At 41.4% G+C, this 72089-nt stretch overlaps 1 protein-coding gene across 1 annotated transcript; it reads left to right on the forward strand.

Moving 5' to 3' along the window:
* Nucleotides 1-14103: 14103 nt before the first annotated feature.
* Nucleotides 14104-56386, forward strand: FHL3 (four and a half LIM domains 3). The gene is made up of 6 exons (XM_075264571.1): nt 14104-14196; nt 47072-47240; nt 47974-48148; nt 52943-53112; nt 53271-53457; nt 55906-56386. The coding sequence occupies exons 2-6, from the start codon at nt 47085-47087 to the stop codon at nt 56055-56057; spliced, it is 840 nt and encodes a 279-aa protein (XP_075120672.1). The 5' UTR covers nt 14104-14196; nt 47072-47084; the 3' UTR covers nt 56058-56386.
* The last annotated feature ends 15703 nt before the right edge of the window (nt 56387-72089 follow it).

A 72089-nucleotide genomic window follows, 5' to 3' on the forward strand; every position in this document is an offset into this window, starting at 1 on the left:
GGCCCTTAACGTGAGACATTCCAAATTAAGTTAAAGTCCCTTAAGCTGAGCTACCACCAGAGACTGAGGCCCTTTAGGTGACTTCAGCCTCTTACCAGCAGAGTTTTAGGCCCTTTAACTTGGTTCAGCCTTGCACCAGAAGAGTTTTTTGCCCTTTGGGTGAGTTGAGCCTTGCACCAGCAGAGTGTTAGCCCCTTTAAAATTCTTAGCCCCTAAAATGGTGGTTCCAGAATCATCACTCTCATTGTCATTGTGTGGGATTGATGCAGTGGATTGGACTGAGGACCCAGACCTTGATTTTGATTGGGAAATTGATAACATTTTGGCATCAAGTCCTGGGGGTAACTTTTATTTAGAGGACTGCAAAGGTGGAGAATTGGCTGCAACCACTACTACCGGTAATGGTCCTTTAATATCAGACTCTACATTACCTCTACAGGGTTCTGATCGGGTGTTAATAGTCCAAGCAACATGCTCCAGTACTTTAGATGTAGATCAGAAACCACTTTCCCTTCCGACATCAGATTTAACCAAGCTTCACCATCATCATCCTGCTGAGATGGAGCCACTAAAGGAAACCTTGCCCTCAAAGGCATGTTCTGGAGCTGCGACTGAGCCAAATCTAAACACAGAGTCCTTCGGAACTGAACAAAATTCACCAGCAGTGTTTTTGTCCCTTAGGGTGAGTTGAGCCTTGCACCAGCACGTGTCCCGTAACATCAGGCGGGCCCTAAGTTCTGTGCTTTGCACAAAGTTCCACTTGACCACTGATGCGTGGACAAGTGCATGCGGCCAGGGATGCTACATCTCAATCACGGCACACTGGCTGAATGTAGTTGAGTCTGGGACCGGGTCACAAACTGTGGTGGCCTGCCTTGTCTCCCCACCCAATATTCCTGACAGGAGTGCTGAAACACCACCCTCCTTCTCCTCCTCCGCCGTTAAATTGACCCCAGCTACGAGCTGGAAACCCTGCAACACTGGCATGGGGAGACGTCAGCAGGATGTGCTGAAGCTCATCAGCTTGGGGGACAGACAGCACACTGCCTCCGAGGTGAGGGATGCCATCCTGGATGATATGGCAATGTTTTTTTCCCCGCTGCACCTGAGGCCATGCATTTTTGTTGTGTGTGATAATGGACGGAACCTGGTAGCAGCTCTGGAGCTTGCCAGCCTCCAACATGGTCCATGCCTAGCCCACGTTTTCAACTTATTGATGCAACAGTTTCTAAGAACGTACCCCAATTCACACGAGCTACTGGTTAAAGTGCGGCACTTGTGCGCCCACTTTGGCAAGTCTACAGTAGCTGCTGCTAGCCTTAATACACTCCAGCAATGCCTACATCTGCCCAAAGCACCGGCTGTTGTGCGAGGTCACCACATGCTGAAACCCTAGATACCATATGTTGAGCAGGGTGTGTGAGCAGCAGAGACCTTTAATGGAGTTACATCTCCAAAACCCAAGGGTTCATCAAAGTCAGCTCCATCTGTTTATGCACCATGAGTTTCCATGGGTGGCAGACTAGAAACATTAGTATGTGCTCATCACAATTTCTGATATGACAGCTGCATTAAGCAGGGTGCAGGGTACAACGCAGACCAGGCCCGAGCACCAGGGGCAGGTGTTACAATGGCTAGCGGATAATGCTTCAAGCTGTTTTTATACCAGCCAGTCAGCCACTACCTCCAGTCGGGTTCATACCCAAAAGTCTGCTCCTCCTTCCTCCCAACATGCCCAATCTTCCCAGCAGAGTCATCCCACTCATGGTCTGGGACACGTTAATGGCACCCACTGACCAAACTACTGCCAGTGAGGGGCCTAGTGTCACCACGAGGGACAAGTATAGGCGCATGTTGCGGGAGTACCTGGCCGACCACAGCCCTGTCCTCTCCCATCCCTCTGCGCCCTACACTTATTGGGTCTCCAAGTTGGATTTGTGGCTGGAACTTGTGCTGTATGCATTGGAGGTCCTTTCCTGCCCTGCCGCCAGCGTGCTATCGGATAGGGTCTTCAGCGCAGCCGGTGGCATAATCGCGGATAAGCCTAGTCGGCTGTCAGCTGACAGTGCTGACCAGCTGACACTGATCAAAATGAACAGCCACTGGATAGACCTATCATTTTCATGTCCAGCAGTGTCAAGCATCCCAAAATGAAGTTTCATGTGTGTGCTCACCCTCTACAATTCTTCCTCCTCCTCATACTCCTCCACCATCAGCGTTGCACAATTCTGCTCCTACTATGCTCAATTCACCCTGATTCCCCCAACTGTGCTGGTTAGAAGCTCATTATAAGTCATGCCAAGTAACACACTGGCACACATGGCTGACTTCATGTTAGGTTGCTTTTCAAGAGACAAAGGCATAGTTCACATCATGGAGAGAAAAAAATAATGGATTTTTTCAATCCTCGACCCCCGGTATAAGTAAAAAATCTCATCCTTAGTTCTGGTACAGGAGAGGAAAAAAATCGCACAAATGATATGTAAATATGGAGGCAGGCTAAGCAGGAAAAAAGGTGGCTATAGGCAGAGGCATGGACAGGGATGATGTATAGCGGGTAAATCAGTGTAGATGTGGAGGCAAGCTAAGCAGGAAAAAAGGTGGCTACAGGCAGAGGCATGGACAGGGGTGATGTCTAGGGGCGAAAGCAGTGTAGGTGTGGATGCAAGCGCAGCAGCAAAAAAGGTGGCTAGAGGCAGAGGCATGTCCAGAGGCAGCAAGGCCAAAGATTTTCCGTGTACTAGCCACTCGCAAAAAACTCGCCCATGTTGGCAGACTTATGCAAGATCTCTCCGTGTCTTTGAGGAGTCCACCAAGAGGGTCAGCTGTGACGAAGCACTCATGAGTGTCACAATCCCGCTCCTGTGTGTGATGCGAGAATCTCTCATCGCCATCATGGATAACACATTGTACGCTGAGGAGTCGGGCATAGGAGCAGAACCTACCAGCAGGATAGTCAGTGCACACTCCTGTCCGCTTCACAGCGTATATTGATGGGGGAAGAGGAGGATGACGAAGTGGCAGATGATCTTATTGTCACACAGGAGGCTAGTGGCACCCCCTGGCCAAACTAACGCCACTGAGGTGCCTAGTGTCACCAGTTACATGACACATTTAGTGCGGTTTGCACACTTTGCAAGTCTAAATTGAGTAGGGGCTCTGAAAAGAGCAACCTCACCACCTTTTGCGTGCGCTGTCATTTGGAAGGCAAGCCCTGGGCTCAGTGGGAGAGAGAAAACGCAGGACAATCGTCACCCGGCGTTGCCAACACTGCCTCTTCCACTGTTTACAGTGGTGATGCTGCAGTCCAGACCACCAGCCTGGACACCTACACATCTGTCTCTGACACATTGGGGAGTTCACCCTCATCCGCTCTTTTTGCCTGCACCATCATGCGCCTCTTCCCAGCCACTCCCCATCTCCCAGGCGTTTCATTGCAGGCAGAAGTACAGCGCAAGCCACCCACATGCCCAAGGCTTCAACGGCCTCATCTAAAAACTGCTGGCCCTGGAGATGTTGGCGTTTATGCTTCTGGATACTCAGGCCTTCCGTCACAAGATGGCAACTGGGACATCTCCCTATGCTGGGCCGTTATTACTTCTCTTGGAGTGCTTTCCCCGCCTTGCGCCTGCACGTGTCCCATAACATCAGTCGGGCCCAGAGTTCCGCGCTTTGCTGCAAGGTCCACTTGACCACCGACGCATCGACAAGCGCCTGCGGTCAGGGATGCTGCTTCTCTTTAATGACAGGCCAGGTGAATGTAGTGGAGTCTGGGCCCGGGGTGCAAACTGGGGTGGCCTATCTCCTCTCCCAGCCCAAAATTCATGGCAGGGGTTCTCTGAAAGCCTACTCCTGCGCTGCAACCTCCACCCCAGCTACGAGCTGGAAACGCTGTAACACTGGCATGGGGAGATGTCAGCAGGCCATGCTGAAGCTCATCAGCTTGGGGGACAGACAGCACAGTGCCTCCGAGGTGTGGGATGCCATCCTGGATGATATGGCAATATGGTCTTCCCCACTGCACCTGGGCCCAGGCATGTTTGCGTATGTGATAATGTCCGGAACCTGGTAGTAGATCTGGAGCTTTCCAGACTCAAACACGTTCCACACAGGTCCCACATCTTCAACTTGTTGGTGCAAAGGTTCTTTGAAACCTACACCATTGTGCCTGATATACTGGCTAAAGTGCGGCCATTTTCGTAAGTGAAAAGTCGCCTTTGCTAGGCTGAAAACATTCAGCGCACACTCCTGTCACCTTCTCACCATTGGCTGGCGAGGAAGATGAGGGGGATGAAGTGGCATTTCATGTCATTGTCCCACACAAGGCTTGAGGATAAAGTTCAGCGCATCCCATTGCTTCAGTACAGATGGTGTGAAGGGGAGCGTAAAATGGAGGAAATGGAGAGTGACCCTTACAGTTGGGGGCAGCAAAGTCATGCCAAGTAACACACTGGCACACATGGCTGACTTCATGTTGGGTTGCTTTTCAAGAGACAAAGGCATAGTTGACATCATGGAGAGCAAACAATACTGGATTGAATACAAAATTGGATTGAGCTTATATAGCGTGATTGAATTGCTGTGTATCACACTTAGCTTTTAGGGGGTAGACCCTTAAAAATTTGATTGAGCTGATATAGTGTGACTGAATTGCTGTGTATCACACTAAGCTTTGGGGGATACAGCATTAAAAACAGGTTTGACCATACATGGCCTGATTGAATGAACGGCTGTCTCCCACTTATCTTTGGGGGGCAGACCCTTAAAAATTGGATTGAGCTGATATATCCTGATTGAATTGATGTGTCTCCCACTTAGCTTTGGGGGGTAGACCCTTAAAAATTGGATTCAGCGTACATAGCCTGACTGAATTTCTGTGTCTCCCAGGTAGGTTTTGGGGTTACACACCGTGAAAAACTGGATTGAGCGTACATAGCCTGACTGAATTTCTGTTTCTCCCACCTAGGTTTTGGGGGTACACACACCGTGGATATCTGAATTGAGCGTACATAGCCTGACTGAATGTCTATGTCTCCCACCTAGGTTTTTGGGGTACACACCCTGGATATCTGGATTGAGTGTACAGTATATAGCCTGACTGAATTTCTGTGTCTCCCACCTTGGTTTTGGGGGTACACACCCTGGATATCTGGATTGAGCATACATAGCCTGACTGAATTTCTGTGTCTCCCAACTAGGTTTTGGGGATACACACCGTGGAAATCTGGATTGAGTGTACATAGCCTGACTGAATTTCTGTGTCTCCCACCTAGGTTTTGGGTGTACACACCCTGGATATCTGGATTCAGCGTACATAGCCTGACTGAATTTCTGTGTCTCCCACCTAGGTTTTGGGGGACCACACCCTGGATATCTGGATTCAGCGTACATAGCCGGACCTAATTGCTCTGTATCCCTGTTTTGGGGGGACACTGCCTGCAAAGCTGGGTTAAGCGTATATGGCTGGACTGAATTGCTCTGTTTCCCTGTTAGGTGTTTGGGGGGACACTGCCAGGAAAGCTGGGTTGAGCGTATATAGCTGGACTGAATTTTTTTGTATCCCTGTTTTGGGGTTACACACTGCCTGAAAAACTGGGTTGAACGTATATAGCAGGCACTAATTGCTCTGTGTTCCTGCTATATTGTGGGGGGACACCCCTTGAAAAGCTGGGTTGAACGTATATAGCACGCACTAATTGCTCTGTATTCCTGCTATTTTGTGGTTGGACACCCCTTGAAAAGCTGGGTTGAACGTATATAGTAGGCTCTAATTGCTCTGTATTACTGCTATTTTGTGGGGGGACACCCTTTGAAAAGCTGGGTTGAATGTATATAGCAGCCACTAATTCCTCTGTATTCCTGTTTTGGGGGACACACCGTTCGTGGAAAGCTCGACTCCTCTCCCTGCAGTATACAGTTCTGAAAAGAGTTGTTGTTTTTCTTCCATTTTCCCTGCCTACTAGAAGCTATCTAGCCCTCATCAGATCTCTCTCTCTCTCCCTATCTCTCACCCCAAATGACACGAAGATGATGCTGGCTATTCTTATAAATGGGAGGTCACATGTTTTCGGCAGCCAATGGGTTTTTTCAATTTTTTTTCAATGCCTCCGTTGTTGTAGTTCCTGTCCCACCTCCCCTGCACAGTTATTGGTGCAAAAAACGTACCAGGGAAGGTGGGAGTGGATACGAATTTTTACTGCGTATGCCTCGTGGTATTCGATTGGAATCGAATACCTGGAACGGCCTCATATTCGATCGAATACTTATTCGATCTAACGGAGTTCGCTAATCTCTATTTATTATAAAACATCCTGTAACATTCCCCTATAACTGAGCTGTTACTAGGGAAAATCTGTACACAGTTATACTGTTAATATGCAGAAGTGATGCATTTTAAGGTAAATGGTCACTTCAAGTGACTATACCTTCAGTTTTATACCACCTAGAAAAATGGTTCTGGCTGAGATTCTCAGATTTCATATGATGCCAAGATTTAAGAACTAACTATACCATAATCTGAGATATCATTAGTTAAAACAAAGTCAGGAATTTCACCTTAATATGCAGTAGTTCATGCTACATATAAAATCACATTCCCGAATGTCTATGTAACTAATGATATCTCAGATTATGTTACAGAGAGTTCTTAAATCTTGCCATATGATATTTAGAAAGCCCTTCTGCTAAAACAGCGGTTACTCGCGGACACTCACAAAACCCATAGACTATAATGAATCCTCTGTGCAGGATTTTTCTCAGCGCTGATTTTCTGCAGAATCTACAGAACCTATGGAGACTCCAATGAAGATGTGAACCTAGCCCGAGACAAAGTAGTCAAGACAGATCTATGAGTAACATCCAAATCAGAACTTTTTTATTTAATATTTCATTACCCATGGAATATGTTGAACTACTGTATAGCAGTATAATGTCTTATAAATATAATTTTCATTTCTTTCTGTGGGCCACTACAGTTAAAAGTTTTGTTGTTTATTTTATTGTTTTTTTTTTATTTTCCAATGACATATAGTTGTCCTGTTGACAGATTCTCCCACCTGAGCAGTGGATTTCTGCAGCCCCTCCAGAGTGACCAATGGCCTCTTGGCTGCTTCTCTGACCAATCTGCTAGTTTAGGTGGATAGCCATGTCTTGGTAGGTTTGCAATTGTAGAATACTTTTTCCATTTTTGGATGATGGATTGAACAGTGCTCTTTGGGATGCTCAAAGCTTGGGATATGTTTTTATAACCTAACCCTGATTTAAACTTCTCCACAACTGTATCTCTGACCTGTCTAGTGAGTTCCTTGGTCTTCATGATGCTGTTTGTTCTCTAGTGTCTCTAACAAACTGCAGAGGCCTTCACAGGACAGATATATTTATATTGAGACTAAATTACACACAGCTGGACTCTATTAGCTAATTAAGTGACTTCTGAAGCCAATTATGTACATTGCATTTTAGTTATTGGTATTAGAGTACAGGGGGCTGAATATTTTTGCACATCACACTTTACTATTTTTATTTGATTAAAATTTTGAAAACCTGTATCATTTTTGTTCCACTTTACAAATATCTGCTACTTTGTGTTGTTTTGTCACTTAAAATACCAATAAAATACATTCAATTTTGTGGCTGTAAGGCGATAAAATGTGAAAAAGTTCAAGGAGTATGAATACTTTTGCAACCCACTGTAAACCTGTTCTTCAGTATCTTTCACATCCAATACAAATATGAGCCATGGACAGCAAAAGAAAATTGAAGAAACTGGCCTGGGTCAGGTTAAAGACAAGCTCTGGAGGTAGTGGTGATGGTGTTGCCGGTGGAGCTGGAATACATGTTTCTAGCATTGCTGGTGTTGAGAGCAACAGCACCAATGTGTGGTCATTGCCAAACAGCAAATCCATGGCAATGTGGACTAACACAGCTACATCTACAGAATATACTCTAACAGAAATTCGGTAAACCAGACAACACTTTAATAGGACACTTCTTTTAAATTTTTTTATGCTGTTATGCCCAATGCAGAGCCACAGATGACAGTGCCTAACAAATAGATTATTCATGTGTCACATATCAGCTCATGCCATACAGAAATATATGATAACCTCTCACTAATAATAGTATTAATGAGGCTTTACAAAGCAATATTTAAAAATAATGCAAAAAGCCTTACAGAATTCAGGGGAGTGTTCCACTTTATTTTGTGATGAGTACATTTTTCAATATGTACATTGATCATCATAAACCAAGATTCACTTCAAGAATATATTAATGTTCTGTCTGCTTTTCTCTTGGAAGTTAAGAACCACAACAGACTAAATCCATGATGAAGTAAAGCAAACAAGGTAAAGAGAACAGACCATCGAAGGGGAACGTATATCATTCAAGGTAAAAGAGTTAAATAAAAGAGGAAATTATATTTGTGTGACTCACATTCTGGAAATCTGGTAAGGGCCCAAGAAAAATAAAACATTGGCTGATGCTTCATTCTCTTTGCCCATTAGTCATAGCTTTAAGAAACTGATGAAGTATGGTTTTAGAGTTGATATAATGTGGAATCCCTTACAATTCAGGGAAATGTGGATTACTAACTAAAAGCCTACTGCTTGGAGATTGTATATGACACTTACTGTGTAGTAAAGTTGAATATATGACCTATATATTTGCCGAAACCAAAGCTAGAAAAGGTCATTAACTAAATGAGCAATATCTTGGTAGACAGCCCCATCTATTTTATAACTTCACTACAGGTGAAGTTATGTCTAAGGTTATTTTTCTACGTTTATGGTTTATTCATAGGTTATGACAGACATGTCTCATATGTGAGGTTTTAACCTATGCAACAATCAGTAGAGTGGGGATCCCTTAACCTCCATTTTGTAAGCCAAGGCCCTTGCTCATGCCCATATCCAGGAATAAGTGGAAAGGTAGTGGATACGTGTTTATTAAAGTCAAGGAGTCAGTGACAGGACAATAGTGATTTAGGTAGATAAATCAAAATACACCCAACTACTCCTATTACCCACAGTGCCAGTATCCCCCTTGAGCAACATGCCCAGTTCTTTACAATCACCAGTCAACCTCTATGGGAATTTGCAGGTGGAATCTACATGTATGTATATAATATCCTTTCATTTTTGTAGCCTGTCTTCGAACCTGTTTTATTTTACCAATATTCTTTTTGTATTTGGGGTTTCCAGAATTGGATACAGTGGGGAGAATATTAACTCAACTTTGCCAGCTTTCTGATATAGATGGATGCTACAGTGGTGCATCTTTGGTACACAGCCCTTTTATGTGCCAAAGATGTGTCACATCGTTTGCTCTGCACTTCGTTCACCACTTTTTTGAAAGTGAGTGGAGAGCAAGGCAGGCTGAACTGACAGATGTATTGTAACTCACGGCAGAAAACTGCTGTGAGTTATACATGAAATCTAAGATAGTTCCTGAATGGCTTACATTTAAATTTAGACACAGGAGTGATTTATGAATCCCTTCCCACCGGTGGCATTTTTCCATTTGTGTTTGACTCCCCACCTTCCAAACCCCATAACTTTTCTTATTTTTTCATTCACAGAGCTGTGTAAAGGCTTAATGTTTGTGGGACAAATTGTTCTTCATAATGGTACCACTTATTATTCTGTACAATGTACTGGGTAGCTGGAAAAAAAATTCAGAATGGGGTGGAATTGGAGAAAAAAAAGTGCATTTGTGTGACTTTCTTACAGGCTTCGTTACAGCGTTCACTCTGCAGCCTAAATGACATGTCACCTGTAACGAAAATTCAAAACTTTGCAAAAAAAAAAAAAAAAATTTCTTACAGTTTTCTTAAAGTCGTCATATTCTGACACCCGTAAGTTTCATATATTTCCGTGTTCGGAGATGCATAAAGCATCTTTTTTTTTTTTTTCAAATGTAGTTTTTATTGAAAGTTTTGATAATATTTAACAAAACTAAAGGCAAATAAAAGCAAGGAACAGAAGGGTAAGAAGTAAAAATACAACCAAAATATGCAATCAACACAGCACTAAATAGGAGGGGAAATAACAGTCATACAGAAACAGGAGGGAAAGAGGGAAGATGGGGAATGAAGGTCTAGGATTAGAGGCCACTAGAGATGAGCGAACACTGTTCGGATCAGCCGATCCGAACAGCACGCACCCATAGAAATAAATGGAAGAACCTGTGACGCTGACTTTGCCGGCGGCCGGCCGGCGTCACAGGTGCTTCCATTCATTTCTATGGGTGCGTGCTGTTCGGATCGGCTGATCCGAACAGTGTTCGCTCATCTCTAGAGGCCACGCAACGCACAGTGAGCATCCCATGAAGACCAAATAGAATGGAAAGTGTCTAGGGTGTTATTGAGGCTGGCAGTAAAGAAATCGAGGCTCTTTACGTACTTGATGCAAGCCAGGAGTTTAATACCAGAGGGAGGATTCACGCTCCTCCAATGCTTAGCAACGAGCGTTTTTGCAGCCGTACAAAGATGGAGAAATAGCCTGGAAGTCTTGCTACCTAGGTGTCTGAGAGGGAGGTTCAACAGGTACATGAGGGGATCCAAGGGGACTCCTTGTATAAAAAGAGCGTCCGTCAAGGCTTTTATCTCCCTCCAGATGCCCAGAACCCAGAGGACAAGACCAAAAAATATGATATAAAGTACCCTCCGCAGCACTGCAACGCCAACACCCCAATAGAAGCGCAGGGTTCAAGGAATGAAGGAGAGCTGGAGTGTGATACCAGTGCATCAGAAGCTTGTATTGCGTTTTCCTAAAGATTATGCACTGAGAGGATTTCTGAGCACGAGACCAGACAATCTGCCACTGTCCCTGAGTAATGGGCATGCTCAACGCCTCCTCCCATTTGGCCATACAGCGATGCCGAATAGGAGAACCAGTCGCCTGAGGCTGGTACACAGAGGATATGAGGCCCCTTGTGAAAGTACCTGCATGACAAATCTTTTCAAAAGTTGTGGGGAGGGAAACCTTAGTGGAGCCATGGAGAGAACGGACAAAGTAATGAGAGTAATGAAGCCACTCAACCTGAGAGAGGCCCGAGTTAGCCACAAAATAATCAAAGGGACTGAGCTCCAACATCACAGGATCAACCATATCAGCAATCCAGAAGAGGCCCACCTCAGACCACACTCTAACCATAGCAGGTGACAGACCATCAGGAAAGGGAGGGTTGTATAGGATGGATATCATTGATGAGTGCAGGGACATCAGAGAGAACTTGATGCTACATGTAGACCATATGGAGAGGGTGAAGCGGATAGGGCCAAGCAGGTAGGGGGAGGGATGCACGGGTGGGAGCCAACCCATAAGAAAGCATTGAGATACATGGAAGCCAACCAAAGCTTTTCTATCTCTACCCACCTAGTATATGCCAGGACAGAGGCCCAAAATGGAATACAGCACAGGTGGGTCGCCCAGTAATAATGCAAAAGAACTGGGACGGCCAAGCCCACGGACCTCCTCCCTGCTAACATACCCGAACGAAGGATATGGTGACGTCTGGCTTGGCAAATAAATCTAGAGATAGCTTTCTGCAAAGTGCGAAGATCAGCCCCCGGGACCGCAACAGGGAGCGTCTCAAAGTAGTATAGAAGTTTCAGAAGAAAGGTCATCTTAGCCACAGCGATCCTTCCCAGTAGAGATATAGGCAAGGGTTGCCACTTATCTAGAGCATCTTTTTTTGTGGGGCCAGGTGTACTTATTAGTTATACCATTTTGGGGAATGTCTACTGCTTTGATCACTATTTTATTAAATTTTTTATCATCATTTTTTATTTTATTTTATTAATTTTTTTTTATTTTATTAAATTTTTTATCATCATTTTTTTAGATCCTTAGCCCATAGTCATTATTGCGGCAGCTCTGAGGCAGAGAAGGTACCTGCTGCCAGCCAACACAGAGGAGAGAAGGTGTTAATTTAGAGTAGAAATTGAAGTTTGCCAGAGCCTCACAGCTTGGATCCTGCAAACTCCTCAGTTAAACAAGGATCCCTGAGGTTTATCATTTACAGCCCCCATATCCATTAGAGAGGCAGTGGTATAGTTATAGTGAAGTGTAGAGACTAGGCACTGGATTTAACATCTCTAACTAGGCATCCCCTTGCATTGAAAACCATTACCAAGCTCAGTACCACTTTCTACAATTGAACTACCATTGCATCACATGACCGCTGAGGCCTGCAATGTCACTACCTGTAACATCATGGGTCCTCTTCCTAATCCTGCTAAGTCTGAGTCAGCAGACCCGGGAGAAGCCGCCGGAGTAGAAGAACCAGGACTCGCAGGAGAACACCTGAGCATCGGGGACAGGTGAGTATGCATTTTTTTTTTTTTTTTTTTTTTTTGGGGGGGGGGGGGGGTTCACTGTCCATTTTTGCCTAGACATCCACTTTAACCTGTAAGAAAATGGTGTAACTGCATTTTTTTTTTAGAATTCTACCCCACTTGAATTTTCTTCTAATTTCCCAGTAAAATGTACAGCACATTAAATGACATCATTATGAAGTTCAAGCTGTCCCACAAAAAGAAAAGCCCTCGATAACTCTGTGTATGGGAAATAAGAAAAAAAAAAAAAATGACTTTTTGAAGGTGTGGAGTAAAACAATAAAAATCTATGGGATTTTGTGAACTGCATAATCTGTGGCTGAATAAATCATGAACTCTGCAAGATTGAGCAGGAAGCTTAATTTTTTGTCCTGCTCCAAACTCTGTCCCCAATGGAATACAATGGGAGGCAGAACCAGGGCAGAATCTACCAGTGATTTGGGAGCACAATCTGTCAGAAATTCAAAAGATTCTGCAGTGTGCATGTGTCCTTAGGCTGAGGCCCCACGTTGCGGTTCTTGTTCCAGATTTTGCTGCGTTTTTTTTAACCCAAAGCCAAGAATGGCTACAAAAGGAATGCAGACAGTTTTTACCGCAAAGTGGGCATGGGATTCACAAAAATCCCTTCCACTTTGCAGTTACTGTAAAACGCTGCGAATTTTCATGCAGCATTTCCAACCCTTGGTGCCTTGGCCTAAATCTACCAGTTGTAGACCACCTTCAAAAAGTCAGTATAAACCAAGGGTAAAGGAATGAGAGGGAAAAAGTGGATTAATAAGTTTAAAGGGATCCTATCAATGGATACCCTTATCTTCTGACTAACACATAGGAATAGCCTTAAAAAAGGCTATTCTTCTCCTAGCTTTAGATGTCTTCTCCGCACCGCCATTCGGTAGAAATCCGGGTTTTCTTCGGTATGCAAATGAGTTCTCTCACAGCAATAGGCGCGTCCCCTATTAAGTCAAAACTCACTGCCCATAGGAGTTATTGAGGGACAAGTGAAGCATACAGTGGAGTCTGGCCATTCTCCAATGCAATAAGTTTCATACCCTGTTGTAAATAATATATGGATGAAAAAGAATAGCCAGTCTGATTTATAATCTCATATTATACAATATTGGAAAACAGATATCTTCCAAGTGTTGGAGGGGAAGCAGAAAATCCCTGATGTCAGTAGTGAGTATATTTGCCAGGGGATGTTGTCTACATAACGGCTAATGTGACATAAAAGAGTATCTAAAGCTAGGTTCACAACTGCATTCGGGTTTCCATTTGTGGGGTCTGCTTGGGGACCCCATGAACAAAAACCTAATCCCCTTAAAAAAGCGGTTAAGTTGTTTTTTTAATCATTTTATGTTTATATTGCACATAATATTAATGTGACAAATATGTATGTATTAAACTTATATTATACACGCATTACACTCTCCTTTGTCCACCTCTTTTCACTCAGTCTTCGCTCAATATAATGTACGTCCACACTTGTTGATACAAAATGTCAGGACTGACTTTAAAAAGTTTTAAAGACGGCACTGTTCCTTAAGAAAGACATGCAGTTATTGCTCCGCTGTGTGCGAACAGGTCGTGTGGTAACAGACAGCAGTTATGGACTCTCCCCCATTGAATATGAGCCATGTACCAGGCTGCCCATTGTCACAGCCCCTCCCCGTCACACAGCAGCACACACTGGGAGGGGTGTGGCTATGCTAATGAGCCGTACCTCAGGAATGAGGGCCAGTCCTGTGCTCTTAGTCATTTCCTCTGTAGTAGCTGCACTTACTCGCGTGTCTCCTAGGAGCGGGATTCACTTCAGCTATATCTTGTTCACACCCAGGGAGGGCAGCACAGGCGGAGAGGAGGTGAGTGCCGGTGTCTTCAGACACAAAGGGCTGGGCTGTGTGTGTCTCCTAAGTGCCACATTCCAGGAGACCCCCTACCTGACATTCAGTCACTGGGGCTATGGCTTACTCTAGTGCTTGGACGGCTGGACCAGGTGTATAGGATGGGGGGAGATTTTACATGTCCCATAAACTTCTGGCTGCATATAACAGATTGTCTCTCGGTCACCTGTGTTGTATGTGTGGCTGCTTATATAGTGGCAGCATATTCTGCGGCGCTGTACAGAGCTTGCACTAGAGTCTAGTGACTAGACACTTGGATCCACAACTAGTAATATTAAGTCCCATCAAACAGAGTATTATGTGATGGGGCCCCTTTATACCATGGAGCCGCCCCTCACCTGTAACCTCACGTTTACCAGTCTGGAGAGGTGTCCTAGTAAATAATGTGTAACCTAATCTATATAATGGGCATGATAGTCCTAATGTACCCCCAGCACAAGCCCCTCCAGTAGTGTCATCTGTATACGAGATCTATGTCACACACAGCGCAGCAGCAGACAGGAGTGTGCCATTTAACCCTGTGCTATATAGTAATACTAGACCCACTTAAATGCTTTGTAAGGAGCTCTGCCGAAATATAAACCCAACTTTACTGTTTGTATTTGGGCAATAACTATAGGGGTTCTTCTACTTGGCATATGCCATAGGAGTCTGATACATGGGGTCCCACCAGCTATGTGACAATTAAATGCCCCAATCTGCAAGCCAAAGTGCCCATGAGTGGCTACTGAATGGTGCAATCCTACTCAGTTTTGGAGATCTGACCATATCTATGTCGATCCCTAGATGTAGGCTCTTTGGGCTGTATAATTGGGGTCCCGGAGATAGGATCCCACGTTTATGGCTTATTCTGTGAATAGTGGAAACTACCAAATCCATTTACCTTCTCGGGTAACTGGGATGAGAACATTCCTCATAGGAACTAGTAATAAATACCTTGGTTACTTGGCTGCCTTGCCCCTTGGTATTTTATAAAGCTTTGTGCAATACCATTATCATTCTAGACATCTCCATACTGAATAAGTCTTTTAGACAGTCTTGAGTCTATCATGAAATGTGATGCACAATAACCAGTCGAGCCATTACTATGTGGAGAAGGAAAGAACAGCTGTTGAAGTTATTCCTGAATCCCCTGGTTAAGCATATACACTACTATGTACCAGATGCTTGATAGTTAATAGCAGCCTGCGTTCAGATCTGAACAGCGTTGTAAACATGGGATGCCCAAAGGGGGAGCTGTCCGCAACTTCATAATAGAATGAAATCTAAATCCACCACACACACTGCTAAGACATTCACCTTAATGTTTTATTTCTTCTGCTTTGCTGTTGCTACTGACAAGTATACATAGATTTGTCTACAATAATTTCACAAAATGATCATCTTGGGCTCAAGCCACATTTCTGTAGGGATTTCCATTTTTTCTGTTCTGTTATAGGAAAACCCTGATAGAGATGGATCTGTCATATGGCACAAAAGGATCTTATTTGACTAATGTAATGGAGTCCATGTGGTAAACTTAGCTTTAAAGGCGTTATCTGGTTAGTAAGATTGTTGAACTATCCTTAGGATCTGTGGGGGTCCGACACCCAGGATTCCCGCAGAACAACTGTACTATGGCAACACAGGAGAGTCGTACAAACTGTAGCGTTGAGTGTAGGTACTGCAGTGCAACACTATAGACTTCTTTGCTGCCTCAGTTCCTCCAGTGATCTGTAGGGGTTCCAAGTGTCAGAACCCCACAGATCTAATATTGATGGCCTATCCTAAGGATAGTCCATCAATCTTATAAACCAGATAACTTCTTTAAATATGCAGTGACTGTCATCGCTGTAATAACCTCTGGTGTATCTCTGTTTTTGGTCGTTGCATTGTCTTTTTCTTTTTTATGTAGTTAGAAATGTATTTCTCCATTAGTAGACATAAGGTTCCCAGCCTACCTGCAGATACCAGAAACTGGTTAATAGCTAATGCTGTTCTGCACAGTGTACAGAGTTGGGAGCAGGCGTGGATAGTGTAGTGTGACATCTACTGGCTCTATATACTGTTTAGGAAACAAGTGATCTGGGTGTCAGCCTCTCATCGCTCTAATATTAAGAGTAGGGCTAAACAGTGACTATGGCTGTGACTCCCATTGCATGACTACAGACCACCAGGCTGCCCTCTGTCTCCTTCACTAATGTTAATGAATAGAGTCACATCGTGGTTGGTGTTTTTAAGGCTAGAAGTCCTGGTCGCAGTACAATATTAGTCACAATTTGACGTCATTTGCTAAGATTAATGAAGGAGTATCAGGGCAACCTGACAATCTTTGGTCGTGTAACTGGAGTTGAGGCCAAAATAGATGTGTAGCCCTAGTCTAATGAACTTTTGTAAGGATACATTAGTATAATAAAGTACCCCCTCCTCCCCCCAGTTACTTGCAGCTGATAAAACTGCAAATATCAGTGTCTTATTCTGATCCAAATCACTTGCCTTTCCATTTTTCTATAGATCTTACCTCTTATACAGCCTTTTGCCAGCTGAGAATGTGACGTCATTGTACAGTCATCATGATCTAGCTGAACCTTTGAAGGTGTAATATATGGAGTATGAAGCAAATTCTGAATATATTTGTATTCTAGTATACCGTGTATGACTTGTATTTAGGTGATGTGGGAATTATGTACGGATAGATTGAAACCTATTGGTCTCTTTCTTTTGTCTGTATATATGTGAAGATGGCATTTCCTCTCTTGAACGTAACCTATAGTTTGCAGGTCTGCTATGGACAGGAAACTACTAGTTGCAGGAAGTGTATGTGGCACTGTCTGTAATGTTTATCTCCAGAGCACAAGTGCAGGAGTTGTGAATGCCTATTCCTCGGGGAGGGCTGCCTGGAGAGAATTTCTAATCCAAGCCATGTGTGTGGACTCTACGTTTGTAGAGTTTAGGGAGAGGTTGCTTTGTGTAGGAACTGAACATATTACATTATTACTATATCTGATAAAAAAATTTTTTAAATGTTTTGTGAGCTGAAAACAGAAGCATAAAAACTGTCAGTATAGGTGGCTAACCATGTACTGCATTATTGGTACACTGTGGCTCATCTCAGCCTCTGAGCCCTGATCACCACTATTTTAGATAACTTCAAAAAAGCAGGCGGCACACCAAGAATAGTGAAAAAAAGTGAAGGAGGTTTATTGCCTCATACTGCGACGTTTCGGCTCCAAGAGCCTGCCTAACAGGCTCTTGGAGCCGAAATGTCGCAGTATGAGGGCCCCTTCACACGGAGTATACGCTGATACGCGAATCAGCGGCGTTAAAACAGATCCCATTGCTTTCTATGGGAGCCGGCATATGTGCCCTCCCCATAGAAATGAATGGGCTGCTTTTTTCCCTATTGCTTTCAATGTGATATACGCGCGGATCACAATAAACCTCCTTCACTTTTTTTTCACTATTCTTGGTGTGCCGCCTGCGTTTTTGGAGTTATATTGAACGGGACAAATCCTTTTCCCATTGGTGAGCACCCTATGCCTAGACTGGTGCAGTCATATATATGTTTTGTGCACTATTTTAGATAGTGGGCTGAGCAGGATGAGAATGTAGGTGGGCTGGCGACACCCCAGTCTGCCAGATTTACTATAGCTCGGGCCAGTAAACTGGCATGAGTTATACCACTAATCTATGCTAGTCCCTGGCGTAGATCTGCAACAAAGCACTGGAGCCTCTTAGTAATTCTGGCAAGTCGTGCACCTATCTTATTGATCTATCAATGAGCCACGGAATCCGCCTGAAGAAAGGGCAGCTCGCTTCTTTGTTCCGCTAGTGACATGCCGCTAGCGGTCTCCATAGACCACCATTGTGAGGGGGTGGATTATGATGTTGGTTACGTGCCATAATCCACCCCCTCTGTGCCCGTATGAACAGGCCCTTACAGTGGATTCTGGATATTTAAATATGGCAGCTGCTCAGGAGGGGAATGGCTGCCATAGCTGCTTGGTCACCTCATTATTATGCAGCAGAGATTCAGTGACCGGGCCCGCATTGGTGCTTATGTTTTTGGGGTGGATCACTGGCTCTGGGAATGAGATCCATGGCCGGCAATCCATCACTATGACAGCGGGGAGTTTATTGAAGACTCCCAGGCTCATTATTGTATGTATTATATGCATCTATAAATTTGGTATCTCTGGAATTGTATCGACCCATAGAATACAGGTGACTTGTCATTATGGCTGCACAGTGAATGCCGTAAAAACTAAGCCCATAAGAAAGTCACACGTTTGTTTGTTTTTTCTCAGAATTGTTTTCCAGCTTTTCAGTGCATTCTACAGAATATTAAATGGTACCATTACAATGTACATTAATATGGTTCTGTGAATGAAAAAATTTAAAAAAAAAAGTTAAAAGAAAGAAAATTAAAAAAAAATGGCTGTGGCGGGAAGGGGTTAAACTTTGTGTTACCATTCTTTATATTAGTTTTGCAAGCAGTGTTACAAACTGTAGCATTTATAATAGCCCTTTATCTGTTCCCTTGTTTTTATTATATAGGAAAGATAAGAAAGCAAGGAAATGGATTATAGCTGACTAGAGAATTGTATGGAGGAAACCTCATGACAATCATTATTTGCATTGTCCTATTTCCTTGTCAATCACGACTAATGTTTTTGCAGCAATGTCCTGTGTGTTTCTCAGCAATTCCATACATGGCTTGTGTAAGGATCTAAGCGTCCCCTTACATGATATAGCAAGGTCAACACTCCAGGAATGACCTCCGTAGCATAGATAACAACAATTCATGGTGTGAGTATTTGTTTTAGGCATATGGGGTGATAGTTATGAACTTTATTAAAGGACCTGTCAACTCGCAGCCCATTCACTTTACGTGGGCTCCATCAGTTGTTCAGCAGGGATACGCAGAGTCATCAATACTCAAATCGTGGAATACGCCAGTAAGTGGATTAGTATCTTAAATTGTTACTAACTTTTCAGACTCCTTTTCATTTAATAGAGTATATGATTCTGGAACAAAATGTTATTCACTTTATTTAAAGGGATTCTATCATTGGATACCCTTTCTTTTCTGACTAACATGTAGGAATAGTCTTAAGAAAGGCTATTCTTCTCCTACCTTTAGATGTCTTCTCTGCGCCGCCGTTCGGTAAAAATCTGGGTTTTCTTCGGTATGCAGATGAGTTTTCTTGCAGCACTGGGGGCGGTTCTCATCGCTCAAACAGCACTGGGGGCATCCCCAATACTGCAAGAGAACTCTCCAGCGCCGCCTCGATCTTCTTCTGGAATGCTCTCTCCCTGTGTCTTCTTCGGTACTGGGTTTCAATCTACTAGGCATACGCAGTCGGCTCTGCCATCGGGCCTAGGGCAGAATTGACTGTGCATGCCCATGGCCACTTACACAGCTTACTGTGACTCCTAGTAGGTGTTCACACTACCGTTAGTAGTGTCCATTGCTAGCATCAATGGGAGCCGTCTTTTTTGGTCAGGATTTTGAGGCGGATACGGCCTCAAAATCTTGACCAAAAACCCCGTGTGAACTTACTCTAAACACTCCAAGAGCCACGGCAGCTCCACCTTCTGGATCCACGACAAACCTGATTTAAACCACTCCATTCTAGAGACAACCCTCGGTCACAGCCTTTATACAGGGCTTTGTTGCTTTGTGCTCCCTACCTGGACTTTAGTCAGATTGCTACAGATTACAGTGAGTGTAAGAAGTCTGTCTACATCTGATTATCTGATACTAATCATAGACATCAAGCAGCTTTTCTGAGTGCTCAGATTTTTCTTTTTCTGTGTTAAGAACGTTTAGCTGCATCATAACTTGGTTTTGCAGTCCATTGTCATTAGATCTCCTACAGTATATTATGTCCACTTGCATTTTTCTCACCTATTGGTTTGCTATTTTAGAGTTTCAAGAGGCAAAATTACGTATAAAGAATCTGGTAGTAAAAATGAATGGTGGAAGGGGAAGGACTTCTATATATTGTACAGCTCTCGGGTCAGTCAGTAATATAAAATGTGCTGCAGCCATAAAACTGATAGGAAGCCAAGTATAGGGGGCAACACGGTGGCTCAGTGGTTAGCACTGCAGCCTTGCAGCACTGGAGTCCTGGGTTCGAATCCCACCAGGAACAACATCTGCAAGGAGTTTGTATGTTCTCCCTGTGTTTTCGTGGATTTCCTCCCATTCTGCAAATACATACTGATACGAAAAAAATGTACATCGTGATCCCTATATGGGGCTCACAATCTACATTTAAAAAAAAAAAAAAAAAAGCCAAGTATGAAAGCTTATACAGCCAAATAACAGACTGTCCACAGGACACTGCTAATATTTCAAGTTTCCATGAAAACTCTGGGATTCCTTTAATTGTTTAGTTGTCAGCATTAACAGAATGCAGAGTCTTAGAAATAGAAGAAAAGCTTCAGAATTGTTATCTTTTGGGGAGTGAAGTTACTTTAACGGACAGGAGAGATGACATGTAAAAAACATAGACCTATTGCATATTTTGTTTGTGCTTGACATATAGAAGATGCCTCTTACACGAACTTGTTCAACTCTTCAGATTGTCTTTTCTTTCTGCTGCTATGTCCATCCTGCTAATTCTATGCGGCTGTGATGTCCCTGGTATCCGGCTCTAAGACAGTGCTGGGGCTTCCTGTTGGCTTCAAAGCTCCAAAGTTTAAATCCAGTGGATCGAAGGCTTCTTGTTATCACAGTGTGGTGAATGCACCCCTGCCAAAGACAAATGCAGTACAGGCTGCAGCTGAGAGAAATTACATTTTAGGGTTGGATACCTTCCTAAAACTCTTTTACACAATATACATATCACAGGAAGTGGCTTATATCCTATGTTCTGCAGTGGTGGTCTGAAGGACTAAAGCTAAGCCCTGTTCTGATTCTTTATAGACTACAGTGTTTTTCGTTTACTTGTGCTTAATCTATTGGGCCTAGCAGTCTGTAGTCTTTAAAGCTAACCAGGTGATTTCTGCTGCCCTGTCTGAGTTTAATAGAGGGAGAGAAGCTGAGTCCTCTTCTGTGTTTTACAGCAGAGTAAAATGACAGGACTACTTGGAGCGGCAGTGAGAGTCCTGATGACTTCAGACATACAGGCGCATTGTCAGCCTTTTCTGTACACATAGATACAATACAATTTGAGGATCACTGTATGCAAGTAGGTTAAGAAGGGCTCCAATGGTAAGTTCACATGGGGTTTTTTTGGACAGGATTTTGAGGATGTATCTGCCTCAAAATCCTGACCAAAAAGACAGCTCCAATTGAAATCAATGGGAGCCGCTCAGGTCTTTTTTTCCAGGAGCCGGTTCTTCTGGCTCCTGGAATAAAGACGCGGGATGCTCATTCTTTAAGCTGAGTCGCATCGCGATTTGGCCTGAAGACACTCCCATTCATTGGGCCTAATCCGGAGCAGAGTGCGCGCGGGGGTGAACCATTTGTTTGTGTCAGCAAAAATACCGCCCTCCCCGGGGGCCCTGGCATAGCACCGCCTGAAGCGGTCGCTTCAGGTCGCCTCATGGGAAGTGCGGCGCTGAGTGCGCGACTGGATGCCGGTGCATTGCAACGGCATTCGGTCACGGCTACCCATATTTTGGGCCAGAACCTGAGGCGGCCTCCAACTCAGGTTCCGGACAAAAAAATCCCCATGTGAACTTACCCTTAGGACTCCTGGGAGAGAGTGTCAGGATTTACTTACACATCCTACTCTAACTCTACAGTATATGGAAAATGAATGTAGCCATTCAATATTTTATACTTGCGTAACAAACAGACAAAGATGTTGCAGGTATGATACTATAGGCAAACCTACTTTATACATCACAAGGATTGGCATCTCTATCATACATAGAGTAGAATAAATCACCGCATGGGTCCATTTAATTTCCTTTTATACCTTGTTATTCTATCACTACACTTTTTGGCGGCTTAAAGGATTTTGAGCACTTTGCTTATTAGCGTAGTGCTCCATTTCTTTAGTACAGAGAAGTTTCTATACTTTATATTGTGTTCAAATGTGATGCACACATACTGTAGGACATGACCGCACATGATGTAGATTCTTTTGCACGTACCATGGCGAACCCATATTGCAATGAGTTGAGAATTTGTCTTGGCGTCAGGAATCTCCAGTTTACATGTGAAATGTTCTAGCTCTCTATATACATCAGATCTGTCAGATAATTTGTAGACGTTCAGTTCACAGCAGTGTGCAGTTACTTGTACAGGACAAACCTGTCCATCAGTAAAATAGCAATCTGCTGACTGTTACCAGTTGGTTAAGTGAATAAACCATGTACTAAAGAAGTGTGATTGCTGACAAGAAGTAGAATTAGATTGAAATATAACACGTCAAGATGTCTCCTGCTTAACTGTTCAAATCATTGAATTCATACTCCTGGTCTGTGAAGGAAAGGATGTATAGATAAGGCTCTGTCTATATCAAGTGTAGATATTTCTCATATCTAAAATAGATTGTTGTAGTCCACTTAAACAACAGGATTGTTAGAGGTGCTGAGAGTTGGTCCCACACAGATCTGGCATTGATGGCTTATCCTGAGAATAGGTAATCTGTAGTAAATGAGATGTCCTTAGGATATAAGTGTGGTATCCCCACTGATCAGCTGATATCAACCCAGTGTATGGAGCCAGAAGCAGACTGCTCTGTACACAGTGTAGTGGCTAGGCTGTGTTATTGTAACTCTACTCCAATTCACATGTACGTATGTGTGTGTGTATATATAGATAAATAATTTAAATAAATATATAATAATTTAAATATTTTGTAAATCATTGGTGATAGGATTTGGAATCAGAAGTTACTACATTAAGTGGAATGATATTAACCCTTTATGTCAGTGTCATCAGATCGTGACAGATTTGTTACACAAATTTCTTCTGATTAAAAGTATATATGTTGACTGGAATGTGGTTGTTTCTGCAGCGGACACATAGATTTCTGCAAGCTCTATTCAGATAAACGGTCCCAGAGATTTCTGAAGCAGATCTGCCATTCATAGTATATAAAATGTAAAGGAACGTGTGTAATCTTTACATTGTTTTACATCATTTATAGTATCAATAGAAATGTGGTTTTCCTTTACTGACTACTTATCCACCCATTGTAGATATCCTTTTGCCTGTCACTTCATACAATACGTGACAAAAGAGAGCGTGATGTTGACTTGTTTAGTAATTATCTTGTCTGAATGACATAATAAAGACCATTGAGAATGTCTGAAGGTTATTTCATGCCTAGCGAGGATTAACTCCTGCAGAGGGTCAGGCTTTGATAAGGCTTCCCAGGAGTGTTGAAGAAGCGGATGACATTCACAGGGTTGTCTGAACACTTAAAGTATTTTGTGATAGAGCTGTAATATGTGTCAAGTGATACTTTGTGCACCTGAAACCAGACTCCTGTGGAAATGGGTTGTGACATAAGTACCTTGACTGTGTAAATATACAGTATTATTCTACTCATTACAGTTTCTAAAGAGTTATGTTTATTCACCTTTACTGTCAAGCTAGGAATACTAAACCTGCTTATACCATTCACACATACAGTAATATGTATGGTAAAAGGTCCTTTTTACTTTTAGGCTACATTCACATGACCATAGATGATTAAAAAAAAAAAAAAGCCATGGAAACTGTCAATTTTCCATGGCCATTTTGCATCTATTTCATAGAATTTTGAGCCTACATTCACACAACCATGATACAAAACAGCCGTGAAAAATTAACTTTTTCATAGCCATTTTGCACCCTAGGGGCATCCATTTTCATGGATCCTTCATACATTTCAGTGTATTAAGGGATCCATGAAAACAGGTAAAAATAGGGCCTGACAGACCTGGTACGTTAATCGGGCCATCAAAAAATTAGCCATGTGAATAGGCCCCATTAAATTATTCACATTAAATGCAGCCGTGTAATGACTGTCTTTAAAAAAAAAAAAAAAAAAATCTGTCACATGGCTGATTTTCACCTTCATGAGTGTAGCTTTAGAGCTTAGATGTTCTTGAAATAAAGGTAGACCAATTGTTTTTTCTGGCCGAAAAATTATTATCCTAATGTGGATCATTAGCTTCAGCCTCTCCCCAGTGGCTGCTTACACAAGGCAATGGGCTGTACTGTCTGCAGAGCACATTGAGAAAATACAGACAATTGCTTCTAGTTTTATCATTTTTAATTGAAACTGCTTAGCTCTTTGCAGACTTTTCCCTCATGTACATGAACATATTACAAGTTGTATGAATATGTAATATGGTACCCACAGCCTGCGCTGGGCTAATTGGTCTCTGCCTTGACACATGAGACAGGTACTCTCACTTGGGGAGCATAGCTTTCTTACTTGGGTTACAGATAATAATAATCACAGCACATAAAGGGGTCCCTTAAAGAGGACCTTTCACCACCTGGGTACATGCGGTGTAATGCACCGCTATAAAGCCGACAGTGCGCACTATCGGCTTTCACGTTCTGTGCCCCGGTAAAGAGCTATCGGTGCTGGTACCGTAGCTCTTCACTGTCAGAAGGGTGTTTCTGACAGTTAGTCAGGAATGCCCTTCCTCACAGCAGCGTCTATAGTGCTGTACTGTGAGAGCGGGCATTGCTTTCCGCCCAGCCATGATGCTGAGAGGTGAGGAACCCCCCCCCCCCCCAGTACTCCTCTATGGATGCAGCCTCCCCACTCTCACAGTACAGCACTATAGACGATGCTGTGAGGAAGGGTGTTCCTGACTGACTGTCAGAAACACCCTTCTGACAGTGAAGAGCTACGGTACCGGGACTGATAGCTCTTCACCGGGGGCACAGAACGGGAAAGCTGATAGTGCGCTGAATTCAGTGCACTGTCGGCTTTCTAGCAGTGTATTACATCGCATGTGCCCCAGGAGGTGAAAGGTCCTCTTTAAGTACAGTTTTATCTGTAATATTTCTTTAATATCTGGTTTATTGTTACTGTCCCTGGGCACATGACTTTCTGGTTCTATTGAAAATGTTACTGTAAGTTGTTTTTTTTTCAGCGTATCATTGAATGTTGTTTAAGACCTATTTTTTTAATTAATATATATTTTACTAATACATGTTTTCATGGAGTCCTGTAACTGCTCGTGCTCTTGTATGCAGACTTGAGAGATTTTACATAAGAGTTATTTTACAGTCCACTTGAGCATTAACTAATGGTCTCTGATCTGAATTTGCTCCAACCCTCCAGGTTCATATCCCGGGACAGCTGGTTTGGCAGAGGGCACTTTCATCCCCTACAGAGCTAAATCCTCTGTATGATCTCCCAAACCAAGAACTATTTTAAGCATTAATGTCAGAGGGGCACATTCCTCTGTCAACTTTACAGATATATTTTCTTAAGAAGAAAAATACCCAGAGCTAAATTCACAAAGTGAGCAACAAAAATATCACTTTTTGCCTTCTTCATTATGCTTTGTTCCAAAACAGCCGTCCTTCTAACACTATACATATGGCCATTCTAGTTCTGCACATACTTCTTGCCTGTAACAGACCATAATAATTACATCTGCAGAAATGTTCACTGCTGGAGACCTGACAAATAGGTTTATTGTAGTGGGACACTGAGACCAGATTCGAGACCAGATTCTAATGTAGTCTTTTTTGTTTGTTTGTTGTAAGGTTGATATTATATAGAAGTGTTTAAAAATTGTCTGTTGTAGCCTATATGTAACTCGCGTATCTGGAAGACTCGTGTACACCTTATTGACAGAGGCTCCTTAAACGAAATATTGCACTACAGTACTTCTCTCTCTCTTTCTCTCCTCTCCTTTTCTTTTTTCTTTTCTTTTCTTTTCCTTTCTTTCTCGCTCTCGCTCTCTCTCTCTCACACACACACACACACACACACACACACACACACACACACACACACACACACACACATGAAATATTGCACTACAGTAGTACTAGATATATATGACAGAGATTTTCAGGGAAAACCACATTTTAGTGAATATTTCTATCGTTAGAATATTATATAAAGTTATAGCTTTTTGGCTTTAATCCAGCTGCTAGGAAGTGGGGATGTCTGAAATTGATGGCTTTAAACAGATGGCGGTCTCATGTGTAATGACCAGAAAAATAGGAGTAATAAATGAGTCACAAGTCCCAGTAAAGGTTACGCAAGGGCAGATGTTCTTTGTTTGTGGACTGTGCAAATAAAGATCAGTGTAACCGCATCTTGTCTTAATATGGCAAAGAATCTTCAGCTTTTGTTGGAACATTGTATTTCTCATCACTGATGCTTTCCATGTCTGCTGATGAAGAGTACTGTAGCTTTCATGTGGATAATAAGTAGGAAAATAGGCTTGAGTTGAGTATCAAGTTGACATAATTAAGAAGTATCTGAAATTGGCAGTGCGTAATAGAGTAAAGCTCACCAAATCTGTCCATTTGTGGGATCTTGAGCAATTTGAGGTATGTGAAAGAGGGATGGGGAATTAATCAATTTTATTTTGTTCTCTTTGGAGATAAGCAGGATATAGATGTTTCTGGTATTGACTTATTCCCCATTTACTATAGGGGCGAGTCAGGATTGGCACTGTAGCTACACAAAGCTGGCTACACACATTAGATAAATATTGGCCAGATATTGCCAGGATTGGCTGACCATCTGACTCCCAGCAGATGATGAGGCAGGAATAGATTTGGTTTTGTCTGCTAAATCCATTTCCTCTTAGTGAGATAAGAGGCTACCAGAGGTGTCTGCCAGTGCCCCTTCCCCCATCCTTAACAGTAGGTAAATGCTTCTTCAAACCAAAGCTGTGTATGTATCAATGATTAGTAGAGAATGGCTGCAGGTTGAATAACATTTTTTTCAGACCGTTATTCAATGGGGTTATCCATGTTCAGATTGATGGCTAACCCTAAGGATAGAGCATCATTCTGAGAAAGTGGATGACCCCTCTAATGTCTATGGCTGGCTAGGTTCACATCTGTAATATACGCTCTATCTGAAGTTTTTTTTGCAGACTCTGATATTTTCCTGAAAAATTATGGGCACTATGATGGAAACCTGACGGACCATTCTATGGACTATTTCTGCCATTGCTGTTGCTCATGTGATGGATCCTTCACTACTGCTATTTTTGTTTTTTGGTTGCTGTAATGGAACAGATAAATGTAAATACCAGCACAGATGTGAACCCAGAGTAAAACTGCATTGGCTACTTAATTTCTAAAAAAATGTATGCATTTAAACATATGTATTGTGTATGAGTACTCTGTAATAAACTAATATTGTGTATGTTGTAGAATTCGAGACCAGTAGTTCTGATCCGGTCACAACCACTGTGTATGTGAAGTAACTTTATGATGGGAACATTCCTATTATCTAGGCCAGGAGTCTCAAACTTGGCCAGGGAAATGGTCCACACATAAAAAAAAAAAATTTGAAGGGTCCCTTTCGGTTTCTATGCAATAAGAATTGATTAATAAATAACCCCAGCAGTGGCCCCAGTACTTAGCTCATTGCTGCCAGTCGTGTTCTTTTCCCCTGTTCCAGGTTAAATTGTCCCTAGCTTGTAGGCTGCAGGTTTGTGGTCTATAACCTCGAGAATATTTAGATCCAGATCAGCCTCTGAGGACATATGCAGCCTGCGTGTCTAGCGATATGTGTATACAGTGCATGGCAGTGGTTGATTCCAGTGCTATGCACATAACATAAGAGGATGAGTACTAAAGCTTATTCTATGTCGGCCATCAAGGAATCCTGTAAAATATGTAATAGGAAAAGAAAATTGATTGTGGAGTGTTATTCAGTACAGACATGCAGCATTATGTTTATTTGTCTTTCTCTACAACAAGGGTGTGTTTCACTTTAACTATTTGAATAAGACTGTACATGAAGTTACACCTGTTGGTTAATAATGAAACGCTTATTAAATATTTTTAATCAGATTTTTATAGATGCACTGTTTTTTCTTTTTTTTTCTTCTCTTCCTGAACAATTCTCAACATGACTGTGAAATATATGAAGCTAAAGTAAGCTGGACCAGCCAGCTCTAAAGTCATGAGCCAGACAGAAATCCCTTAATTCTTCAACTTGCCTATCCCAATATAAGAAGAAAAGTTGCTACTCAATATCCTACCCTAGTCAAAACACTTCCCACTGTGTTGGTATAAACAGTATATATATACCCCCCCCCCCCCCCCCAAAAAAAAAAAAAAAAAAAAAACCTCAAGAAGGCAACTTCCCCTTCCTGCCAATAGTCGCAGCAGCATTTTAGTCAGTAGTACTCAGCAATGTATTCCTTGCCTGTTTACCCATACAGAGATCTTTAACTTCTTCCTGCAATGCGTTGTATGATGGCAGTGGCAGAACATGACACTTGTAGAAATCTAACCAGCAGGGCCAGGTAGAACAACCATTAACTGCTCTGTTAGGCAGAATGTGCAGAGTTGAGACTGCAGAGATTTGATGCTGTTAGTGATATCCAGGAACCATCCATCCATCTAATGCATTTGACCAGGGAACAAGATTTGGTCAACAGGTTTGATGTTCTAGCTGGTGTCAATGAAAAGAATGGCAGTAGAGTGATTTCTAATAGAGATGAGCGAGTACTGTTCGGATCAGCCGATCTGAACAGCACGCTCGCATAGAAATGAATGGACGTAGCCGGCACGCGGGGGGTTAAGCGGCCGGCCGACGTCAAAGCGGAAGTACCAGGTGCATCCATTCATTTCTATGGAGCGTGATGTTCGGATCGGCTGATCCGAACAGTACTCGCTCATCTCTAATTTCTATTGCTCAGAGCTGAAAAAATTTATGTAAGAAACTCTGCTCTGATTTTTATACAGTACATGGCAGACCACAGATATTTGCATAATTCTCCAGGCTACCTGGATCCCCCACATATCTGGTTGATACTGTAGAGGAATGCAGCGGGCACAGAAGCTATGCCTGCGACATTACCTCCAGGTCTTGGCTGTGTTATACAGCCGAGACCAGCCATTAACCCCCAGTCGGAGGTCCGCTCCGATGGTGGGTTTTAACCCCCTGGATGCCGTAGTCAAACATGACCGCAGCATCCAAGGGGTTGCACAATTATTATGACCCCTTGGGATTCCCCCCTTCCTCGGTAAGATCGAGGGGTGCCCTGCTGCATTTTCTGCAGCTTTAGGTCTGGCCAGTGACCCCAGGCTTCTACGTGCCCCCAGTTCCTGGTTGATCCTACTTGTCCGACTTTGTGTCCGAATAAAAAAAAACGGTTTTGCCGCGAACAGGTACAAAAATGCTCACGGGTGCTCACTTTTCAGACCCATTCACTTTAATGGGTTTGAAAACTGACTTCCGGGTTTCCGTCCCCTGTCCAGTTTCTCGGAGCAGAAGACGGAAACCCAGCAGGATTGCTTAAAACATGCACGGACACAGATGTGAACCTGCCCTTTTTAATATATTTGATATGATTATCTGTTTGAAAAGTAGAGCACCTCACATTTTGAAAATTCCCCCGAAATTTTTTTACAAACTTTCAAATAAATAAATACGAAAAATTTTGATTGTTTACTGCTAACATGAAGTACAATGCATCACGAAAAAACAATCTTATAATCACTTGTGTAAGTTAAAGTGTCTCAAAGATATTGCCATATAAAGTGACACATATTAGTTTTGAAAAATGAGGCCTGGTCATTAAAGGGGTTGGCCACTTTCAGACCAATATTTAGAAACAAATGTTATGGTTTGTATAATAAAAAGTTGTACAATTCTCCAATATACTTTCTGTATCAATTCCTCACGGTTCTCTAGATCTCTGCTTGTTGTCATTCATTCTGCTACTTCTAGTGGATAAAACTCTGACCATGGTCATGTGATTTACAGTCCATGGTCATGTGATGAGCACACAGGTGCCGCTCATTAGTCACAGCACAATAATCAGACATCTGCCTGGTAGTCAGCTGTACACCTGTATGCTCATCACATGACCATGGACCGTAAATCACGTGACAATGGTCAAAGTTTCATCCACTAGAAGTAGCAGAATGAATGACAACAAGCAGAGATCTAGAGAACCGTGAAAGTATATTGGAAAATTATACAACTTTTTATTATACAAACCATAACATTTGTTTCTCAATATTGGTCTGAAAGTGGCCAACCGCTTTAAGGCTCTTTTGGGCCGTGTCCTTAATGGGTTAAGGAATAAAAGCTGCACTTCAGTGGTTAGCACTGTTTCCTTTAACTGTATCTCTTTCTATGTTCTCCCCAAGTACCTGAAACCGTGCATAGTCCAAAGTCATATAGCTAGGGAATTTAGATTGTGCCCTACTTGAGACAGTAAGTGCCGCAGAATATGTTGATGCTATATAAGTAATCAAAATAAATAACCACTATATGTCAGCTGTTTGTGCTACACACCTGGGTATGACACTTGAGTGAAGTATACAGGTGCATCCTGTTTGCCGCAGCCAAAAAAATACCAGCAGCTTGTAGACAAGGACTTCCTAAAATAACATGAGACAGCAGGTGGAAGTGGCTATTATCGCTGCAAGCACAATGACCTCAGGAAATCCCTGGCTCCCATCCCTCGTGTCTGCATCACATTAATATTTTTCTTATATATGGAACTGTGCTAGCAGCAATTGTTTCAATACCAGTCCTGCAGTGCTTAGAATCTAATTTTGGAACAGGTAATGAAATTAAGACTGTCATCTCCAACATTGAGACCATAATAATAATAATAACAAGACTACCGGTGATGCTCATGTTCCTGATGTGCTGTATGCTGAGAAACTTTTAAGTTTTTTTGTTTCATAATATTTATAAGCATAAATAGTTACGTAACACATTTTACAAATGCTTACACACATTTAATGGGCAGATTTACACAGGTAGATAAAGAAGTTAATAAATCTGGCTAGATGACAGTAATTAATACCAGTTAATGCTCTGACTTTAATTATACCATGTGAAATTATAATAATTCTGGGGAACGCGAAAAGGCGTAGCAAAAGATATAATCACTTTGTATGGCCAAATAAGTGTAACTTGTTAATTCTTAAAATGAAAATCCTCCTTAAGGCGAAGGCCTCATATAGCGGGTCCCAGAAAAAAGCGCTGCGGGAAAAACTGCGGTAGCAACCTTACATTAACTGTAAAATGCAGCCAAACCACGGTGTTTACACAACATGGAGCCCCAAACTAAGACTGAGACCCACAGGTTTTTTGAGCCAAAGACAGGAGTGGATTGTGCAGAAGGTAGAAGTGTTTTCTATATATTCCCCATTCCTTTTGCAGCCTCTCTTCGCTTTGACTAAAAAAAAAACACAATTAAATATGCAACAAAAAAGCCGGATTTCTGCAAAGTGGGCCCTCAGCCTTATTTTATATAGCATGAGGATTCTCAAAAAAACCACAGCGTGGGATCTAGGCTACTATGGCTTGCATCATATCTAATAATATGTGATATCTAAACCAGTTTATGATATTTCCAAAGGCTACTGATTTAGCTACAAGTATTAGGGAGTCTTCAGGGTATCCATATGCAAAGCTGCTCTCTTCCACAAGGTAGAAAACTGTGTCTAGTGGCATCTATAGTTGGCTACCCTGTAAGCTATACCTCTCATAAGGGTACAATCTGCCAACAGTTTTTCATCAGCAAATTGGTGCAATTTGTGTGCTTCAAGTGAAGCTTAAATTATAGCTCATATATGAAGCGCACCCTCCACTGTTTTCAAGACTATACCCAGTCTTCTTAAGTTAACCCTTGTTTTTTGTTTTGTTTTTTGTTGGGTATTTATTTGAAACAAAATGTGTGAAATCGTCCTCTGTATATATTAACATTTATTCAGTTCCGCTAAACCCCATTTCCCTAATCTTGATATAGTGGGTAGAGATGAGCGAGTACTATTGGAAACGGCCGTTTCGAATAGCACGCACCCATAGGAATGGGTGCGTGCCGGCTAAGTCTGCGTGCCGGCCGCTTCCATTCATTCCTATGGGTGCGTGCTATTCGAAATGGCCGTTTCCAATAGTACTCGCTCATCTCTAATAGTGTTTTTATTTATTTAATTAAATAGAATTGCTCCCATTTCATTGAGTGACTTCTTTACAGCATTAAAATTTGTTTGCGTTTTGCATCCTTTGTGACAAAATTCCTTTCATATACGTCTCCCAAGATAGGGATTCCTGCTTCCCTCAACATTTCCTCTTCCTGCTCCTTATGAAAGAGTATTCTTCCATGGTAGGAAAAAGTAAAACAAAGTCCATGTCCAAGACTTCAAAATGTAGCCTTGTTAACTTACTGATATTTTTAACGCACTGCATTTTTTTTTAAATAGGCCAGGGAAGGTAAAAAAAATACTCTCCTGTCCCCAGTGCTTCTATGCCTCCCAGTGCAGCCCGATCCTGCTGCTCAACTGTCTTCTTTTACAGAAGTCCTCACCAGCTGTGATGTCCCTTCCACCAAAAACGCTCATTGGCCGTTCTTCACTGTGCAGACGAAATTGAAATTACATGTCACCACTATTCTATGCATCAGTACAATTCCAGGGATAATAAATGTGTATATGTATGATTGTTTTTTTTTTTGTTTTTTTTTTGGGGGGGGGGGGGGTTACATTTAATCCTTTAATAGAAATCCATAACTTAGAATAGTGTGTACGGAGCTGTATAAGGTGTTTTTTGTTTTGTTTTGTTTTTTTCTTTGTGGGGCTAGATGTGCTTTTTATTTATATAATTATGTGGAATGTATTGCTTTTATAATTTTTTTTTTTTTTTTTTTTTAAAATTCATGCTTCTATGTTTGCATCTCTTATATGGCATGACAATTTTGATTGATAATAACTGTCACATTGGATGAAACCTAGTTTGAATTGTAAGGCCCAATACTGCAATAAACAGTTTACTGTAGGGGTAATTCTGAAAATAAAGTTTCTACACACGCTATGCTTGTCCCTTTGTTAGCCAATAAGGAAATTTAAGGGATTGTCCATTGAAATGGACTGCAGGACCTATCTTCTCTCCACGTTCAACCTAAGCGCAGCCAGGCTGAATGTGGGCAGGAAGGATTTAAAGCTGTAGACTCACCAGTACATACGAGTCCCAAGGTGTGCACGATCACATAGATCCCGAGTCCGAGAGGGTCTGGCTTTCAGTCTGAACAATATAATAAAGTTGATCCGCAACGTCCACGGCTCGTTTTTTAATAAAAATTAACTTTTAATGGTTCGTTTAAAACAACATATCAGCAGACAAAAAAGAAAGACATACTTCACGAACAGACAAGAACGAAAAAGAAAAAATCACATGCCCATGGCAATAAAAAGCGCCTTTTATTGCCATGGGCATGTGATTTTTTTCTTTTTCGTTCTTGTCTGTTCGTGAAGTATGTCTTTCTTTTTTGTCTGCTGATATGTTGTTTTAAACGAACCATTAAAAGTTAATTTTTATTAAAAAACGAGCCGTGGACGTTGCGGATCAACTTTATTATATTGTTCAGACTGAATGTGGGCAGGGCTGCTGATAGTAGGCACTCTCTTTGAAGTGAATGAGAGTGCCAACTACCTACCAGCAGTCCAGGGTGTGCTCGCTCAGATTGTGAAGTGGGAGAATGGTTCTGCAGTCGTCGCTTAATGGGACAACCCCTTAGGTAGTGAAAGCTCACAGACCATAAAGAGAGGTCCTTGTTTGAGATCATGATGAAATCCTACCACAACAGACACAAAAGCATGGTATACAAATTGTTTGTGTTGTTCAAATAAAGTGGACAGAAGCTGATCTTCTGTTTCTATTTGTATCAATTAAATGGATCTGCTAAATTGATGTTTTAATTAAATCATTCTTTAAATGCTCTCTGCATTTTGGTTACACGAGGCCTGCTTTAGGCTAAGGCCCCTCATAGCAGGTGCTACAGGAAAAATGGCAGCAGACGCGCATCCTGGTTTTTCCCACAGCGCTGTTCATAGAAAGTCTTCTGCTGACTTTCTGCTTCAATTATACATATAGGGAAACCGCCAGTGTTTCTGTAGGTGTATTTCACTTGTGACTATAACTGACTGCTGTGCGTATTGTTCTGCAATGTGTGGATGGTTACTGTAAATGCCACATGGGACTCCGGCCTTACATAGCTTTGCAACTGCATTGTATGCCCCATTACATAATTGTATGTTAGATATGTATTTCAGCAGTTTTAACCATATCACGTGCTTAATTTGTCCTGTATTCCCTCCATGAGTATGCAGTATATAGTATATAAGAGCACACTAGTCAACCATCACCAATTCTGCAGATTTCATTCATGTCTGAGGCAGGAGGCTGCGTGGCCTGACTTCACCAGAAAATGTGCCACTTTGCACATCACAAGTTTTGTTCCCCTTTCTGCCTTCTAAAAGTTGGGAGTTATATGTGACAATGGCCTCTGGGTTACCGCCTCTAGTATGACCTGCGTATGGTTAAATGTGTTATTTTCCATCTTCTAACGCTTTTACTGTGTGTGTAAAAACGACACGCTGCAGATGTAGTTTTATCCCCCAGCCCTTCTTTTGTTATTAAAATGCATATTTAGACAAGGACCCTCCATCAAGAAAACTTCCTTTAGTTTCACTGGAGAGTGGTAGAGAAATATGTTGGTGATATGTTACCTCACCCTACAAAAATGCTTTCTTCCAGAGAAAGTGGAAACTGAGGTTTGTGGTTTGAGTAGAGCCCCTGGTGTATGTGCTTCATCAGGACAGAGCTATGGCGGCAACATGTTATATATATATAGCCGTACATATGCTTTAACCTCTAATGTGACTCTGACATGCTTCTGTACTTATGGCTGGTTACCTATTTGACACGCTAACCCAAATTCATACCAACTACAAATGGTGACCACACAATTGTCCAGGTGACAAGCTACAAAGAAGTGGAGTGTGAAGTGAATGAGGTCCTTTTCAGCTCTTCTCTGTGATGAAGACTCCCCCAGGGTTATAGAAACAAACCTCCTTGTCCTGGTTCCCAGTTTTGGCACCATTGTACACACAAACTGCTTTTTAGGAAATGGCTAATAATAATGCTCAGAGAAGTGTTGGCTGCAGTTCTGTCTTTGACGGGTACTTAGTCGATGTTTTTCTTGTGTAGGTGGGTCGGGGCTGTAATTAGGCGCTTCTCTCATCTCTGAGAGGGCGTCTGGGTTTTGACTGATGCTAGGCTTGTGGAACCTAAAACAGTAGCGTTGAGAAGTAGGTATTTAGTCTGGCTTCATCTTGTGGTCAATGATGTCATCTGGTTCATCCTTACACAGCTGGAACAGCGACCAAGCCTATGTAATTTGCTTTCTCAAGGCTTTTTATTAACTCATTTGTGTCTGGATGCCTGGATCCGCTGGATTTTGTGTCCATTTTTCATGCAGTGTTTGTTTTATTTTACTTATAAAGCAAGAATGGGTACAAAATAGAGCAGTATTATTCTTTATACTCCTTCATCTTTTCATTGCCCTAATTGGAGTAAGAAGGTTTCTCATTGTGGTTTGATGTTTTTCTATTATTTTTTTTGTACTCTTTTAGCAATAACTTGTTTTCCAGTCCTTTTAATTATATAGTATGTCTTTATGTTTTCTATGTAGTTTCCGATACACCAAACTGAGTTAGTGAACTATTGGAACTTCAGCTGATGTACTAGTCTGCCAGCAAATACTTTCTGTTAGTTTGTGAGTCAAGGGTTAATAGATGGCACAGTCACATTTTTGTGTGTGTGAGGTTACATGCTCATAAAATGTAGAATCTTTCCTGGAATTTGCTAGCTGGGCAGAGGACATTTATGATCCAGCTAACACTAGGGTTTGAGGTTTTACCAGGCACGTATGTCACTGTCTATAATACCCGGAGGATCAGCTTGAAGTCCTGGGTGCGTAGTGAAAAATGTCCCCCTTTTACAATTGCCTTGCCACTGAAGGCTCAGGTATACTTCTTATAATCATTTAGCAATGTACAAACAGTTTTGGGTCCTTGTGCTTTAGATGTAAATGAGTGCTCTGTAGGGTTATCGTGGTCCTTTAGATACTTGTTCTAATGTCTCTGATCTCCCAGTTTACAGCTGTGACCAGTCGGTGTGCTGCCACATGTCTCTTGTCCGTACTGACCTTTTCCAGCTGCGCAGCAATGCTGTCAGTGTGGCACATCCAATTGAGGGTGGGGATAGAGAACTAACCCCACCACTCATAAATAATTCTGACAACTGATTCATCCAGAGTATGCATAAAACCATTCATTTAAGAAGCTCTCGAATTTCCTGTTCTCTGCTAACATATTTTTTCCAACACATGATCACAACTTTTCACAGTAACTTGATACTAGAGAGGTTAAGTTGGTTTTACATATATTGTGAGGAATTGAATCTTCAATATACGCCAGTTTTCAGGCATAGGTAGGTGATAATTGGGCACATCTTTGGCACAAGGCTCTTTCTTGCGCCAAAGATGTGCCATATCCATGTTCTGTACCTTTCTTGCCGCTTCCTGTGAAAGAAGACAGAGCAGGGCCACATTATGTATCATAAATCAAGTCACTTTTCTAGTGTGAGTCTTGGCTTATTAAGCTTGGTATAGGAAATGTTAGTCTTAATACATTTTCCACCATATTATTTTGGCCAGTCTTGTATGCACATGGATATAGAAGGCTTCTAGACTGGGACATCCTCTTTCTAGATGTCTTGGTCTACTGAGTCCCACAACAACTATTGTAATTTTTTTTGCTGTCTAGTGTACTGTGAAAATAGTTTTGCACACAGAATATTTAGGCGATTTTGTATGAAGCAAGCAGGGAATAAAATCTAGGCACTGCCATTCCACAATCGTTCTGGTATATGTTATTAAGGCAATGACCCAAGCCATTTATTTGATTTGACATTTAGAACAGCCGTTTTCAGGACAGTCCAAATAGGCAAGTTTCTTTTTCTTACAAATGTCACAGACTTGTTATGGTATATTTTTGTTTTTCTCATATAGCAGCAGAGCACAGAAAAGTACTGTAGGGTTGCATACTCCATATTCAGTGCAATATAACCGTATACTCAATATATCTCAGAGGAACAGCTATCATTTTAGTTGGTTGGTTGTTAGTAGCTGCAAGTGGTTGATACATCTCTGCCAGCAGACATCCAATCGTTTTCACTCTTAGGCTGGCCTAAATCCGCAAATAGTCCGTAATTTTGGGTTCTCGATTGCAGACCATTTGCGGACATATTATATTCAATGCGGCCTCTTACACGACCGGATATTTTATCCGCAGATCCACAAAGTCACGGACATCATGGCACGGCATGGATTGTCCCATAGAACTCTATGGGCAGATGCGAATGGACACAGATGTCTGCAGAATGACTTTTTAGAGTGAAATTAGTGTTGCTGATTAGCAAATTGTGGACTGCAAAAACCACTACTGTGGTGTAAGACCAGTCTAAGTTATAGCTGGAAGGATAGGTCTATTGTTTCATGCAGTTACAGCACAAGCAAGTTTTCTTGTCTTTTTGGAGCACAGCTTTAACAATCCGAAGGGAGTGATGTCTATTTGTTTGTCTACTGGCCAGTTTCAGATATTCTAAAGATTTGAATGACTTAATGCAGACAGGGAAGTTCCTTTGCTCATTACATTTTTCAGCTTTTTGCAGACAGAGCTTTCCACCTGAATGTCTATATCCTATTCACATATCACTCATAACTGCCCTGAGGAAAGGTTGTAAAGGCCACATACCAAGTTACTGTATGCAAAGATGACTAATTGTTCCTCCTTTCATATCAACAGATTGACGAGCCTAATGGTTTTACTAAAGGCTTATATACTGTTAGGTCTCGGAACACCTGAAACTCAGATCATCCTGTAAAACTGGTATTAGAACAATTCTCAGTTACTTAATAAATACTGGCAATAAACCAAATACAATTTGTCATTAGATTCATATATGTTGGATTCATGTATTTTTTTTTTTTTTTTTTTTTTTTTCCCACTTTAATTTTGTGCGGTTTCTTTGCACCTTAGGAAATCATTGGAAACCGTCAACAATTTCACTACCTACTATAGCAGACAAAAAGAGGGGGCACCATAGCAAAGACCAAACTGGACCTCCCCATTAAGATTTTTGGTTTTCCCATCTGAAAACATTACACATGCATGACGCTTGAGCTAATTTCCAACCAACTTGTTTGTTTGCTATTGCTAACGGTCCAGCTAGTTCCGGCTGCTGGCACTTTTTTGATTTTCGTTTTTGACTCTTTGACATCCAAACCCCATAACTTTATAATTTTTCCGCTCACAGAGCCATATGAGGGCTTAATGTTTGCAGGACAAATTATACTTCACAATGGTACCCTTTAATATTCCATCCTAGGGCTGGCGATACACTGAAAATGGCAGCGCCAATGTGACATGAGGAAAATGTGCCTGGAACAGCTTTGACCTTGGTTCAGGAGGTTTAATACCCATGGTCAATGCGGGCACTGATCGCGGTCATTGGCGCCAACTGTGCACTGTATACTACAGCAGTGACGTGGTGGGTACAATATAGTACAGACACACTTCCTTTTCCTTAGGATCTAATGCATTCCAATAGATACAATTGGGTACCCAGTGCACAGGATATAGACATTCACATCAGTATCTGTCCCCAGAATCTTAATTTCAGTCTCTCTCGCACACTGTCACAGAAACAAATTATGCTATGGCGTCATACACTTCACCTGTTTGTGTTTTTTGGCATCTCCTTGTAATGCCTTAGTATTATTAGTTACATGAGAATCTTGGATTAATTGTAATAAATATGAAAATCACTGTTTTATATTAGTTTTCATTATGTCATTGCCTGACTCTATCTGCCTTTAGAACTAGCAATAACAAGAGTTTCCAAGAAAAATATTCTGTTGGCATTTAACCAGTCAGGACTTCACTGGTGCAGGAAGATTCATGGCTCCTCTGGGATATCTGCATTTGGCAGTAGCTTTTTCAGTTCCCAAAACCTCATAAGCTGTGGGTCTTTCTGCATTCAGATAATGGATTGTTTTTGTGTATCTTCTTACCCATGTATTGGCTTTTCTGTGAAACGTATTGCCAATGTTTCATGGCTGGAATGGAACCATCTATATATAAATGTGAACTGGTACATAATTACATTAATTCATAATAGTCCCAAACTGTAGTATCATTATACTTGTGAATATTTGTATTGTATACATCTGTTTCATATTTACGTCATTGATGGTGCTCAGAATATGCCCGGATCATTATGCCGTTTCCTATACTGTAAGTACTGATGAGGACTCAGTGATAATGTATAAATTATATTTAACCCTCGCCAACAGTGACATTTAGATTTGTTATGAAATCTTGTGTGCATTCTTTGTCATGTAAGCTCAGCCTTTTATATTGCATAGTTACATAGTAGATGAGGTTGGATAAAGACATTAGTCCATCAAGTCCAATTTATAAACCTACAGTCCCTACAGAATTCTCCATCCTTCAGTGTCTGGGAGTTGTGTAATAACACTTATGGCCAGACATTTTGACTGTCATGAGGCTAAAAGGGTTTTCTGGTCATTGAAAGTTATCCTATGGATTGTTAGTATAAATAGAGTGGTCAAGTGGAGTGGGGATGTTTTGTTTTGTTTTTGTTTTGTTTTTTTAATAATCCTCCTCATTTTTGTTTTGCTTGCCATCCTGCCCAGAAAGAGAGAAGAAACTACATGGATTTGTGACGTCAATGTTAGACTCATAAAGATTTTAACAGCATACAGTTATGCAATGGTTTTGTACGTTTGACCTGCGTGTTCTAGTTAAGTGTATAAGTTTTCTTGAACCTTTTAAAGGGGGTTTCCAACTCCTATTTTATTATTTAATTGTACACTTGAGGGTCCCATTAATATAGAAAAAGCAGTATTTCCACTCCATGGCCATACACTCCGAGCGGCGATAGCTCAGGCCTTCTGTTTACAGATCTCCTGACTGACATCACCATTGATGTACACTTTGTGCTAGAGGACCGCTGCAGCCAATCACAGGTGACTCCTGAGGTCTGGGACTTGCTGCAGCAGTCTTCTGGCACAAATCTCTGGAAGACCTGATAACTAAAGACTAGAGATGAGCGAGTACTGTTCGGATCAGCCGATCCGAACAGCACGCTCCATAGAAATGAATGGATGCACCTGGTACTTCCGCTTGGACGTAGCCGGCGCGCTTAAACCCCCCGCGTGCCGGCTACGTCCATTCATTTCTATGCGAGCGTGCTGTTCAGATCGGCTGATCCGAACAGTACTCACTCATCTCTACTAAAGACCAGAGCTGCCCCACTTGGGCAAGGTCAATTTTTTTTTTTTTTTTTTAATGGTTTATGGGCACCCCTTTAACTTTTGTGTTTTTCAAAGGTTGGTGTAGTTTGTCACCCTGCCACCAAGATCCCTACTGTCAGTATTGTAAAATAGTACAGTTTGGTGGGGGGGGGTTTGTGAAGCTGTCTGATGTGCGTTATTGCAATCCTTATTTTGTATTAGTTCATAGATGTTGTTTTCATATTAGTATTCTGAGAAAGATTTTTTGTACCAGAGAGGTTTTCTGTGCTTTAGATATTAATTTCCTATCTTTAGGATAGTTTATCAATATTGGCTTGGTGATGATGTGTGTCTGATACCAAATAGCCCAATATTCAGTTTATACCAGCAACTGTAGTGCCAAAACTACACAGTATACAGAGCTGGAGGTAAAAAACTCTGCCTTGTGTTGTGGCCATTCCTAGTTACAGCAACTCTGCTCCTAGTCAGTTAGCTACAGTCATTTATTGTTACATTCATTTGGTTTAGAAATCTGGCCATAACAATTTTGTATGCCCATGAATGTTGTTTGATCTGTCTAGAAATATTTTGGCAATCTTTGTTAGCGCTCTTTCTTTAGGTACAATAATTCAGATTTGTGCTCTAGAAGCACCATAAAGCATTTGGTAACTTAGAATTAAGGGAGCGTTCACACTACCGTCGGTGTCCGCAGCTAATGTTCATGCAAAATCTTGTGCGGACATTAGCATCAGACACTAGCTGTGTCCGTGACATTTTGCATTAATTTAAATGGACGTCGGGTGCGTTCTTTTACTGTCTGTGGGTGTCCTTAACTGTCCGTTCCCTAAGATGTCCGACTTTTCAAGCAGACCGCAAAACCCAACATGTAGGTTTTTGCTGTCCGCTTGAAAAGTCGGACATCTTTGGGAACGGACAGTTAAGGACTGTAAAAGAAGGCACCCGATGTCCGTTTAAATGGATGCAAAATGTCACGGACACAGCTAGTGTTTCCGCTGCTAATGTCCGCACAAGATTTTGCATGGACATTAGCAGCGGACCCAAGCTGTCAGACACCGACGGTAGTGTGAACGCCCTCTGAGAGAATATATACTTTAACTGGTGTCTACCAGGACATTCGTGTACCTGACTGATCATGTCATGTGTATGAACTCATTGTTTGCTTCAGGAAAGAGTGCTTAATATTTTTGCAACTCTTTCTGAGAAGTTACACACCAAAAGTTCTCCCATTAGGTGAGCTGTTTTTACCTGTCTGGAGTTAGAACGCTGAGTATAATTGCATTGTGGTGACATCATGCATCTCTTATACCATTTCATGAAAGCAGGGAATGAATTTGTCATGTTAGGCCTCTCAGTACAGATAACTTTCACCACCTTCAACAAGTCTAGTTCTCTACATAATTTAATAACAATGCTAACGCAATCGGAATTTTTCTCTAGCCCCTACTATTCCCAAGCAATGAATGCTGTTAGTTTTGATGCCCGATATGCTATTTGGTCTCTGTACTATTACGACGGTGGTGTCAGGCAGGAGCAGGCAAGGAGTGTGATTGTCTGACATAGAGCTCCAAGCAGAGGCAGCCAGAGTCACACCCCCTTTCCTAAATCTGCCCTTCTGACAATACAAAGCTTAAAGAGGACCTTTCATGTTGTCTTATGTTAGCGGTGTTATACACTGCTAGAAAGCGGACTTTGATATATGTGTCAACTTTGCCAGTATGTGCCTCAGTTGCAGAGATTTAACTGGGCACATACCAAAGCTAACAGCACCAATATCCCTGCACTGTCAGAAAGGCTGGTCTTACAGCTCAGCGTAATCGCAAGGATATCTGCGCAGAAAGCGAGGGGGACATACCAGCAAACTTGCGCTGAATTCCATGCAATGTTCACTTTCTAGCGGTATGTAAATGTTCTAATGTCAGAGGACTTGATAGGAGACTAGACACAAAATTCCAACTGAATCTCATGTGTATCTACTTTTTTACCTTTTTATATATTTCCATGTGACAGCATAAAGAAACCCACTGGCCAGATACCTGTGTATTGGGCAAATGACATAATAGAAGGGCAATGACATGATTAGGTTTACTGTTTGAGACAAAACAGAAAAAAATTGTAAGGGGATTGCCTACACTGGGACACTTCAGCCAATCTTGTTTTACATGGATGTAAATTCATCATAATGGTCACCTTGTTGTACTAAAATTTCCCTGCAGCAGCCACGTCAGGGCAAATGACTGGATAGCTGAGTATTCCCTTGGCAAAATGAGATGTTTGTTTCAGGTCATTCCTAGCAGCGGATCACTAAGATATCCAATTTACAAGGGGAAAACACTGTTAGATAAGTGATTCAGATGACCCCTAAATCTGTGGGGCTGAGTTGGTTGCTGGGTTCTGGTGACAGATTCCCCTTAAGACCCCCATATATGTGGACCCCTCTTCTGACAAATTGGGTCAGAGAAAAGAAGATGCAGGCATGTTAAATTTCAATACTGGTCCTTTTAGTTTTATTTAGGGATATGCAAATACTATAGATTTTAGACAATGTCTTACTCTATTTTCTCTTCTGAAAACATGTACATAAACTCAGTCAAACCAAATGTGTATTTGTGTAACATTTGGCCAACACCTATTGAAGGTCAAAAGGAATCTAAAGGCCCCAATTTAGGTGGCCTCAGTATAAAGCCCAGGGAGTCTGGTCACTACTATTATGGTGGTTGTGGAGAAGGGGTTAATTGATGTAAAGAGCTGGACTTGGGGGTAGTGAAAGGTTCTCCTTAAAGCGGTATTCCCTTCACGCTTGTTCACCAACCTGCAGGCTGTGTGCTCTCTTCACTTCCTGGTTTTCTGGGCACATTGGTGGGTGGGGTTTCACTTGCTCTGCTATCTGCTATGTTTGCAGTCAGTAATGAGGGATTGGTTGGAAATGAATTACCACAGTATGAAGCTGATGTAGCAGAGATGGATTTGAGTCCGCTTGCATTACATACAGAGGTATCGGACTCCCTATCTCAGGCAGCTATATCACTTGGGGACTGAGCAGATAAGCCCGTGGTCCGGGGCGTGGTCATGGAAACGCATGTAAACAATGAAGTGAAAAATTAAGATAGCGGCCAAACAAAGCAGTTTTGATAAAGCAATGCATTTAGAAAAAGTCTTCTATCCACATAAACTAGCAGTATAGATAGGGTCCTTGTTATGGGACAACCCCTTTAAGTACTGATGATCAATTGTGATCCAGAAATCAGAGAGCTTCCTTGTAGATAAATCTAGTTGTAAATTTTTAGAAATGCTATTTTACCTGTCAGTTCTGTAAGTTTTCCTGTAGCTTTGTAGCCATCTTACAGTTGCTATTTGGAAATGGCTGTTGCAGCCTTACAATTTATCTGTTCCGACATTGTTAGTGTAGCACTGAGGTAGATAAAGAATGTCTCCTGTTTTTAGGATGTAATTAGATTATTATACAGTATATTCCTTTTTGGAAATTCAAGGCAACGTAATATTTTTTTTTTTCCCCACGTGGTCTCTAACAATCTGCTTCCTCCACAGACATATCCACTTGCCCAGCATCTGAAAAATTGGCCAATTGTTGTGAATGCAACTTGGCCAATTTTTTTCACGTGTCCGGCCCTAAGATATGTTAATATATGTGACAGTGGCAGCATGATTACTGAAAGAAAATCCAAGAATATACAGCAGCATAATGTTTGTCCCTTGGATCAAGACGAGCTGAATACTTATTTTTACTTACACCTTTATCCTCATGACTTTATAGTACAGGGAGTGGCTTTTATTTTGTTGACTGACCAAGAGAAAGGGCTGATGTGTGTTTGGTTTTCAGTTTTGCTCCTGGGATGTGTATTCAGATAAGACTCTGTTTTGTGTACACAACATGCATGGCAGATATATTTATATGCACTGATTTCCTAGCCTTTTGTGTAAGTAACAACCTATGCTGATAAAATGCCAATGAATCAGTGCACCATGGTCTGAAGATATGTTTCAGCAGGGCAAAGGTTATGTGAGGGTGGTGAATAACTGGAGCATTGGTGTACAACTCTTCCAGTACTGCATATAATCATAGATCATAAAGATACTTGCTTATTAATTCTAAGATGTAGGGCTACCTATTACTTCTCTGAGTTAGACTGTCTGCATTCTTTTCATTTTTATATAATATGGAAGTTGAATGACCAGTGTCTATTCTAGGCCATTTCTTCTGTGATGAAGTAATGTCTCCTAAAATGCTTGCATTCTCTGTTTCAGTTCTCCTAAGTTGCCTCCTTTTTAATAAAAAACCTCTGAATCCAAGCCTTGTTTTGTGTGCATGTTACATCTGCTTTTCTAGGTTGTACTGCAGTTGTGAAACATAGAAATGTAAAAATGCCCTCGTGCTCTCAGAAGCTTCTCTTTTTTTTTATATAAGTTGAACGTCTTCTAAAGTAAAAATGTCCTAATGGTCATGACCTAGCCCTTGTATAGATCAGTTGCTTCTGCTTGATTTTGATGTTATACATGCTGGATATGTGACTACGTTAAATGGTACAGAATGTATAAATCTACATTCCTTGCCTTGCCTGTGTGCTGCAATATTTCTGCTTTATATTCTTAAAACAAAGACAATAGGACCTGCTCAAATGTACTATATAGCCAAAAGTATGTGGACACTTTTACCTTCACTTCTACAATGTTGAGCTTCTTACACATCCCATACCAATACTGTGGGTTTTACAGTTGGGCCCTTTTTACAGCTATAATGACCTTTCTTCTAACACTAGATTCACACTTAAACTATGTGGAGAGAGAAAAGTCCTGTAAGCAGGGCGTAAACCCGGCAAACCCCATTATAGACTGTGCAAGATTCTGGAGCCCATTCAACCAAAACAACAGAGAGCATTCTAATGCTAGGTTCACACCTACACTTGGGTCTCCATTCTTCGGGTCCAATTGAGGACCCGAAAAATGGAAATCCAATCCACTTAAAAAGCAGTTATCTGCTGAGTCAGCCCAGATTCTGCCCGGAAATGCAGAGAGAGCTGCATTTTGCAAGCAGAATTGGGGACAGAATCCCCAAATGGAAAGAGAGTGCTGGTGTGAATCCAGCCTTGCTTTTGTAAAGGAAGAAAAAGTCCTGCGTGCACGACTTACATGACCTAAGAAAGTGTCGATCATGTTTTGTACATGGAATTGAAGGCAGAAGAGCTCCAGACCTAATTCTTTAAATTGTAATCTGTATGAGGATTACTCACAAGGGCCTTCCCCCAAACACCTTCCTCATGTTGTAAGCAAAATATTGTTTCAGATGTATTTGTATAATTAAACTGGTGCAAATACATTATATTTTTTGTATGTTGTACAATTTTCCAGTAGATTATTCTGTATCAATTCCTAATATTTTCTAGATCTCTGCTTGCTGTCATTCATTCTGCTTACTCTCAGTAGATAAAGATCAGTCCATGGTCATGTGATGAGCACACAGGTATACAGATGCGATTACTGTGCTGTGACTATAACGAGCTGTGCACTTGTGTGACCATCACATGACCATGGACCGTACATCACATGACAAGGAATGACAACAAGCAGTGATTTAGAAAACCATGAGGAACAGAATATATATTGGAAATTCTACTATACAAACAATAACATTAATTTGCTTACACTGGACAACCCCTTCAAATGGGTTTTGTGGACAAAAAAAAAGTTGTTTTTTTTTTTTTTAAAAAAAGGTCTGTTAGTTCTAGTAATAGATTAGTAAGTGCACCCAAATACCTTTTAGCAGTGTTTTGAGTCATGTCTAGGTGTCTCTGGAAGCTCCTGGCATCCTCTGCATTTGTTTACATGGTGTAGCTTTCAGCACAGACATGGCCACTACAGAATGGCCAGAGCAGTCTACCTGATCTTGCCACTGTCTTGTTTCTGCACCAGTGACTGCTGTAAACACCAGATTACTTGGGATGTCGGACCCTCAACAAGCTCCTTTTTATGAACAATCATTATGATAAGTCATAAATATCAAAGGTCTGGAAAAATCATTTAATTGTGTAAGGAAGCATAAAAGCAGACTTTATACGATAATAATGTTAAAGTAGTAACCAAGCTTAATTGTTGCATCTGTATGCTTAGGTGACTTTAGATTTTCTGCAGGTTTTGGCACGTATTCCATGCTAAAATCTGCAGGAAAGTCATCTACAAACCCCATCTAGTTGATCTCTGTAGGAAACCCATGCAGTAGTTCAAATGTGGTCGAATTTTATCCACCGTGGGTGAAATCTATGTTTGAAGATGGGTCTGCCAACATTTCATTCTTTCACTTACAATCCAATCAGATATTTGCCCCTGACTCTCAACTATTTGTATATGCAGTTTTATAGAGTGGACACAACAGGTACATGCCAATCTTCCTCGAATTGCAAGTTTGCTATTTATTAGACTGATTTTCACATGAACATGTTTGCTGAAATGGCAATGACCATTTAAGTACAGAAGTAAACAATGTTCAATTCAACCATGCTTTTTTTTCTCTTTGCAGGAATCATTGCAAAATGAGTGATCCATTTGATTGTGATAGCTGTAAGGAGTCTCTATATGGAAGGAAGTATATCCAAATGGAAGAAGGTCCTTACTGTATCCCATGCTATGACAACCTGTTTGCCAACACATGTGATGAGTGCAAGGAGCTTATTGGCCACGATTCTAGGGTAGGTCAAACTTCTCCAGAAATGTTTTGATTAATTTCATTGTTTTCATATTCTATTAATTCCCTAAACATTAGTTATAAAAGGGTTTCATCATTACAGAAAAAAACAATGTTCTGTAATTTTGTTATTATTAAAACATAATGTAGTTTAGTAACCTTTATTGGACCTGTGCAGGTTCCAGATGGATTCCTTGTTCTCAGATTGTTTGGCTACTAAATGTTTTTAGTAAGACTGTATTCATAATTAGAAGAACTGCAAGGAGACCTGGGGAGGGAGAGGAGTCACAAGATGGACACTTTGCTTTAACTATAGACTCAGATTAGCTCGGATCTGACTTTACTGCTAGCTCACTGCTTGGTACTTTTGCTGTTGTGGCCCTTGCGGTATTCCTTTCTAATTCTGTGTTGGGAATATGTTTTGGGAAATAACAATATAAAGGAGAGCTCTTACCAAAAGCTTTGAGTGGCCATTCCAACAAATCTTAAACAAAACCCTCAATCCATTTAATCTGAAGGACCATGATAAGTAAATGAGTTTGTTTTCTTCCTGCAGTTTTTTTTTAGTGATATACAATATTGTCACTCACGTTGAGTACAAGGGCTAGGGGTCTGTGTCCAGACACTTCATCAGTGTTTTCTGTAGCGCCCTTTAGGACACTTTATTTATCAGTTTACTTCATTTTTATTTGGCGATGTGTAACATTATATTTCTGCTTGATGTCTACAAATTATAGGAGCTCTATTATGAGGATCGCCATTACCACGAGAACTGTTTCCGCTGCTTTCGATGTGAACGGTCACTGGCCGATGAACCCTTCACATGCCAAGATGAAGAACTATTGTGTAATGACTGTTACTGCAGTGAATTCTCCTCCAAGTGTGTCAGCTGTGAAAAGACAGTCATGCCAGGTACTAAGGAATATGTCTTAGCACTGAAGACTGAAAGCTGATTTTACTAGTAAAACGGCACTAAAGTCAAATACTTTAATTGGAATAATGGCACTAAGTCTGTTTAATCTACATAGCAGAACCTTAAACCTTCTGACATTTCATTGTGACTTCTACTGCCATAATGCCTCTGACTGGCAATTCTTGGAGACTGGAGCAAGCGGTATACAACCTTACTGCTCCACTCTTCTTGTGCGTGTTCCCACATAATGTTCTATCCGCAGTTCAACTTCAGTAAAATAGAGGTCAGTTTGGCAAGGCATGTAGAGAAACCTTTGTATGAGATTTGCAGAAACAGCCAAGCAACATGCTTTAAGAGGTATTATGGTTATAGAACACTAGATAATACAATATTCTCATGTACATGTATTTAAAATTCTGCTCACTTACATTTATTGTACTAGTGCAAAACCATTTCAGCATAGTATAGTGGTATATCCCATGGATCAGTCCTTTGTAATATGAATAGGACTAAACATGGCGTCCTTCTTGTCACCCATCATGTGATCACTGGCATTCAGCAAGCACATGGGTGACATACATGTGTTTGGTAAAATCACAGGACACATCCATGGGCTAAATAGGACTAATGGTGGAAACCTCTATATTATAAGATCTCTATGTGTTTACTTGGCTGTCCATCTCTGATGTTGTCATGTTATTGATAAATATAACATGAGCAAAACAATCAAACTGAAAAGAGACCAGAAGAAGAATGTAAGATTTTTTTTTTTATTTTTTTTTTTTTAGGTGATTCTGTAATATTGTACATGTTCTGCTCTTCAGTATGTGCAGCATTAAGTAAGGTCTTTCTGCCACTCATTAAAATTTCTGTTGCTGAAACATCTTCCATAAGCAAATTTACCTTATCTAGCAAGCCTGACATTTGGACATCATTCTGATACTATGCTTTACTGTGAGTCTCTGAAAGAGAGATTTATCATGATGACCGCATAACTAGATGAAACAGTTTCCTGTCCTTGTGTCTAGTTAAGGGAAATGTGCATCAGTTTCTATAAGCTTATAATTTGACTTTTCAGCAACACAATGCTTAGTGAAGGGCTCCATTGGAAAGGTCAATATTTCATGCACATGTTGTTGACATAAACCACCTGACAGATTCCCTTTTAACTGAATGACACTTGACATGTGTGAGGGTCACATAACTGACGCCATAGTTAGTCTTTCCTCTCACAGAAACTTTTCAAATTCGTTCACTGATAAAATAAATCTGTGAGCAAAATTTTGAACAATTACGGTATATTCCAAAAATTATATTAAAAAAAGATATGGCATCCTGTTCTCTATAGAAATGAAGTCCTGAAAATCAGTATACTTCTTTAAAGAGAACCTTTCATGTCCTCAGACATTTCCAGTATCCACCCTGGTTGCAGAGACATTGGTGCCGTTATTTTTGGCCCAGATATCGCTGTACTGATAGAGGGGTTGGCGTCACAGCTCATGGTCATCACTGGGCTGTGAGGAACAGTTCCTGGCAGTCCAAGGCTATGGAAGTGTACCTGCAGAAGGGCATTCCACAGCCCAAGCTTTCTAGTGGTATATAATACTTACAATGTCAAAGGACATGAAAGATCAATTGGAAGAACAAAAAAAATCACCAAGCGGCATATAGCGTAGCTCTGTACTGAATGTACAGATACAAATTTAGAATCAATTATTAGGACCAGTTGGCCTCTCACCTTAGATGGTTGAGAATGTGTCACAAGAACCAGAGCTTGCAGGTAACAAAAATGAGGGTGGCTGCAGATGTGTCCACATCAGTGGTTATAATGTGAAGTTTATAATTATGTAATGCATGAAAAAACATTGTTATCCTTTAAAGCTGAATGCTAGATATAGTTGCTTATGCTTGAAACTAGTATAATATATCATAAGTTGGCGCCTGTGTCCAAGGCGGCTGCAAGAAACCAAATGCTTGGCTTGCTGTCACAAGACAGCGCCTCAATGTCACCACGCAGAAGCGGGACCAGCTGGCTATATATGGCAATCTGTTTGATTGAGATGTACCATACCAATCAGGAATAAATATGAAAACTTACTTTGTTGTTATATCACTTCCTATTACAAAAAAAAATACACAAAACGCTTTTCAGGGTATAATTCCCCTTTTTTCAAGTGTAAAAACTTGCTCCTGCTTTTTACACTTGAAAAAGGGGGATTCTCCGAAACGCGTCGTTTTTTGTTTTTGTTTTTTTTCGTGACTGAACCTTATCAAAGAGGAAATGAATGGTCCTCTTTAAATATTTTAAGTGGAAATACCCCTCTAAAGAAAATAAGGGTACAAACTTGTGTTGTACAAGAAATTGTACTTATCTAGAACTGAGAGAGTAGTATTCCATCAAATACTTCGCTCCCATAGGGATGCGTGTAAGCGGCTGAACACCAAGGGGTTAAGCGCAGTGAATATTTGATGCGCTTGGTGTTCAACCGCTTAAACGCATTCCTATGGGAGCGAGGTATTCGATCAAATACTACTCGCTCATCTCTATACTTATCTAAACTTATCTTCTAATTTTTTTTTTTTTCCTTTAAAATCAACTCTCCTGACTCTCCTGACTCTCCTGTCCATCTTACTAAATGCATGTATTCTGGAGCATCAAGTGCAGAAAAACTACTTGGCATCTGACTTACACACAATCCATAAAGGAGCTAAGGGAAAATTCACTAGAAACTTAAATAAATCAATGTTCAAAAATCCTTGGCATATATTACATTCACAGTGTGTTAGCCAAATTGTTGGCAACTGTTTGACAGTGTTAGGACATTCTCTTATGATGTTCCTGGAAGATTTTTCCAATTTAGAATAACTATTTAATGTATTGAATATGTGCTGCCAAAATCCAAATAAGTAATCCTAGAATTAGCGAAAATATAGATTAAAAATTGCTATTTCAACTGAAAGCGCAAGTCCTATAAAATAAACCATGTGATATTATTAAATAATGTACCACACACAAATAAATATTATCAAATCACAATTTTATTTGGGTCATTTGATGTTTTCACATGGATTCCAGATAGGTTTCTATATGCTGATTTAGGTAGTGCTGCTCTATCAGACTAGCTATGGACCTTACAATGCTGTTACCGGATAATAGGGAAAATTGAAAGACTGATGGTATCTACGCCAATCTTAATAAATGTTTCCACTGGAATGAATTGCAAATATTAAAGGGGTTTTCCAGCTTTCAAAAATGATCTGCAAAAACATCCACAGCAGTGCTACTCACCATTCCCTTGTAAGGCCTGTTAGATGTCATTATTTATTGTGGGGATTAGATGACATGTTGGTTTGGGTTGTCACTTTATTAGGTTGTGATCTCTTTCATATCTTACTAAAAGTGTTGTCTTTTCTATTTGCTACGCTCTATTGGGATTAGATACAGCACTGTTTAGTTTGTGCCTTGGCTCTAAGCTGAAGTCTTCTTGGGACAGCAGTAATCGGATTAAAGGCTTCTTCAAGCTATAAATATTTAAAATACCTTAAGCTGATGTGGACTTTTCCTAGAAAACAGATAACTACGCTCCCTTGCGTTTACAGCAAAGAGTAAAATGAAGGCTAAGCTGAAAAATTAGAAAGTGGTTTCCTTTCTAGTTCTATTCTCCATGCTATGAATATACTGTAGTTTCTAACACAGGCTTGTTAACTGTAGGATACAATGACACCTCTGCAAATGACAACCCTGTATCCAGATCACATGTAATGAAATGCACTTTTATTTTCACCATGTTTAAGCATTGGCAATATCATGGATTTAAACCATAACTAAACTTTCAAACTTTTTATGTCATTTATAAATGTTGTAATATATTTTATTAATTTATTTTGACTGCTGTGAAATCCTACATTTCTTTATTCTTTCCTTTGTTTGTCTATTGAGAGCTGTATCTGTATCTCCCTATGTATGGTGTATGGACTTGTATGTGTATAAGGCAGGGAAAATAAGGGAGGGGGGCACTTCAAACAGTTACAATGTTGGCATTCTAAAATGTAGAAATGTGATTGTGGTGTATTATATGAAAGTGCAGACTGGTATCATTAGTTGGAATTGGGATATTTATATACAATTGCTGCTGCTCCCAATCACAACTGTTTTCAATGACTGTATCAGTTCTCTTGAGTCGACACGTGTAAAGATGTTTCAAGATTAAGAAAACACTAGTTGTTTGTTCATATTTTATGCATACCTAAATATCCTGGTTTATCTTCAGCATATTCCCTTGTAAAGGGGGATGTGCTGCTGATAAGGATGTTAACTATATGAGGGGATGGAGGAATAAACAGTCTGACCCCTTATTGATCCCTGCCAGGTGAAAATGAAAGTAAATGAGCACCAACCAGCCTGCTAAACTCTTGTTAGAGATGGGATTAATATTTGTTCTGTCATATATGTATGACTATAGGCTCAGACTGGCCTACAGTGGAGCAGGTGGGCCCCTAACCTCCAGGGGGGTGCAAGGCTACTACCTAAATTACCTTGTGGATATCCTTATGTGGGGCCCCAACCAACTATCATTTTGCTCGCAGGGCTAAGGGGGCCTAATATAAGGCAAAGGCTGGGTAGCAGGCCAATATAGAAAAAGAAAATTGAGGTGGGTAATATTTGCATTTCACTGTATAGTGTGCCTCCAGAATAAATTCTGCAGGTGGGCTCTATGCATGGATACGCCAGTCTGAATTTGTATGGATACGTGTGGATCTAAAATTTCTACCTTTTTTTTTTTTTCCTGTAGGATCTCGGAAATTAGAATATAATGGGCAGACTTGGCATGAGCATTGTTTCATATGCAATAGCTGTAAGCAGCCCATTGGATCTCGCTCATTCATTCCTGACAACCAGGCCCACTATTGCATCCCATGTTATGAGAGCAAGTTTGCCCCTCGCTGCACACATTGCAAAAAGGTAAACAAAAATTAAAATATAGTGAATTACAGTATAGACGTGCTGATTTATGTCGTACTGAATATCCAGTCCCAATGATTATCTGGATTGAGATTGTGACTCATTGTGATAACCGCCTCTAGTTTTACTAATCATTAACACAGTCATTTACTTTGCAGTCATTGACCAAAGGAGGCGTAACCTACCGGGATGAGCCATGGCACAAGGAATGTTTTGTCTGTACTGGATGTAAGACTCAGTTGGCTGGTCAACAGTTTACCTCACAGGATGAGAAACCTTATTGTATCAAATGTTTTGGAAATTTATATGCCAAGAAATGTTCTGGGTGTACTAAACCGATCACAGGTATATTACTCAACTATGCATATTACAAAATACAAGTGTATATACAGATAGATAGGGGTTTTGTTTTTTTTATATAACATTCTATATTTTTGTTTGGTTGTTTTTGTTTTCTCTTTATGCACTTTGTTACTAACCCTGCCAGGAGGGCAGGCAACAACTTATGACTTTATAAACAATATCATCATAATATGGCATTTTGGATAAGAGTCCTTTTCATTTAAAGATCTGCAAAAGCATTACAGTGTACTTATCTGATACTGCTATCGTGTGAAGCAATGCTATGTAAAGATCGGCTCAGTGTTTGTAAAGATTTCTAAGAAAGAAAAGCTATTATCCAAAATGCAATATTGTTTATATGCTTTTATACTTTCAGGATTTATGAAATGAAAAGATTCATAAATGCAATGCAAATCTTACATTGGAAACCTTGTTAACATGTTGTGTGTGATCATGTGAGCTACGGGATTGTAACTGAAGTAGGAACTTTAGCAGAGCAAGTTGGTGGCTTAAAGGGATCCTATCATTCAATCGCTTTTTTTCTAACACGTCGGAATAGCCTCCTACCTTTTGTTGTCTTCTCCGTGTCGCCATTCGCCTAAAATTCCGTTTTTTTCTCAGTATGTAAATGAGTTCTTTCACAGCACTGGGGGCGGGCACAAGCACTCAAACAGCACTCAAACAGCCCCAATGCTACCAGAGAGCTCTCCGGCACCGCCGCCATCTTCTTCTGCAGCGAGGTCTTCACCGCGTCTTCTTCCGGTGGCAGCTTGTAACTTTTAGGCCTCTGGCCTAGGGCAAGCCGACTGCGCATGCCCGCCAGCCACGAGAAAATGGCTGCTTCCAATACTATGTAAGCGGCCATTTTTCTTGTGGCCGCAAGCATGTGCACTCAGCTTGCCCTAGGCCCAAGGCCTAGAAGTTACAAGTCGCCACCGGAAGAAGACGTGGTGAAGACCTCGCTGCAGAAGAAGAGGTGGCGGCACTGGAGAGAGTTCTCTCGCAGCAATTAGGGACACCCCCCAGTGCTGTTTGAGTGCTGAGGCCTGCCCCCAGTGCTGCGAAAGAACTCATTTACATACAGAGAAAAAACTGGATTTTAGGCGAACGGCGACGCAGAGAAGACAGCAAAAGGTAGGAGACGAATAGCCTTTCTTAAGGCTATTCCAACGTGTTAGAAAAATAAAGTGATTGAATGATAGGATCCCTTTAAGTCAAGTAACCACCACATAAAGAGGTTGAATCACATGTGCCCTTATGGCTACAGTCATACATGGAGCTGTGCTAACTTTAAAGAGGACCTTTCATGTCCATATGTTACAAAGCTAACAATGTGCTGAATTTGCTGATATCACTGCACTCAGAGCTTAGTGTCATTATTGGGTAGTGAGGAATGCCCCACTTCACTTCACAGTGCCAAACTCTAAGGCTCCGTTCTCATGGAGTAACGCGCCGCTCATTTAGACACGTGTCAGAGTGTGGTGCTTCAAAACAGATCCCATTGATTTCAATAGGTGCTGGCTTACACGTGTAACACATTTAAATCAATGGGTTACAAAGCCATAGAATCTGTTTTGAAGCGCCGTGTTCTGACACGTCTATACGTGTCTAGATGAGCGGCGCGTTACTCCGTGAGAACAGAGCCTAAGGCGTACTTCACACGTAAATTACGTTTTGGCTTATTTTGGTACTAAAAAAAAAAACCTCTTCCTAATTAGAAAGCTAGTTTTGGACCTTGCCGCACTTTTTTGGAGCTTTTTTTGGAGCGTTTTTTTGTTTTGTTTTGTTTTTTTAAAAACCGCTTCAAAAAAACGCCAGGCTGTTTTCCCCTCCCGTAAAGTGAATGGGCCGAAAAAAAGCGTCAGGTTTTTTTCCACACGGTTTTTTTCAAACAAAGCAACCCTTTTTTTGCAAAAAAAACGTGCGTTTTTCGCCTCCCGTTCTCTTCTATTGCTTTCTTCAGGCGGAAAACGTCTGAAGAAAGGTCATATCGCTACTTTTTTTCTGCTAGCAGGGGAAAAAACAGCTAGCAGTCTACATAGACCACGATTGTAAAGGGGCGGATTTTGAAGCAAAATTCGCTGTCAAAATCAGCCTCTGCCCCTGTGTGAACTAGCCCTAAAAGTGTTCCACACCGCCCAGCAATAATACTGAGCAAAGAGGATGGCCCTCCTTCTAGTTTCTGCTACTGATATCTGCACTATTGGCAAAGATATCTGTGGAACTGTGGCACATACCTGCAAAACTGAAAGTGCACTGAATTCAGCATACTGTTAGCTTTGCAGCAGTATATAACACAGGCCCACCTTAAAGGACATGAAAGGTCCTCCTTTAAAGCCCACATAACCCATATGTTATACTTTAACCCATATTACAAAGTTTGAAAAGATGACTTTATGTAACATTAATGTCTGTCTCTTTCTAACCCTTTCACTGTCTGTTTCTGCTTAGGTTTTGGGGGAGGCAAATATGTCTCCTTTGAAGAAAAGCACTGGCATCACAGCTGCTTCAATTGCTCACGTTGCTCATGCTCCCTGGTAGGGAAAGGATTTATTCCAGATAATGAGGACATTCTGTGCCGCGACTGCAATAGTGACCTATAAACTTCTTGAGATGGCACCATTTATCGGCAGTGCCTACCCCTTTATTTGTCAGGAATCAGCATAAGCCTATGGAGGAATAGGGGTTTTTCCCACTAAATAAAATGCTTGTGGACTGCACAGTTATTTTATGTACTTATAACAGATTTTGACACTCTAGTATTTGTCTGTATTGCTTTTTTTTTCTGTTGCTGGAGTTCATTGGTTCATTCAGATTTTGCAGTAGAAAGTGCAGTTATTGCTCAGTAGTTACCAAACATGTTTTGTAATTTAAATATCCTTATATTGTATAAAAAGGTTAAAATGATTGTATAATAAAAAAAAAAAATCATCATACATGACTGTCTTTTGATGTAGCTTTTTGTTAATGCTCAACTTGAAGAATTGTCAGATGCAAGTGAATGACTATTCATACCAAAAATATCTGCCATTTATGGCTTATAGTCTCTGCTCTAGTAAGTGTATCAGATCTACTTAGAAAATGGATCCCTTTATTGTCTATAAACAGATTCACATGCCCTGTGCAATCTTTTGTCCAGGGCCCCCTACCTCATCCCTACAGTGAATTCTTGATAGTGATGGTTACGGGGGCTAATAAATGTAATCCACCTTAGTGTGGTTAGGGGAATCTGTGGGTCTCCTTGGTTTATGGGCCAGATGAAAGCTGCAATCTCAATACTGATGCCAGTGCTTATGGACCCCCTAAGGCCAGGTTCAGATTGGGTGTTTTGGTCCAGAATTTGACGCGGAGGCCACCTTTAGATTCTGGACCAAAAAACGGGTAGTTGCAACTGGACACTGGCGCAGTGCATCGGCATCCAGTCATGGCACTCCACTCCGGATTAAGCCCAAATGAATGGGTCTAGTCTGGAGGGAGTGTCTTCAGGCGGATGTCCAGTTGCAGAATCCGCCTGAATAAAGAGCATTTCGCATCTTTTTTTCCAGGAACGGCAACAAACCGCTTACGGAAAAAGGAACCCATTGATTTCAATGGGAGGCGGTTTTTTGAGCTGGATTCTGATGCGGATTCCGTGTCAAAATCCAGCCCAAAAAACCCAATGTGAACTCAGCCTAAGGCTCCTGGGCCCTGTTGCGACTGCACCCCCTTAAGTTATGCCCCTGGCCTTGGTCAATTGCTTGAGGGCAGTAATATTTTTGTAGCCATGGCTCCTTTTGCTTGATCTTCATTCATAAGATGAATGTAGTGTGTATTGATACAGAGTAGGTATACTCCGTCCATTGCTACAACAATAATTCCCAAGCCATAGTGAACTCCATAGTAATTGTACTTTTATTGTGGGTTTGTTTTTTTTTTTTCTCATGGTACAACCCATTTAAAGAAGACATGTCACCAAAGAACGTTATTGAATACTGTTTACCTTTATAAACGTCAAGCACGCTTGAGTGAGAGATCAACACCTTGTTGAACTGGTGTATGGAGTTAGTCATTTGTCATTACATATCCAGATCTTTTTTCCCCTCGGGGTAAGGGCTGATGGTAAAGCTGTAGGAATACCCAATAATGGCGTTTTAATAACAGAAAGCTGTACACCTTTAGGCCTAGTTCACACGGGCTAGTGACCGCGTATTTTGGTCCTGATTTTGACGTGGGAAGCATGTCAGAATCAGGACCAAAATGCGTCTAGCCACAACTGTCGCTGCTTCCGACAGTCGTGGCTTCCCGCTCTGGAGTAGGCCCAAATGAATGGGCCTAGTCTGGAGGAATTGTCTTGAAGTGTCTGCCTCAAGAAAGGGCAACTCGCTTCTTTTTTTTCGCAAGCGTGAATAAACCGCTAGCGGAAAAAAGATCGCTAGCGGTCTACATGGACCTCTATTGTCGGATGGTGGATTTTGAGGTGGATTCCGCTCCAAAATCCGCCCCCTCTTGCGCCGTGTGAACTAGTTCTTAACCAGTCATTTGTTTATTTCTTCCAAACCAACTGTGTATTTTTGTAAAGCAATGGTTGAAATATAAAATGTATTAAGTGGATGATGTATACTGCTGTTTAAGTGCTTCAGATCAGATACAGAATGATTCAAAACTCTACACATAGCGAAACCAGTCCCTTACGCAAATTGTATATAGGTTATTCACAAAAAATTCTCTAGATGGTTAAAGCATACCTCCAGTTCTAAAAACTTTTTATATATGAGTAGTACAGTCTAATGTATGGAATGTTGTAGTATATCTTATTGAGTAAATGTTTCCTACTCCATTTTTCAGGCAGAGTTACTTATATATTAGTTTATGAAGAGGGGAGGGAGATAGAAAAGACACAAGTAATCGCTGCTGCTACACCCTGCTCCTTTGTGCATGTAGAACACTGCTAGGTTGTTGATAAGAAGCACAGAATGAGGCAATAAATTAATTACCAGCCAGCATTAGCTTCCTATTCCCCTTCCCCCTTCTCTACGTGAGGCTGAATATGGAGACAAATCTAGTGTAAAGAAGCAGTCAGATTTGAACCTAACATGAGGAGGAAAACTGTTTAATAAGTTAAAAGTGGAGAAAGAAACAATCTCCTTTAACATATACTAAACATGTCTTATCTTCAAGTGCACTGTTAATTTATGAATAGTTTTTTACAACTGGAGATATGTGTTAAGTTTTCCCTTGGATATGCCTTTTAAAGGTGTCCCCTTCCCAAATATTGTATCTGAAATGCTGCAAGTTACTTTATTTATGACCTGTATTTAATTCTTCTTATTCTTGTAGTGCTCACACAAGTGTAAAATGGGCTGAGGTCAGGGGTTTTTAGAGGCTACTCCACATTCACATGGCGACCAGGATGCCTGCTACTTCCTATGCATGTACGTTTGAACCACCCTGTGTAACCACAACATGGCTTCTGCAATGTCTTCTCCATTTCTTTATACAGTAAATGAATATCCTTTCTTTGGGTGTTTGTTTATAAACTGTGTCATTCCTCTGAGTCTACGTTTCCTCCTACTACAGTCTGAAGACAATCTGTTGTTGAAACTTAGGGTTAGTTCACACGTAAATAACGTGTGGCTTATTTTGGCATCGGAAAAAAAAGCTTCCTAATTAGGAAGCTTTTTTCGGACCTTGCCAAGCTTTTTTTGGAGCTTTTTTTTTTTTTTTTTTTTTTTTTGTAAAAAGAGCTTTAAAAAAAAGCCAGGCTGTTTTCCCCTCCTGTAAAGTGAATGGGCTGAAAAAAGTGTCATTTTTTTTTTTCCCACGCTTATTTTTGCAAAAAAATGTGCGGTTTTCGCCTCCCATTCACTTCTATTGCTTTCTTTAGGTGGAAAACGCCTGAAGAAAGGTCATGTTGCTTCTTTTTCTCTGCTAGCAGAAAAAAAAAAGCTAGCAGTCTACATAGACCACTATTGTATAGGCGCTGATTTTGAAGCAAAATCCACTGTCAAAATCAGCCTCATTGCCCCCGTGTGAACTAGCAAAGATACAAAACAAACTATGGTGTGTCTGCAGTAACCAACATAAAATGTCAAGATTTAGAGTAATTGGTAATAGAGAGTTTCCCATTATTTAATGAGTATTGATTTTGTCTCCCCATAGAATGGATCCTTTTAGTGGACTGGTACAAATTCCCATGGCTTAACAAAGACAACATTATACTGTATATGTATTTATAGAAAAGGAAAGTCAGCCAAACCTGCCAATTTGGGCTGGACCATCAGACTATTTTATGTTCATATGGTGTGCGCACCTTGATGACATATACTTGGGATTGGCCATCAATCAGTTTAGCCCAGAAAACCCCTCTAGGCTAAGGGAAACACATTGAATTTTTTCTGATGTGTTCTTCATTGCAATTTCTCTGTTTTTCTCTGCATCATTTTCTGCACCTATTATTCCTACATGGAAAAGGCCAGAGTTTCTACGGAGTTTCTAAGGTGTAACTGACTTTGGTCCTCGCATGTTTTTAAAATGCAGCTTTACTGCAGCAGAAATCCATCAACTTTGAGGTTACTGTAAAACACAGCATTTTCGCAGTGTGGGGCCCCAGTCTTAAACATACTTCAAACTTTGTTCTCCTTGGAAATGAACCTTGGGGAACCCCCTAGACACCAACTATATTTACATCACCAACATAAGCAACAGTTAAGTTGAGTCAGTCTCCTTCTCAGTGATCATCAAAAAAGTGCTGCAGGTCTTGACTCTCTTGTCCTGCGGTTTCAGTTGAAAAGAATGGACACCCGACGGATCCCATTACAGTCAGTAAAGTCTGCCAGACATTGTTGGTGGCCGCTGAATTAGTGGTCTCTGGTTCGATGGACCAGAACAACAGACACAGGTGCACAGATGTGAACATGATAAAAGGCCAAAAAAGTATTATAACTTGTCATACTATTGCACGTTAGTGCTTGATATTTGTAAAAATTCTCTGAAAAGAGGCTAAGCCCTCTAGTCTCCCATTCAGACATAACCCAAAATGATATGCCAACACCAGTTCTCATGCATAACTGTGTGCAATGAGAAAATGCAAAATACACTGCAGCATTGCAAAGCCATGTCTTAGGTCTGGTTCATACAATTTGGTGCACTTGTAAGAAATATATTAAGTAAATGCTGCATGGTGTGAACCTAGCTAAATTGCTTTTTTATTATTTGTAATTTTGGTGAACAAACTTTGATGCGGGCATATCAAAGTTGCAGTTTTGAGAATTTTAATTTTTTTGCTTTTTATAATGTTTGCAGAATGATTATGTAATCATATTAATGTTTGTTAAAATCTTATGCAATAAAAACATTTTTGTGAAGTTTGTGACACACTGTGTATAAGAAGCATTTATTTTACTCCACTTCTCATAAACACATTTGCTTAGATCAGCAAGAAAATATATGGGAAATGCAAAAGAGGAAAAGGGTGTAGTGCATACTACACTGTAATGTTTCTTATAAATAATCAGCATTAATTGGGAAAAAGCTACTGCAACCTACTATACTACACTATATTAAAGTATATAAATATACTACTTAGCGCTCGTTCACATCTGCGCCCGGGACTCCGTTCTGCAGGTTTCCGTTTCCTGCACAAAACGGGCAGGAGACAGAAACCTGCCGGCATGTTTCAAGCCCATTCATTTGAATGGGCTTGAAAAGTCTCCGGCCCTGTGCGCAGGTGAGCGTTTTATGTGCTCCGCGGCTAAACCATTTTTTTAAAAAATTTTTTAAACCAGACACAGTCGGACATGCAGTACTCTGTGTCCAGTTTAAAAAGAAAACTGTTTCACCGCGGAGCGCATAAAACGCTCACCAGTGCTCACGGCCAGACTCTGCATGGCAGGTTTCTGTCTTTTGCATGAAAACGGAGTTCAGGCACTCGTGTGAACCCAGCGTCAGGTTGGATTAATATACATGCCTGCCTGAGCTTTATGGAGCAAATATACCCATGTGTCAGAAGCAGACCAAACACAGGTTGATGGACAGCGGTAGTAGCTATAAGAAATGCAAAAGTAGTAGTTGTATCTGGTGTGGCCTGAAGGCCTCTTTGCCACATTAAGGCCGAGGCCCCACGGGTCAAAAACATCGCGATTTGCCTACCGCTGTCTTGTGAATCCCATGCCCACTTTGCAGAAAAATCCCATGCCCACTTTGTGGTGTGGTTTTGGAAATTGCAGCATGTCAATTATATCTACAAAAACACCAGCGGTTTCCCCATAGATATAATTGTACCAGGGGGCCATACAGTGGCTCAGTGGTTAGCCCTGCAGCGCTGGAATCTTGGTGTTCAAATCCCGCCAAGGGCATAAAACCATCTGCAAGGAGTTTATGTTCTTCCCGTGTTTGCATGGATTTCCATCCCATATTCCAAAAAAAAGACATACTGATATCGAAAAATGGACATTGTGAGCTCTATGTGGGGCTCACAATCTACATTAAAGAAAAAAAAAAAAAAAAAAAAAAAGATAATTGTACCAGAAAGCTCAGAAGAAAACTCTGCAAACTTTCTGTTTTAAAGCGCTGTGGGAAGAACCACGAGGCATTGCCTCCACAGTTTTTCCTGCAACGCTTTATAGCTGCAGGTCGTCCTGTGGGGCCTTAACCTAAGGCTGATCCCCCCCCACATTGCGGAAATGCTGCTATTTTTTGTTGAAGATTTAGTTGGGGGTTTTTTGAGCCAAATTCAAGAATGGCTACAAAAGGAATGGGTAATATATAGTAAATAGAGATGAGCAAGTAGTATTCGTTCAAATATCAAATCCTATTATAGTCTATGGGAAAAAATGGGAATGTTGTTCCGGTTTCCATGGAAACCAAAGTTCGACACCTTGGATTCTCCAAGTTCCGGAAGTAGCAGGATGAGGAGCACAAGGAGGTTTTTGCATTGAATTAAATGGAGTTTTCCCGCGTGGTATTCGACCGATACGAGTATTCGATCGAATAGTCGTATTCCATCGAATACTACTCGCTCATCTCTAATAGTGAGCTCTCATACTTCTACTTTCTGCTCAATCCTCTCCTGACTTTGGCTCAAAAAACCACTGCAAAATCTACACCAAAAAAAGCTGCATTTCCGCAGCATGGGGCCTCAGCCTAAAGCAAAGTCCTCACATTGCAGAAAGCAGCTTGCTTCGTTTCAGATCTTGCTGCAGTTTTTTGAGCCAAAGTCAGGAGTGGATTTCATGGAACGGAAACGTCTAAATGCTTCCTTTTATATTTTCCATTTTCAAACCACTCCTTACTTTAGCTAAAAAAATAAAAAAAAAAAAACTGCAGCAAAATCTGCAACAAAAAACGCTGCGTTTCCACACCATAGGGCTTTAGCCTAAGGCTATGATATCCTGTTTCACCTGTTTGCCAAGAGTGCCAGGTACCTTATCTGACTTCTCCATCAAAAAAACCTGATTTTGCAGTAGTAGGAGATAAGGCAGGTTCACACCTGTACTCGTGTGCGCTTTAGCCAATCCTTCTGGGTTTCCGTCTTATGCCCCAAGAAACTGGACAGGAGACGAAAACCCGCAGTCAGTTTTCAAACCCATTCAAGTGAATGGGTTTGAAAAGTGAGCGCCCGTGAGTGTTTTGTACCTGTCCATGGTGAAACCGGTTTTTTAAACTGGACACACAGTCGGACATGCAGGACTTTGTGTCTGGTTAAAAAAAAAAAAACAAAAAAAAAACAGTTTCACCGTGGAGAGGTACAAAACGCTCACTGACTGCCAGGTTTCCGTCCCCTGTCCAGTTTCTCGGGTTTCCCTCATATATTGTAGTCTATGGTGGGATCTGTGAAAACAGTCAAAACTAGAGCATGACCTATATAGTAACAGTCTGTTAAAACGCACCATCAAAATATCGGTCCTGTGAAAAGCCCTCATTCACAGCCAGTGAAATTTATGCGGCCATATGAAGGACATTAAAAAAAAATGTCCATCACATGTCCAGTTTTCACTGTCATGTGAATATAGTGTTACGTGTTTATTCGTTAAAATCTTGATTCTGAAATGTTGGCGCTTTTATTAAAAGTGTTTCATTTGTGTTGCTTATTAAATGACCTGTAAAGTGCAATGAACGAGGAATCATAGATATAGCTAAATATATATATATATATATATATATATATATATATATATATATCTCGCTGCTGATATGAATTCTGCCTGCTATTTCTTACAGGGCTACATTAACAGTTTATGGAATATTCATGTGCCTACAGAAATGTAATGTTGCTAAGAGAACTGATGTAAATCAGCTAGGAGTGGGTTAAAATAATGTTGGTAACTGTGCAGTTTATTACTAACAGGCTTCAGGGTGCTCCTGAAATGGACTGGGAGCGCTGTAATTTTAGCCAAAAAAGGAAATGAAAAAGGATTTGTGAAGGCTGAGCTTGGGGGCGGGGGGAGCATGGGACACATCTGGATTTTATCCTTGTCATGGGTATTCAGGCACCATGTCTCCTATATAGACGGACTCCCAGCAGCTCTCCTGGGCACATGTTAAGAAAGAAGAAAATGTTAACCCTTTGGTGTCTTTTCATTATTACTGTATGTTCAATGAATGTCTGCGTCATCTCATCTTATATAGACAATAGTCAGATCTGTTTACATTGTATCAGTTTTCTGACCAGGTGCCTTTCTAAAATAATTTTACCATTACAGTCATCTTTTCTTGTACTGACGTCTTCTCAGACTAGAGACATATGTTTATCTTGTAGTACGGGGAATATAAGGAGGGAAACTGGAGGCAGGAGGGTGGCCCAAAATAACTAATATGTTGGATATACTCATACATATTTATGTTTTGGGATAGAAATTATATGATATTTCTCTTTGTTTAGCTTTTTTTTTTTTCTAAAAACCTGTTGATAAATGTCAGCTGCAAGTCAGTTCAGTAAAACAATGCAACAAACAGAAAAATTGTTCAGTGCTGCCAAACAATGTGAGCAAGAAATGTCATGCAATCTATTTAAGGCTACATTCACAAATATGTGATTAAAGGGGCTCTATCATTGGAAAAAGTCTTTTTTAACTAATCACATCCTTGCACAGCCTTTAGAAAGTCTATTCCACACCTACCTTTAATATGTAATTTGCCTCAGTGGTTTTTGAATAAATTCATTTTTATTCATATGCTATTTAGACTCGGTGGACCATCGTGCACCCTCTTTGCTATTGTTTCCTATGGGTGTTGTACAGCACAGGCTGCTGCTGCTGATGATGATGATGACTCGGCTTCCTGTTTGCACACAGATAGAAGATAATAGCAGAGACGAGTGCTGCTGAGAACTTCCTGTGCTGGCTGGAAGCTCATTAGCATATGAATAAAACCGGACTTATTCAGAAACCACTGAGGCAATCTATATACTAAAGGTAGCGGTGGAATAGCCTTTCTAAAGCCTTTGCAAGCATGTGATTAGTTAAAAATGACTTTTCCCAATGATAGAGTCCCTTTAAGTCTAAGGCACCACATATTGTGCTGCTGCAAAAAAGCACTGCAGGAAAAACTGTGGCAACAAGTTACGATTTGCACGCCAGTTTTGGAAATCACAACATGTCCATTGCGTGTGGATGGGATTTGCTAGAAACCCATCCATTTTTTTTTTCCACCACAGCCAAACCCGGCCTAAAGGCCATGTGTTGTCTGTTTTGTTTGTTTTTTTATCAGAAATCACACACCCTCATTTTTATTCAATGGATCTATTCACACATCCGTTTTTTTGTTGTTTTTTTTTATTGAATGGGCCATGTAAAGTTAAAGCATATCCTACTCTGAAAGCGGGACCGAAATCAGTTGTGTGAATATAGCATTCTCAACTGTGACAATCCTGGTGTTAGTTCAAAGCACATCGAGAAATACAATCTTAGTTAACCGTATTGCAGCAAGTCCAAAATCTACCAATGTCTACTGTTTCTCCATACCACATTGTATGCATTTTACATGATGCGTCTTACATTGTATTTTCTCCTCCTAGATGCCATTGATAGTCCAGATTAAGCAAAAAAACTCTATTTGAGAACAGTAATTCACTGGTCACGAGACCTAAGGCTTACGAGAAGGGTAACAACAGCCCTAAAGATGAACTGATTTGTGATACTTGTATGAAGTGTCTCTATATAAACAGCCTATAATGTCTGCCCTACGTCAGCTAGTATTTCTCCATAAGAACATTCCAGACAGACAAGGTCAGCAGAGCTCCCCTTTCTGCTGCTCCACAGATAGAAGGGGCTGTGTTTGTATAACCTAAGGATTAAAGCTCTTTATACAGAATCACAGCTCAGGCTTTTATGACCCAGGTTTTTCATGAGTCTGCAGCTATTTTTTTATATAATCTACTGGTGTGGACCTCAGTATGTCTCACTGATAACATGGTTGGATAGGTAGTATGTAGCTATATACCGGTACCTTCTATTCTTTACTGATCTCCATCTCTGTTAACTTTACCCTGGCATTACAAGTAGGAGAGAAGTAGATACATCAAGCCCAGAGAGAGAAAATCGCAATGTTATTTATTTACTTCTCTTACTTGTATAGTACCAGCATTGTCATCCATTGTGCCATATAGGGCTCCCAATCTAAATTCCCCATTCATTTGTATGTTATGGTGTTGTTGCAGTTATTGCAATTTAGACTTTGTTCTAAGACAATAGGGAGTACTATATGGCTCCATATTAGAAAGGTTTTCTAATGTGATTCTGTACTAGATGGTTCACTATAAGAGTGAATACTCAGATTTCCCCATCTCTTGTGGTACAAATGATTTTTATTATTAGTTCCTCTAACTTCCATGGAATTGTACATTTCTAGATAGTAGCATTTCAACACACACATCAAGACATTGCAGCATACTGTAAGTAATAGTATAGTAGGACAAATGCACATAAGAGCTTATAGTCTAGAAAGAATTATATGTAAATACAGCTAGGAGAATGAATAAATGCATCTCGAGACATGTTAAGGATATAGATAATGTAAAATGGATGCTAGCATATGTCTAGTACAGGGCCTGAGGGGCAGAGCACTAAAGCCAAGTGGCAACACATGTAAGAACAGTATAGGCCGTCTATTGTTTGTCACCAAGCTGTAAAAAGGAACTTTCATTATACTGTGTGGAGGTATAGAGGCCACTATAGAACATTATACTGTGTGGAGGGGCCACTATGGGGCATTATACTGTATGAAGGCCACTATGGGACATTATATAGTGCAAGAGGGGCCATTGCGGAACATTATACTGTGTGGACGGGCCACTATGGGACATTATACTATATGAAGGCAACTATGGAACATTATACTGTGTGGGGGGCCTCACTAAGATATTATTCTGCATAGAGGCCACTATGGAACATTATACTGTGTGGAGGGGCCACTATTGGGCATTATACTGTATAAAGGCCACTATGGGACATTATATAGTGCAGAGGGGACACTGTGGAACATTATACTATGGGGATGGGCCACTGTGGGATATTATAATATGTGTAAATGTGGCAATATATCACGCAGGGGCCCGTAAAAGGAGAGTTTTACTGTGTGGGGACGAGTAAAGGGAGCGTTTTGCTTTGCGAGAGCCTGTACAGGGAGCATATTATCATGTAGGGGCCAGGAAATGGGGCGCTAAATGGTGTGAGGGCAGGAGGCCCTAAGTCAAAAGTTTTCTATGGGACCCAGGCTTTGCAAGTTATGTCACTGGGTGGAAGGTCCTCTTTAACAGACTAAAGCTATATTCACACCTGCTTCACTTTATATTCTTTTGGTTCATCACAGTACCAGAAATAAAACTGACTGATACAGATGTGGATGTAGCCTTACTGCTGTAACTACCGTAAGAAGCCGCTGAATAGAAATCTGCTATTGTAACATTAGAAAGCATTTGACTCTTAATTGGTCGTGTGTCTCTGTTAGGGTCTGTGCACATGGAGTTAACGCGAGTGTATTTTAGCACTGTACACGTGTATAGAATACACATGTAAAAATAACACTCCCATTGACTTCAATTAAATCTTTTACATGTCTAAAAAACGAAGATTTCATTGAAGTCAATGGGAGTGTTATTTTTACATGTGTATTCTATACATGTGTACAGTGCTAAAACACACTCGCATTAACTCCGTGTGCACGGGCCCTTATTCTGTGACACTTTTGTGGTCTCAACACTTGCGGCAAAATTATTGGCAGTGGCATTTTATGTCACCCTCACCACTTTCCATGAAAGGAGGCATGGTGAGAAGTGTGCCATGGTAGGGGCCATATGCCCCATCAGATTTATGCCAGCTTACTGAAATCGATTTCAATACAGGCATACGGCCATGCTGCAGGATGTGTCTGATTTATGATGAGGCATGTGTCATGTCATGAGTGGTAACGTAGTAATCATCAAGATCAGTATGGGGGCGTTCACACTACCATCAGTGTCCGACATGTAGGTTTTTTCTGTCCGCTTGAAAAGTCGGACATCTTTACAAGCGGACAGTGAAGGAAGGGCACGGAGTGCAAAAGAACGCACCCAATTGCCATTTAAATGAATGACAAGTGTCACGGACACAGCTAGTGTCCGCTCCTAATGTCCGTGCCAGATTTTGAACAGACACTAGGAGGGGACACTACCTGTCGGCAGTGCCGCACCTCCCATGAGGCGACCTGAAGCGAGCGCTTCAGGCGGCACTATGCCAGGGCCTCAGGGAGGGCGGCATTTTTGCTAACCTAAGCCAGTCCAGGACAAGCTGTCCTGGACTGGCTTATCACCGAGCGGTGGTTTGGGGAGGCCACTGGAGCAGCGCTGCTCCGGCAGCCTCCCCTCACGCTCAGGCAGAGAGCAGGCAGTCTCCGGGTCTACTCTCTGCCGGCGAACGGGGCTAAGCCCCGCCCCTTCACTCGACCACGCCCTCGATCCACCTGGCCATGCCCCCGATCCACCCGGCCACTCCCCCGATCCACCCGGCTTTCTGCAGTTAGCTCGGGCGGCGAAAGGGGAAGGTTCACCCCAGCCTGTCGGACACTGACGGTAGTCTGAACGCCCCCTAAACTAAATGCCAAATCTCAATAAACCGCACCATCGACTAATTTATTTTCACTGCTGAAATTTTATTTAGAGTTATATCAGTTAATCACTAACTGATGACTTTGCATATAGAATACGTAGCTGAAAATGTGGCCAAGCTCAAGACCCTGAGTGGGTTAAATCAACTGTCTGTAAGAGCAAATGTGGTGTCTTAAAGTGAATGGAGGGATATAACTCTGCTAGGTAATGTGAAACAGCTGGCTGTCCCATGGGGTTAAGTTGGGAATTACGTCAGTCAAAAATGAAATCACCAACTTGAAAAGCAAATGACTCATTCATGTGATCTAGCAGGCCTGTCTGGAGAACAGAGACCCTGTATATAGCGTTGGAGGAGGCAATGATGACAGGTCATTTAAAGGTTTTTCTGTGTTGAAGGCAATGTGCATGCCAGTCCAGACATAAAGGTTATCTAGCTCATACTTGTATGACAGTGTTATTCATGAAGATGCTAAAGGGTAATTCAAAGGTAAAACATTGTTTATGATCCTGGCAATAGAATTCCATGTATTATGTTATATTAGCATTATGTCTCCTGTAATTCATCAAGCATAGCTGTATTATTTATACCCACCGTAAGCTGGTGGACAGGAGTTAGGGGAAGAGATGGCACTTGAAGTACCATAATGCATTGTCCTGGGCAATGTTTGGCTGGCAATCCCTGGGTCCTGGCAATCCTGTGGATGTTACGGTACTATTCCGTTATCGGGCCAGCAGCAGCGCATTTCAGCACCAGCTTTCGGGACAGCAGTTCAGTTCAGCAGCGGGAATTACAATGACATCCGAGGACTGCTGGCCCGATGCTTGTGCCCAGTAGCCAGTACATCAATGACCCCCCCTCCATCTCCTCCTCCTTCCAGTGCTGCCCCCCAGCTCTCCTTACATCTACCCCGTACCCTCTCCCCGCCACATGACTAAGCCGATGCTGGCCCGATGATAGAGGCCGTGCTTGTGTGTAGTAGGCAGTACATCGATCGATGCCCTCATCCTCCTCTTCCTTCCAGTGCTGCCCCCCAGCTCTTCTTACATCTGCCCCGTACCCTCTCCCTGTAATAGGCCTCACCGTAAATCTTGAGCAATGAATGCTACTAGATAGCCGCCGGACGCTGCAGAAAGTTTGTCCCTCCGGCTCGCTGTAGCTCACCGTTCCTATAGTCGGCGTGTTTCTTGTCAGGGCCTGGATTGAGCCCCGGTGTCTTTCCTTTCGGTCTCGGTACTAGCGCTGAGGTGAGGCCTAGTCGTGTGGCGGGGAGAGGGTACGGGGAAGATGTAAGGAGAGCTGGGGGGCAGCACTGGCAGGAGGAGAAGGATGGGGGAGGGGGGTCATCGATGTACTGGTTACTGGGCACAAGCATCGGGCCAGCAGTCCTCGGATGTCATTGTAATTCCCGCTGCTGAACTGCTGTCCCGAAAGCTGCTGCTGAACTGCGCTGCTGCTGGCCCGATAACGGAATAGTACCGATGTTACTTTGACATATACCACTTATCTACTGTAAATGATGCAGTGATGTACACTGCTTTATGGACATGGCTATATTAAAGTGAATGCACTGAACTGTAGCACTACTGTTTTTTATGCATGGACACAGCACTAGGGTTGAGCCGATCTTGACTTTTCAGGATCAATTTTGAAATCCGATTTCCGATCATTTTTCATTCGAACCTGATCTCGATCCCAATTCCTATCCCAATGCAAGTCAATGGGATTTTTTTACTAATCAGAGATCGGATTTTATAAACAATCCTATTCACTATACAGCATGGAATCTAACAATTGAACGCTTTAATTGTTAGAATTCACGATGTGTAGTGATTTTTTTTTTAATCACTAAGTAGCCAGAGGATTTTTTTTAATCCTCTGACTACTTAGTCCCCACCTGGTGTCCACTTACCTGCAGAGATGGCTGATCCGGTACCCAGTGTTCTCGTTCTTCTTCGCCTCGCTGCCCCCTGCCAGGTTAGGAGAGTGTGGGCGGGTTAGGAGTGTGGGCGGGTACTGGGAGGGGAGACGTCACGTCTCCCCGCCCTATACCCGCCCACACTTTCCTAAGCCACAAGCCCCGCCTTCTTCCTAGCTCTTTAAACACTAACCTGGGAGGCAGGGGCAGCGAGGCAAAGAAGAACAAGAACACCGGGCACCAGACCAGCCATCTCTGCAGGTAAGTCGCTACTAGAGATGTTAGCTAGTCTCCCATTAGAATGAATGGACGCAGCCGGTGCGCAGGGGGTTAAGGCTGTGTGCCGGCTGCTTCCATTCATTCCTATGAAACCGCAACGGAGCCTTCACACTGAGTATACACTTCGCTCAGAATGAGTGGAGCGTATACTCAGTGTGAAGGCTAACATTGTTAGCTTTTCCCACAATGCTTGGCCAGTAGCAAAGCATTGTGGGAAATAATCACCAATCTCGATCCCACCTAAAAAGATCGTGTTCGGAATTCCGATCGCGATCGTGAAATTTTCTTGATCGACGATCGGAATCCGATCTTTTCCAAACACGATCGCTCAACCCTACACAGCACTGTGCCTAAAGTAACACACAGTCCAGATGATCATCTTTTTAAGGGAACTGCCATATAAAAAAGTCTTCCCCTAGGGGGGCAGATCAGTAAAGAATGAGTAATGAGAAATTTCATGCAACTCCAAATGGCACATTTTCTCTTCCCCATTTGTATGAGGTCATTTTTTTCACTATGACAAGTTGTAAAGATATTCACACTATGTTTTCAGGCAGGTGAGTAATCTTGCTGACAAAAAACATAATAGTCTAATTTATCTCTCTACACATGAACACTCAGTGTCTAGAAGATAACAAGCAAAGAAATGAGTAAGAAAATATAGCATGCTATACTATAATTCTATACAGGTACAGTAACGAATACCTAGTCAGCTTCCTATAGATTGCATGGTATCTTAAATTACTATGTTAAGAAAGCCGTTGATAGATGAATAAGGGGAGAGTATATCATATTATCCATATTTCTATCTATATTTTACATTTTGAACACTTAGAGAAACATATTTGGGGAAACTTATCAAAATGTTAATACCAGAAATCCGGTATAGAAGAGGCATATCTTTAGTGAACGGCATGATATAGCTTTCTGTTTGGTGTGTGCAAGACTTTTGCAACCAGAGGAATCAGTTGCAGCTTAAGGAGCCTGCACACAGAGTTTACGCTCGCTTATCTGAACGTAAAACTCGTTCAGAGTGAGCGGCGTAAAAAACGTAAAGATCCCATTGATTTGAATGGGTGCCGGCTCCCCATTGAAATCAATGGGAGGCTTTTTTACCTATTGCTTTCAAAGTGATATGCGCATATCACATTGAAAGGAATAGGTAAACAAAACTTCCCATTGATTTCAATGTGGAGCGCGCATATGCCGGCACCCATTCAAGTCAATGGGATCTGTTTTTACGCCGCTCACTGTGAACGAGTTTTACGTTCAGAATGAGCAAGCGTAAACTCCGTGTGCAGGCTCCTTAAGAGCAGCTTTGACAGCTAAGTGATAAAGCGAGTGTGTGAGCTTGGAGGTGTGTCTTGATTCTAGGTGTGGTT

This window comes from Leptodactylus fuscus, chromosome 2 (genome assembly GCF_031893055.1).
Source record: "Leptodactylus fuscus isolate aLepFus1 chromosome 2, aLepFus1.hap2, whole genome shotgun sequence".
NCBI lineage: Eukaryota > Metazoa > Chordata > Amphibia > Anura > Leptodactylidae > Leptodactylus > Leptodactylus fuscus.

What these genes read in the sequence shown, in the direction of transcription:
- FHL3 (XM_075264571.1), top strand. Translation starts at nt 47,085, where the DNA reads ATGAGTGATCCATTTGATTGTGATAGCTGTAAGGAGTCTCTATATGGA. An exon ending in GCTGCACACATTGCAAAAAG is followed by an intron (nt 53,113 to 53,270) that starts GTAAACAAAAAT and finishes TTTACTTTGCAG; the next exon opens with TCATTGACCAAAGGAGGCGT. An exon ending in GTGTACTAAACCGATCACAG is followed by an intron (nt 53,458 to 55,905) that starts GTATATTACTCA and finishes GTTTCTGCTTAG; the next exon opens with GTTTTGGGGGAGGCAAATAT.